The sequence below is a fragment of the Brachyhypopomus gauderio genome, chromosome 9 (assembly GCF_052324685.1).
Source record: "Brachyhypopomus gauderio isolate BG-103 chromosome 9, BGAUD_0.2, whole genome shotgun sequence".
In the NCBI taxonomy this organism is placed as follows: domain Eukaryota; kingdom Metazoa; phylum Chordata; class Actinopteri; order Gymnotiformes; family Hypopomidae; genus Brachyhypopomus; species Brachyhypopomus gauderio.
Genome location: NC_135219.1, coordinates 53468 through 114415, shown reverse-complemented (window position 1 = coordinate 114415; position 60948 = coordinate 53468). Strand labels below are relative to the sequence as shown.

General features: G+C 44.0%; 3 protein-coding genes and 1 long non-coding RNA gene across 5 annotated transcripts; 3 read left to right on the top strand and 1 right to left on the bottom strand.

Moving 5' to 3' along the window:
• Window positions 1-2370: 2370 nt before the first annotated feature.
• LOC143522402 (uncharacterized) lies at window positions 2371-3771 on the top strand. 2 transcript variants are annotated; one of them, XR_013132977.1, is made up of 4 exons: window positions 2371-3032; window positions 3171-3248; window positions 3332-3403; window positions 3694-3771. It is a non-coding gene; the product is annotated as an uncharacterized LOC143522402 (long non-coding RNA). The 2 variants fall into 2 exon arrangements; XR_013132976.1 differs by having other exon boundaries at window positions 2371-3248.
• A 23337-nt stretch (window positions 3772-27108) lies between these two features.
• On the top strand, window positions 27109-30621 carry LOC143523606 (uncharacterized). The gene is made up of 5 exons (XM_077018164.1): window positions 27109-27154; window positions 27447-27758; window positions 29860-29997; window positions 30081-30152; window positions 30446-30621. Exons 1-5 carry the CDS (start codon window positions 27109-27111, stop codon window positions 30490-30492), a joined length of 615 nt encoding a protein of 204 aa, XP_076874279.1. The 3' UTR covers window positions 30493-30621.
• Window positions 30622-48139: 17518 nt separating this feature from the next.
• On the top strand, window positions 48140-50267 carry LOC143522401 (uncharacterized). The gene is made up of 5 exons (XM_077016137.1): window positions 48140-48190; window positions 48483-48794; window positions 49308-49445; window positions 49524-49595; window positions 50019-50267. The coding sequence occupies exons 1-5, from the start codon at window positions 48145-48147 to the stop codon at window positions 50063-50065; spliced, it is 615 nt and encodes a 204-aa protein (XP_076872252.1). The 5' UTR covers window positions 48140-48144; the 3' UTR covers window positions 50066-50267.
• Window positions 50268-51496: 1229 nt separating this feature from the next.
• LOC143523605 (voltage-gated potassium channel regulatory subunit KCNF1-like) lies at window positions 51497-55945 on the bottom strand. The gene is made up of 4 exons (XM_077018163.1): window positions 54489-55945; window positions 53692-53794; window positions 51761-51911; window positions 51497-51630 (listed from the first exon to the last, which is right to left on the bottom strand). The coding sequence occupies exons 1-4, from the start codon at window positions 55943-55945 to the stop codon at window positions 51497-51499; spliced, it is 1845 nt and encodes a 614-aa protein (XP_076874278.1).
• Window positions 55946-60948: the final 5003 nt, after the last annotated feature.

Here is a 60948-nt window from a genome sequence, read left to right as displayed (position 1 = left end):
GAGCTGTCAGAGCGGGCGGGAGCAGTACACAGGGAGGGGGTATTACTGCAGTACACAGGGAGGGGGTATTACTGCAGTACACAGGGAGGGGGTATTACTGCAGTACACAGGGAGGGGGTATTACTGCAGTACACAGGGAGGGGGTATTACTGCAGTACAGAGGGGGTATTACTGCAGTACAGAGGGAGGGGGTATTACTGCAGTACACAGGGAGGGGGTATTACTGCAGTACAGAGGGGGTATTACTGCAGTACACAGGGAGGGGGTATTACTGCAGTACACAGGGAGGGGGTATTACTGCTGTACACAGGGAGGGGGTATTACTGCTGTACACAGGGAGGGGGTATTACCGCAGTACACAGGGAGGGGGTATTACTGCAAAAAAATTGGCAGGCCGCCAATTGCATGCTAAGTAATTGTGCAAACCTGTCTTCTGTCTTATCACTAGTTCACAGGTCGGTGTAAGATACCTTGCCTAAGCCATGAGAAGGTCTGCAGCACAACCTGAAGCCGGGGTGAAAGGAGGGTGTTCGGGGTGCCTCAGGTGAGTGGGAGGAGTGCAGATCGGGTGTGCACGCACTCCAAGCACAACAGCTGTCAAGAAAGGTCAACGATCACCCACCATGAACCCTGTGCTCTTGCTCATCCTGTGATGGAGCACAGTGACCCCTCCACGCTCAGCTTCCTCATGATGGCATGATGGACTGACTGTCGCCGTGGCCACTTCCAAGTTGAGATTAGGAGGGACCGGCCGGCACATCCAGCGAGGTCAGTTTAGGAACATCCGAGGAACATCAGATTAGGACTGAGCCGAGGCCGTCCAGAGAGAAGACAATACACATCTGTGGCCTACTGAAGCCACGAGGATGGCTTCAGTGCCATGATTAACACACATATATGCAAAAGAGCTCTAACATATACATCTAATGTGTTTAATACATATTAAGAAAGCCTGGCATAAAGGGAAATCATAAAATTTCCATCACATCTCTGTGGTGTCTCTTTATCTTCACTGCTGATACACGTCTTCAGTGGTTATTTTAGCAGATCTAGTTTTGATCTGCATGTTCTCGAAAACATGAAGCGGATTCTATTGTGCTGCTCGCTCCAAGTTGTCGTGTACTTTTTGTACTTTTTAGTTTTACTGTAACTATAAAAATGTTTTTGTCGTGAAAAACTATGTTGAGTAACAACACTCAGAGAACTCAGAGAACTGAAAAGTCTGATACATGATCCTGTCTGGCAGCGTGATAACACTTCCACTATATGAATGAACACTGACCACAGATGTGCCAAACACAGACATCTCACCCTGCAGAACTAATTTAAGTGAAGCAGCATTAAGAATTAAAGAATTAAACCCCACCAACCACCACCGCAAAACTGCTACAGCAGAGCAGAGTCACGCAAGCGGACAGCAAGAGTTCGTTATTAAATGTACATTTACAATGTTTCTTGTAAAGGGTTGTTATGAACGAATAAATGGTCATTGGTCATTAAATGTAAATTGACATGTTCTGAGAGCCAAATGTACAGTTCATGTACATTTAATTGGCTAGCTGGGTTATGTGTGTGAGCGAGCGAGAGAGAGAGAGTGTGTGTGTGTGTGTGTGTGTGTGTGTGTGTTGTGTGTGTGTGTGTGTGTGTGGGGGGGGGGGGGGGTAAAGTGGTGTGATTCTGTCTGAGGAACTGTATCATCTCAGAACACACACAGGGATGGAGAGGTTGTGTCTTCTGCTGGTTGTGCTCCACATCACTGCAGGTGAGATCAGTTATTTCATCTGTTCTCTTAGAGACAAATCTGAGACTCAGTTCTGAGTTCAGTGTTTTTCACATTAGCAACGTGGTGTCTGTCTAGTTTAGACTAAGTGTGTGTAAATGTCCTTATTAAGAACAATATTAGACTACAACTACTGAATCTGTTCAACTAAACATGTAACAGAGATGAATTATTGGATTGTTTATAACCTGCATTTGGAGGCTTATAACCAGTAGCATTGTAATATTTTCCCTCTGAGTGATAATAATGTGAGAGCTTTCTGTCTTTCTGCAGGCTGCATACTCTCTGACGATAAGACCATGGAGGTCAAAGGTCACACAGGAGGCTCAGTCCTGCTGTCCTGCTCCTGCACTGACCTGCAGACACGACCTCAGAGATTCACCTGGATGACTCACAGTAGAGGAACCTGGACTGAAGTGTTCAGAGTTGAGCGCTACAGAGACAGAGTTCAGCGGTTTAATAAACTCTCTCCTAGAAATCTCTCTCTGCTCATAACTGACCTGAGAGAAGAAGATGAGGGAAGCTACGTCTGTGAGTCCTGGAATAAACACGGACATTTCAGACGTAGACTCTTCACTCTGCATGTTTCAGGTAAACCACTGAAATATACATGTCAACATGTGTAGTCGTAAAAAGATCCTTTGCAGCGTGAGTGTGAAGATGACTGAGAGATCAAAGGTTCACCTGTGTTTACTGTTTATAATAAATTTTCATGTCACATTTTTGTCAGCAAAATGAAAACTGATCATTATTTGCTTTGTCGTTTAGTAAAATATACCACTGAATATTTTACTATATAAGAACAAGCCCGTAACCTATCTTCATATTTTCCTTTAATTGCAAACACCCCTGCAAATGGTTTGATCCGCACTGACTGTAGCCGCGGGAGTTTTAACCTTTCTGATACTAGATTTTTTTCAGCATGAGAAATCGGAGGAATGGCGTGTGAAGTCAAATGCGTGCGTCTCATGCTCATTGCATGAGAGTTGGCAACCCTGCATTTTTTAAGACTGCAGGGTTTGACTCTGTGAGCCCAGAGATGATGGAAAATAACCAACAACAACATTGTAGCTCCGTAAAGTTGGAGACCCGATGTGACTGTGTCTGTGATGTTTTTGGTTTCATAAGTTATTTGTTTGTATAGTGAGGGAAACTGGGACACATTCATGGACATCAAGAACGTCTCCAGAAGTGTCTCCTACAGTAACCGTCACATCTGGAGTTAAAGAAGGATCAGATCTTCAGACTACAGGTGATCTCCCTCTAGGTCAAACCACCTTCTATTTAATCTTCATTCAAAGAAAGCCATTCTATCATGTCTATTTTATGTGTTTGTGTGTGTATGTGTGTGTTTGCTTGTGTGTGTATGTGTGTGTTTTCGCTTCTACAGGAACCGTCACATCTGTAGTTAAAGAATCACCAGATCTTCAGACTATACTCTGTTTTTCCCCAGTACGCAACATCATAGGTCAAACCACTTTCTATTTAATCTGCACTCAAATACCAACAGACCCTCTATCCAGTCTAACTGTTCTATGTGTGTTCACACAGTTCTCAGCATCTTGATGATTTTAGTACTCTGCATACTCGGGATAGAGGCATTCATCCATTGGAAACACAGAGGTAGTGTACACACACACACACACACACACACACACACATTCTCAATCTCTTTCTCGCACACACACACACAGAGGGCAATAGGTTTCCATGCCATTTTGTGGGTGTTTGAACCGTTAGTTCACTTTCAGTTTGTTTACATTTGTTATTTCTTTTTTTTCCATTTTCTTGTAATACCAATAAGACACAGTGCAATACATGGAAATGCAGAAGTGTACATACACTATTAAACGTTACATACTAATATCATGTATATGAACCTTATTGTAATTTCTGGTGTCTTTTCCCTTTAGGAGAGAGACGTGGACAGAATGTGGACACTGAAACATCCAGACATTAATGGTCAGGTTAGCTCACATGATGGACTGAATTTAGATCAGCCATGATGGAACAATTTTCATTCTTTGTCTTAAAAGTTAAAAATGTTTATTAATAAAGTGGGTCTGATCTGAGGTCAGATAAAAACTCATCAGTGATCAGAATCTTTGTCTGCTCCTCTGGAGTCTAAATGAAAATGGCTTGTGCAGGGTTGCCAACCTTTCAAGATCACTTGGAGTGAGATTTGAACCCTTGGGGGGGTGGGGTGTAAAATGGACACAAATTAAGTATTATATCGCGATCTATCAATCGCCAGTGGTTGGCGCCAGAGTGAACTAGTAACTCATTGAATCATAGATGTGGATCAGAGGTAAATAAACTAGATTTTTTTTCGGCGTGAGAAATCGGAAGTGTGGCGTGAGTGTGTGTGTGAAGACGGTCAAATGCGTGTGTGAGAGTTGGCAACCCTGGTTTGTGTATTAATTACCACGGTTGTAATTTCTGGGCTCATCAGTCATCACCTGTATTTGACCCTGAGTTGGTGTGCATATGCAAAGAAAAAACCAACCTCGGGCCTCAGGGCTTCATCTCGCTGCAGTTCTTCACAGTCCAGCTGTATTACCGACAGAAGCTGTTGTTCAATGATGGACAGTAGTAGCAGTTGAGCTACCCGAGCACTTTGTGGTCACACTACACAGACTCTTCATGCCCACCAAGCTCTATGTGTTTAAGATGACGTCATCTTCAACATGACAATTGGCAACCCTACTGAGAGAGAAGAACAGTTTAAGAAGACTGCACAAAATGAGGTGTGGATGTGGCCAGTTTTAATCACCTGTCCCAAATGCCTCTGCCCTGCAGATGATTAGCTACGTTCATTCTGCCATTGAGCCGTCCAGGACCAGACTGAGCTGTCCAGGCCAGGACTATCTGCTGGTCAATGACTAGTTAGCCACATGTTCTCAAAGCACATAGTGTGTTGACCATCCCAAAGTGCCTTCACTCAAGTGAACATGTGAACAACAGTGATGTGTGTTGTACATCCCAGGACACATTTGTGTGGGCACATATCTGGGCACATGTGTCTGCAGGTGTGCCTGTTTACCTCAGTTAATGATTGGTTCGCCTCGCAAAATTGGTTCTCCTGATTGGAGCGTTTGATCTTCAGGTTGTTGAGGATGTCCAACATTCTGGATGAAGTTGTTCTCCAGTTTCTCCCAATTGAGCTGGCAGGTGTTCTTCATCTTCACATCGTTTGGGTGGATAAGATCGGTCTCCTTCTCCTCTACTGACTCACCATGGTTCCTCACCAAACCGTCCTGCTAGGAAACAGCAGTGGTGGTGTAGAGACCAGCTAACGATGCCAAACGGCTACAGAACCAGATGAACTAGGAGGTTTCTCTCACCTCTGCCTGGTCCTTATGCTGGTATTTATATTTCATTAAGAAATCTGCCATTTTATTCACATCGTCTTCACTGTTGATACCCAGTGCCTGCAATAATTTATACATCATTTAGATCAATCTACCTGTACTTACACCAGACTTGAAGAGCACAGCTGACACTGGCATGCATGGCCCAGTAGAGGGCGCCTAACTGAGTGCAGGGACAGGTTATTTCACATTTGTATTTCACCTTCATATTAGGTTGACACCTTACGGATTTGTTTTAATGTCCTAAACTAACAAAGGTAACATGAATAACGTGGGTAAAGGGCGGAGCTTGTGTCAATCATTTTTTACTGCAGCCAATCATCTTAACAGATCTGCCAAATGAAGGCAGAAACTGCACGGAGAAGCTCTTAAACAGAAGTATATGCCGCTCTTACACAAAAGTAACTGAATAAAAACATTAGAAGAGCCATGACTTTAGACATTTTTTTAAATCAAAGTTTAAAATACTTCTCACTTGTTATTCTGGAACGGCACTTTAATGTTTTTTTTTCCTTTATTGCACGTATTGCATCATTTGTACATCATATATATATATATATATATATATATATATATATATATATATATATATATATACGCGTCTGAGTATCCTTCACGTCCCACCATATCCCAGGATTCATTACTCTATGAACAATAAACAGGCGACATGGCGGAGTCTAGTGTACGGGCCGAAGAATTCGTTTTTAAATATAGGTATTTTTTTAATATGGAAATTTATACTGCAATAAGATGCTTAATAACCTCTGTCCTAGAACATACATGTGCATTTATGTGCAGGTTCATCGTTAAATCCACTTCTGAAAGTCCTTAACCGCTTCTTCACTGTGGTGTACTGAGGGATTAGTGTGAACTTTAAAACATTTATTCCGCCCTCTGACTAGTGTGTGTGAATAGCACTACCAATGGCTTTATTTAAGGTATAAGTTTGTATTTTATGAGGATGTGGCGATGCATCAACGCCTAAATGTCACCACCAGGCGGAGCCATAAAACTATAACCCTATTGACAGGGTTTTATCCTGTAAAACAGCAGTATTATAATGTTTACATTTTAAATGCAACATTTCGTTTTTTTTTCAGTCAGTTTTGTTAATCGCAATACACTCATTCAGTTCTCTACACACAGAATTTTCATTATTTTAACATTCAAACAAGTTCGTGAATATTCTCCACTCTAACGTGTGAGTAAGTGTGAATTTCAGACATCTCTGTGGTGTCTCTTTATCTTCACTGCTGAAACACGTCTTCAGGGGTTATTTTCATAGACGTAATTTTGTAATAATAAGTGGGGGGGACATGGATCGTCGCTATTTAAATATTTGGTTTTAACCGTAAAAACTGGGGCGGACTTTTGAAAAAGTCCCCCCCCCCAAATTACGTCCGTGGTTATTTTAGCAGATCTAGTTTTGATCTGCATGTTCTCAAACATGAAGTGGATTCTATTGCTGCTCGCTCCAAGTTGTCTTGTGTACTTTTCGTACTTTTTAGTTTTACTGTAACTATAACAATGTTCTTGTCGTGAAAAACTATGTTGAGTAACAACACTCAGAGAACTGGGCTGTACATTAAAAGTCTGATACATGATCCTGTCTGACGGCACGATAACACTTCCACTATATGTGTGAATGAACACTCACCACAGATGTTCCAAACGCAAACATCTCACCATGCAGAACTAATTTAAGTGAAGCAGCATTAAGAATTAAAACCACCAACCACCACCGCAAAACTACTACAGCAGAGCAGAGTCAAGCAAACGGACAGCAAGAGTTCATTGATAAATGTACATTTACAGTGTTTCTTGTAAAGGGTTGTTATGAACGAATAAATGGTCATTGGTCAATAAATGTAAATTTACAAATGTTATGAGAGTCAAACTAAACTGTTCGAATATCATAGCAGTTCATGTACATTTAATTGGCTAGCTGGGTTATGTGCGTGAGAGAGAGAGAGAGAGAGAGAGAGAGAGTGTGTATGGGGGGGTTAAGTGGTGTGATTCTGAGGAACTGTATCATCTCAACACACACAGGGATGGAGAGGTTGTGTCTTCTGCTGGTTGTGCTCCACATCACTGCAGGTGGGATCAGTTATTTCATCTGTTCTCTTAGAGACAAACTGAGACTCAGTTCTGAGTTCAGTGTTGTTCACATTAGTGACGTGGTGTCTGTCTAGTTTAGACTAAGTGTGTTTAGAAATGTCCTTATTAAGAACAGTATTAGACTACAACTACTGAATCTGTTCAACTAAACATGTAACAGAGATGAATTATTGGATTGTTTATGACCTGCATTTGGAGGCTTATAGCCAGTAGCATTGTAATATTTTCCCTCTGAGTGATAATAATGTGGGAGTTTTCTGTCTTTCTGCAGGCTGCATGCTCTCTGACAATACGACCATAAAGGTCAAAGGTCACACAGGAGGCTCAGTCCTGCTGTCCTGCTCCTGCACTGACCTGCAGACACGACCTCAGAGTTTCATCTGGTGGACTCGGAGTAGTGGACACTGGACTGATGTGTTCAGTGATGAGCGCTACAGAGACAGAGTTCAGTGGTTTAATGAACTCTCTCCTGGAAATCTCTCTCTGCTCATAACTGACCTGAGAGAAGAGGATGAGGGAGAATACAGGTGTGAGAGTGAACACAGATATTACAGAGACTTCACTTTGAGTGTTTCAGGTAAACCGCTGAAATATACATGACAAGCATGTGTAGTCGTGAAAAGATTGTGAAGAGTGTGAAGATGACTGAGATCAAAGGTTCAACGGTAAACAACAACAACGTTGTAGCTCCGTAAAGTTGGACACCCGATCCGTTTGTAGTGAAGAGACCGAACTCTTAATCCCTGACCCACACAGACCAGAACAGCACACAGACGGAAAAACCACCGCAGACACACACAATTGACCACTGAATTGAGAATATCTGTAAAATTGTGGGTTTGCTACAGTTTTATTACAGTATTTTGTCTTGTTCAATAAGACATTAATTTAAATGATTATGTGATTGCTTGATTGAATAATTGAAGAGGTAGTAAAGGCTGGTACATGTGAAGACTTCATGCCCCTGGGCCCAGCAAGTCTATCAACTGACCTGTATAAGAGTGATATTTTACCTGAGGACCTGGGGGGTGTTCCAAGAAGTGGGTTAAGCGAGAAAACCCGGGTAAGTTAACTCAGAGTTCACGGAAACTCGAGGTTTTCTGTTCCAGAAACCGAGCTTAGAGAGAACCGGAGTCAGTTACTATAGCAACTTATGCTCTGAAGCTAACCTGCTCGCTGGCAGGTTAACTTGGACCTGACCCAGAGTTACAAACACGTCATCATGACGTGTCCTTTCCTCGAAGATCATGTGGATATTGAAACTCAGTTTATTCGCTGAGTTCTTCATCGGGAACGCCTTATAAAACCCCGAATAGACATAGGCCTACTATCATTTTCGGATTATTTTTTTAATGAACGTTATCGTTTTCAGCACAAACCATTACTTACATCAATAACTTTATTATTATAATAACATTTCAAATATTACACATCGCGGATCAGCCCTAAATTCTCTCCAGATTGTTATATATCGGTCTTCGTTTTTTGCTAGTGGAAGTTTTCTTTATAGTGTAGGAGATGCGGAATATGTCAGCAAAGCTACTGTATGTCGGTCTGTCCGAAAACTATGTCCGGCATCAAAATGACTAGTGCCCGGTTTTGTGGTGTTTCCTGGGCTTAAGCCAGTTATGGACATCAAAGAGGAATTCCACAGCATCATTGGTTTGTCTTTAATTCACACGGACAATAAAGAAATTAAGCAAAGGAGAGGCAATATATAACGAACTTCATTCCATTTACATTTTTAAGGATTTCCTAGAGTGATTGGCTGTATTGATGGAACCTACATATGCTACCTATTCCAGCACCATTAGAACATGAAAATTCATCCATAGCATTAATGTACAGGTACTAACCTTTATAATCCTTAATGAGTAATGTACTTATCTTTAATGGTAACAAAAATAACGTAGCTATTGTAACTGACCGTTCTTCCCATCAAGATCATATGTGATGCTTCCCACCTCATCACAAATGTTGAAGCCAGATGGCCAGGATCCGTGTATGATTCCACACTGTACAACAAATCTGAACAGAGTAGGCCTGCGGTAGTTTTGCTAGTTATTCACATGCAGTGTAATAGTTAAATCATTGCAAACCCTAGTGTGATTATAGGACATGACGGCCTCCTTCATGGAGACAGAGGGTATCCCTGCCTCTCCTATAGGCCTACCTTATGACTCCCTATTCAGATCCTGCACCTGGACCACAGTCAAACCAGGGCAAGAATTTAAATGACCCTAGGAATCCTCAAGGCCAGGTTCCAGTGCCTGAAGGGGCTCAGAGTAACCCCTGATAGGGCGTGCCACATAATAATGGCATATGTGGTATTACACAACATTGCAACCATGAAGAGCGACAGCCTACCATCTCTGACATGCCCACAGACGAGGAACCTTACATGCATGTGGGTGACAACAGAGATGGTGGAGTTGTCAGAGACTCCATCTGCAATCACTGCTTTCCACATTAAATCATGCACCACCACCCACCCCACCATCCACCCTGTAACCTTTTAATATACATTACAGTCAAATTCACTGTTATGTTTCATTATTTCATTTTTCCTGTAAATAAATATATTTTATAATATATTTTAAGAATAAGATATAGTTATGTACAGCCATACAACTTTGTACAATATTCTTATACTTCATTTTTATCTGATGCCATGTGTGTTTCACACCACTCAGATTAGACCTGGAATTAGTAAGTGTTCAATAAAAAAATATTTAAAAACTCAATACAGTATTATAAAGGTGGAGAAAATAATAATATAATCGCACCCTTCTGCTAAATATAAAAATATCATTTTCGCTCACGCATTAACTCTGTTGGCAATTTTTTGACATGCTGACTGCCTTTCTCTAGCAGCTACCGCAGTATTACATTTACGTTTAATAATATCTAAATATTCTGCATATGCAGTCAATAATACTTCAAGCTACAGTGGTGTGAAATACGATGTTCGGCTGATTTTCGCGTTTAAGTCTATGATAAATCCTATTTATCGTTCCATTAAGAATGCCTTTCATAGTTACGCGTGAACGCGCTTCTGTCTGGGTCAACCTACTCAGAGTTGAGCGACCCTGATTACTTTAACTCCGATCCGCCGTTTTGGAACCTAAAACTCTGAGTATGTCAGATCAGGGTAAGACAACTCCGAGTTCAGGGTTAAGTTTAGAGTTTGTTAAACCCGCTTCTTGGAATACCCCCCTGGTGTAGGGTGGAGAGAGGTGACTGTGTCTGTGATGTTTTTGGTTTCATATGTTATTTGTTTGTATAGTGAGGGAAACTGGGACACAATCATATACATCAAGAATGTCCTCAGAAGTGTCTCCTACAGTAACCGTTACATCTGGAGTTAAAGATCCACCAGATCTTCAGACTACACACTGTTTCTCCCCAGTACGCTACATCATAGGTCAAACCACTTTCTATTTTATCTGCACTCAAACACCAACAAACCGTCTATCCAGTCTAACTGTTCTATGTGTGTTCACACAGTTCTCAGCATCTTGACGGTTTTAATACTCTACATACTCAGGATAGAGGCATTCATCCATTGGAAACACAGAGGTAGTGTACACACACACACACACACACACACACAAACACACAAGTCTATACACACACACACACACACACACACACACACACACACATTCTCAATCTCTCTCTCTTGCACACACACAGAGGGCAATATGTTTCCTTGCCATTTGTGGGTGTTTGAACCATTAGTTCACTTTCAGTTTGTTTACATTTGTTATTTCTTTTTTTCCATTTTCTTGTAATACCAATAAAACACAGTGCACTACATGGAAATACAGAAGTGTACATACACTATTAAACGTTACAAACTAATATTATGTTTATGAACCTTATTGTAATTTCCGGTGTCTTTTCCCTTTAGGAGAGAGACGTGGACAGAATGTGGACACTGAAACATCCAGACATTAATGGTCAGGACGGTCAGGTTAGCTCACATGATGGACTGAATTTAGATCAGCCATGATGGAACAACTTTCATTCTTTGCTTTAAAGGTCAGAGATGTTTATTAATAAAGTGGGTCTGATCTGAGGTCAGATAAAAACTCATCAGTGATCAGAATATTTGTCTGCTCCTCTGGGGACTAAATTAAAATGACTTGTGCAGGGTTGCCAACTTTTCAAGATCACCTGGAGTGAGATTTAAACCTTTAAGGTGGGGTAGGGGGGTGAGGGTTTGTTACCCAGTTGGGGGGGGGGGGGGGGGGTTAAGTATTATATCGCGATCTATCGATTGCCAGTGGTTGGCGCCAGAGTGAACTAGTAACTCATTGAATCATAGATATGGATCAGATAAATAGTAAATAAACTAGGTATTTATTCGGCGTGAGAAATCTGAAGTGTTGTGTGAGAGCGTGTAAAGTATGCATGTGTCTCACGCTCAATGCGTGAGAGTTGGCAACCCTGGTTTGTGTACTACGTTCACCACTGCACCAGATTAATTACCATGGTTATCAGCCCCGTCGACAGGGGGAGACAACCGGGTCTGTTGTCCCGGGTCCCAGGGCCAGGGGGGCCCATCAAAGAGCCCAGCAATTTATTTTTATTTAAAGTCTATAATTTTAAATAATCTTGAAATCTTTCATTAATATAAAATTCTGTACTCAAAATAAGCTCAATGGCTAAAATATATATGTTTTTTACCTATCTGCATATTTTCCATTAAGTGCATACACCCCCGCACATGAAACTTTCTTGTCCCGGGTCCCAGCAAGACTGTCAACGGGCCTGATGGTTGTAATTCCTGGGCTCATCAGTCATCACCTGTAGTTGACCCTGAGTTGGTGTGCATATGCAAAGAAAAAACCAACCTCGGGGCTCAGGGCTTCATCTCCCTGCAGTTCTTCACAGTCCAGCTGCATTACCGACAGAAGCTGTTGTTCAGTGAAGGACAGTAGTAGCAGTTGAGCTACCCGAGCACTTTGTGGTCACACTACACAGACTCTTCATGCCCACCAAGCTCTATGTGTTTAAGATGGCGTCATCTTCAACATGACAATTGGCAACCCTACTGAGAGAGAAGAACAGTTTAAGAAGACTGCACAAAATGAGGTGTGGATGTGGCCAGTTTTAATCACCTGTCCCAAATGCCTCTGCCCTACAGATGATTAGCTACGTTCATTTTGCCATTGAGCCGTCCAGGACCAGACTGCTCTGTCCAGGCCAGGACCAGCTGCTGGTCATGGACCATCTGCTGGTCAATGACTCGTTAGCCACATGTTCTCAAAGCACATAGTGTTGACCATCCCAAAGTGCCTTCACTCAAGTGAACATGTGAACATATCTTCACCGTGTTGGTGTCTGTTGTTGTATGATTATTGTGCGATAGGTATGGTGGTGGGTGCCTGCATGGGTGAGATGTGCACATGGCACAAGGTGTGCAGGTGTATATGCGTGTGGAGATGTATATATGGTATGAATGTGTGTGGGTGTACATATGGGAGGAATGTTTGTGGAGATGTATATATGGTGTGTGGGGGTATACGTGTGTGAGAGTATGTGTTTAGGATGCCTACTCTCGGCGGTGAGGGTGGTGGGGGCCAGGATTGGATATGGTGACGGGGTGGGATGACCCCCTCAGTCTCCTTAGGTTGGCCGCTCCCTGCCTCGGGTTGGGGCAGCGAAGCTCGGTGCCTAATGAGCCAGCTAGTAAGCAGGCTCTCCTCTTCCAGAGGACCATTTCCTCTGGACCTACGCATTTCCACCCACCCACCCCGCACACATACATACGCACACAGTCCTTGTACATTTAGGATTCTGGGGGCAGGCATGTTACCCAGAGGTTGACGAGGTGGGCCTGCTGCCATGGTTCACTTGTCTCCTCACCACTGTCTGTCCCTCAGTTTTTACTGCACCTTAGACATTGAGGGCCTTTGAGGGGACGGTGTGGACACGCATTGTCCAGTGGCCCAGGCCCTTGCCCACGTTTGTCCTAGCACCTGTCCCCTCAGTTTTAACTGCACCATAGTATCACACACTATCACACATGCATATACACCAACACCTACACACAACACTGGGGGTGGAGGGGTGGGAAGGCCTTCCTTCACCCGTTTCCTGCTCCCTGCCGGGGCGGGGGTGGGTCGCTGGCGTGGGGCTTGGCTGGGGGCGTCCTGGAACTGCTACCGATCCTTGCTGGTCCAGCTCTGTTTCCTCTGGTTCCCCTGGACCTGCACTCCTGGGCTGTGGGGGCGCTGTCCGGGGTCTCCCTCTCCCGCCTGCGTGGGCGGGCATGCGAGGGTCACTGGGAAGTGCGGCCCTGGGGCTCCACAGCTCCTGGGGGGCTGTGGGCGGGTGGGATTCCCGGGCCTTTCTCTGCCTACCTCTGGCCTCTGGGGGGATGTTGTCGCAGCTCTCTACCCTTGCTGGCAAGTACATTCTGTACATTTATCCTATGTTGCACTTTTGTGTTGCACATAAACACACATTCATACATACATATACATCACAGTCATTTTTGCTGTATGTCTTGGGTACACTTTCTGCTCTACTTTGCAGTGGTCGTTTGAGCTGGTTGGTGAACGTGTGAACAACAGTGATGTATGTTGTACATGCCAGGACACATTTGTGTGGGCACATATCTGGGCACATGTGTCTGCAGGTGTACCTGTTTACCTCAGTTAATGATTGGTTCGCCTCACAAAACTGGTTCTCCTGATTGGAGCATTTGATCTTCAGGTTGTTGAGGATGTCCAACTTTCTGGAATGAAGTTGTTCTCCAGTTTCTCCTGATTGAGCTGGCAGGTGGTCTTCATCTTCACACACAGAAAAATCACAGACAACAATTCAACAACAACAGACAACAACTTGATCTCGTAATGAGTCTCTCCAAGCCCGATCACTTCCTCATGTCTTCCACATACAGGAAGAAGTAGATCACATAACTTGCATCTAGAATGACAATATAAAGCGTACATAGTTGAATAAATAAAAAAATGTAGTAATATCAGAAAATACACATAGAAACGTTAAACAAACTTTTCCCAAGTGAAGGAACATGATTAGCGCCTCGTTTCCTGCTGTGGTCATCTGAGCATCACAAATCCAGATCCTGTAATTGTTTTGAGTTTTTTACAGCAGTGTTGGGGTGATCCCAGCCATGGTCCAAGAGACAGAGACAAGAGCAACATAAAGACATGTGAGAGTTGATGAAGGACTAAAAATGTTTGTATGTGTGTAGTGATGCGGGAGGCAGGGTGAGACAGAGAGGGAGGGTGAAAGAGATAGATAGATAGATAGAGAGAGAGAGAGAGAGAGAGAGAGAGAGTGGAGTGAGTGTGGGTACGGGAAAGAGTAATCCAAGTTTTGTGATTGAACGGTTCAGATCAGGTTTAGAAACATTTCAGGTCTACCATTACAAGTTTTAAAGATTTATGTTGCTATTACCACATTCAAGTTTATTTTAGGTTCCTAATGCAAAATGTAGCGTCTAGTGTATCTGATCATTTAGATTTTCACCTCCCCACCAAGATGTTCAGTGCTTTCACTTTTAAACTAAAATGTCGACGCTGTAGCCGCTCTGGGATCGTGCTGCTTTACGCTGAGACCCCAGACGAACGTATTTTTGTTGCCTTGTACTTGTGACAATGTACAATGACAATAAAACATCTTTCATAACCTTTCATTTCCTTCCATTGTTTGAACTACTGAACAAAGAGAGCTGATACAAGATGATATTATCACCCCTGTGGTCAATTATGCACCACAAAGTGCAATTACATGTGGACATTTCTCCCTCTGCTGATAAAGAGTAGACATTGCAATGCAGTAAATAAATTCATGAAAATTGACTGCATCCTTTAATGGTATGTAAATGCTTGTTCATAAAGTTACCATGGTAATAATTAGCAGTCCAGTGTCAGCTGGCTGCTGGGCTAAATTCACCTGTGCCCAAAGTGACAGCCAATCAAAACTGACATATAAATGAGGCCACATGTAGACTCAAACCAAGACACAGATGATTGACTAACCCCAGTCATGAGACCTGTGGTATGCTGGAATCTGTGCAAGTTACATAAATATGTAACATATTTGTAACTTACACAAAGATGCATACTGCGTGGCTAAATCATGGCGGAGCAGCAGAATCTGCACGTCTGAGTGGAGTGAGGTGTAAAGTTTGTGGTTGAGTCTCCAGTCATATAAGAACCCCGACCTGGGGCAGCTCCGGCCTGTTCTGCCCCACTACATCCAGGCCTTGTTGAGTTTTTGAAGGAGCTGTTTGTTTTATCTCTATAGACAGTGTTTGTATTTGGAATTTTTGGTTAGATCTGTGACTCACTCCCTTCCATCTCCTTTGAGCGCTGCTGTGTGATTAGTAGGACAGTGTTCTTTAAAAGCGTCCTCTCAAACCTAAACCCTTCAACTTTCAGATTGCTGAATTATTGTTAAATGAGGCCACTGATATGCCAGGGATCATAATGTAGGTCAGATTCTCTCCTTATTTGACTTCAAGATATGGATTTCTGGGTTTGAATTCTCTGTCTGATGTGAATCGATGTCGGCGAGCTGATTATTCACTTTGTAGACCTGCGTCAGGAAGGTTTGTAGACCTGGGTCAGGAAGGTTTGTAGACCTGGGTCAGGAAGGTTTGTAAACCTGGGTCAGGAAGGTTTGTAGACCTGGGTCAGGAAGGTTTGTAGGCCTGGGTCAGGAAGGTTTGTAGACCTGGGTCAGGAAGGTTTGTAGGCCTGGGTCAGAAAGGTTTGTAGACCTGGGTCAGGAAGGTTTGTAGACCTGGGTCAGGAAGGTTTGTAGGCCTGGGTCAGGAAGGTTTGTAGACCTGGGTCAGAAAGGTTTGTAGACCTGGGTCAGGAAGGTTTGTAGGCCTGGGTCAGGAAGGTTTGTAGACCTGGGTCAGGAAGGTTTGTAGGCCTGGGTCAGAAAGGTTTGTAGACCTGGGTCAGGAAGGTTTGTAGACCTGGGTCAGGAAGGTTTGTAGGCCTGGGTCAGGAAGGTTTGTAGGCCTGGGTCAGGAAGGTTTGTAGACCTGGGTCAGGAAGGTTTGTAGGCCTGGGTCAGGAAGGTTTGTAGACCTGGGTCAGGAAGGTTTGTAGACCTGGTTCTGGTTCAGACAAGAGTCTGTTCCATACACCCAACTGGCTGTGGAGGAATTATTTAAGTGGCATGTATGTATATTTTTTTCACACATGCATTGCCCCTCTTGGCAGAGAAGTAACTCAGAGGACTGGCCATAAACTCAACGTCACTGCCATGGTGTCTGAAGAGGAGATTTGTGATCAGGAGTCTCCTGACCCATTGCAACCAGGGGGGTCGCCGACTTATTTTAACAGGGGTGATGCATCCCCCCCAGTGGTGTAGTGGGAGTGTGTAGCGGGGGAACAGCGACCCCCCCACTTATTTTAACTGGATGTTGCTCTTGCTGAGACTGTTACATCAAACGCTAGGTTTATACATGATGCGTTAGTAGTTCGCCAACTCCTGGCGATCGATCCCTCACGCTTAACAATTTAGAATCGCTACACCGCCACACCAAAAACGACCCCCCACTTATTTTTTTAGGACTACACCACTGATTGCAACAACCTTCTTTCAACCCAACCCTGGAGGGAGACAATGACCTACTGATTGAGATGATTCTGGTGACCTTGGCAGCTTCACCGTAGCTATCGCTACTAGCTATAAGTAGATTTATGCAGTGTTTTCATCCATATGGCTACGTCTGAATTCCTACAATCAATACATTTTTGATGTTTATTGGACATTAGTACCTTCTGATTCACAATGAAGTCAATACTTGGAATGCAAATTTGTATTGCACAGTGGCAGTTGACACAAACATTAAACATTTCTTTGGCTTTGGGTGGTAAATGGGATGATCTGTGGCACCATAATGTCTAATTCTTGGGGGAAAAATCAACCAACCTGTCTCACACATGCATAAAATTATCAAGCGTAAGTGTGCAGTGTCTGTCGTCAGCCCACGTGGCATTTTTTTTACACACGTGTATTTGACTTCCCTTCTTCTTACATCCTCAACATTATCTGGTTTCCCTTCTCACGTGTGCGCTGCTTTGTTTCTGCTTGTTGTCTCTGGTTATTACTCGAGTTTGTAAGTAGGCCTACTTTTGAATTTTGTTTTCGCTGTTTCTGTCGATGTGGTTCAGTTGTTTTCTTGATTTGTTGCTTTGCTTGAACGTCTTTTGTTTTCCTTTTAGTTAAACGTTAACATTACGTTCATTTTTTTGCAGTTTTGGTTATCTTGAAACCTCGACTCTCGCTTGCGTCCTGCCTCGTTTCCTCGCCTTCTTTTACAGAACTCTCCATTTTCTCCTGCAGAACATTTTGTTAAATGTATCTCATCTTCTGAGCCAGAATTTCCCATTATGTAGCTACCATATCACACGTTCATGTGCAATTATGCATGTTAAGAATGATATAGTGAGTGTTTGATATACGGGAATTTATTTTTCATGATTTATATGTTCTAATCCCTTGTGTAAGTGGTTTCTGTGACGGGCAGGGTGAGCAACTAAAAAGGAAGCGATCACGCCAAGTCTCAGGGAAATAGGATGGTTTAATAGAAAGTGTGCAAACCAAAAACCGGTGCATTGTTCCGAATGAAGGAAATAATAACCAGCAGTCAACTGGTACAAAGACAAGACATATATAGACGAACAAACGACCCTCAGGTGAGACGGATCACGGGTCCCGCCCACCTGAGGGACGAACATCATGTGACCAAAAACAGGACATCTGCCGCTGTAAACGGGGGTGACCGGCAGGGGGCCCCCCCACAACGTGACAGACCCTCCCCTCCGGACGTGCAGCTTACAGCGGCAGCACACAAAACACAACAAAGGGGCGGGAGGGCGGGGACAAGACAGGGACCCGTTTCCTGCAGTCCTGGAGCTGAAAACATAAAACACACACACACACGTTAGCTCGCCTCCTGGGCGGGACCCTGGACCGATTGGGCCGTCAACAAGACGATAACCACGCCCCGGTTGGTCACAGGGCCCTCACGCCCTAACCGGCCTTAGGCTGCTTAAGCCCCACCGCTGTGCGCGGACCGGGAGCACATGGCCCAACAAACGTCACAGGTGTGGATGTGTGAAGGCCGCCATACTGGGGTGCGGTCACGGCTTCCACCGACAACCTCCCGAACCTACCTCTTCGCTCGGAGCTGACCCCTGCCCTTTTCGCTAGGGGTCACCCCAGACTCCTGGGGAGTGAACCCCTCCTGGGGCCCCTCATCTCAATGTGGACTCCTCCACCCAACCCAGGAGCGCCAGAGACCAGGGCCCTGGCAATGCGCATCAGGGACACGCTGGTCACCCTAAGCTCGAAGGGGAGGGTCTCCTCCTGGAGACCCCACTAGGTCCGGGAGTGCCGCAGTCCACCACCAGGAGCGACCTGCAACACATCACACACACACGCACACAGACGACACACAACACATAACGCGCCCTGCCCTGACCTTTGGCCCCCCTTTACCCAGGGGGGAGGGGACCCCTTCTTGGCATGAGGAGACACCCTGCCCATACACCCCAGGCATCCTCTGCCTACATAAAGGGGTACAGGGGTTCCTCCCTGCCCAGGGGTCCCTCCCAAAGGTCAGGTCTCCTGATGGAGTTGCGCCTTCTGAGCCACATGCCGTGGCTCAGGAACCCCATAGCTCCCCCCCAAAAACATATTTAGGGGGGGCCTCTCCGGGGAATAACAAAACAAAAAACACAGACACAACATAAAACATATACGCACCTAGATGCCCTCCGTACCACACCCAGTGGCACGGGACCTCAAATGGACCCCTCCCCACACACAGTGAAGAGGGGCGCAAGAGAGGAATTACATAAAACAAATCACGCTACATGCTAGGACAAAACGAACACGCAAAGACAGAGAATACAAACAAACGGACAGGACCCACCGATGCGCGCGCTCTGTAGAGCGTGAAGCGCCTACTCCAGCTCTCTCTCTCCCTTACCATTTTCGCAATGGGATCCGAACATCTTTGGAGAGAGAGAGCTATACGCGAGCGGCTATGCGTCACACCCACAGCGACGCGTCTCTCGGGCTCGCAGTCACTCACCCCCGTCACCACGGGATATCGGGTGAGCGAGGCGAAAAGAGCCGAGAGACTCTCGCGTCTAACGCGGTCTAGCATGCGGCACGCACTGGTGGACCTGTCTACATACACACACAAACACCACCAGCAAAACACACACACCACGGCATACTCACACACTTGCTCACTTCTGCGTCGTTATTAAAACAAAACACTACAACGTACACACACACACACACACACATATACAGACGATAACGGACAACGGACGAGCGTAATGTGTGGTACCGGTAGTTTCGCTGGGTGAGAGCGGAGTCTACTGGTCCCCAGCTCTAGTCACCGCCGTGTTACTTACAGGTCTCAACACAAACAACATTTAAACATGGCGGGACGAGTGGGGACAGACTCAACACACTCTTGGACAAACACACAGCACATAGACAAACACTTACCACGAGACATGACCACAAATGAAGGAAAAAGTAAAGGAGACTGGCGGCTTCCGAAGGGTGGTTGGTTATTCTGTGACGGGCAGGGTGAGCAACTAAAAAGGAAGCGATTACGCCAAGTCTCAGGGAAATAGTATGGTTTAATAGAAAGTGTGCAAAAACCGGTGCATTGTTCTGAATGAAGGAAATAATAACCAGCAGTCAACTGGTACAAAGACAAGACATATATAGACGAACAAACGACCCTCAGGTAAGACGGATCACGGGTCCCGCCCACCTGAGGGACGAACATCACGTGACCAAAAACAGGACATCTGCCGCTGTAAACGGGGGCGACCGGCAGGGGCCGCCCCCACAACGTGACAGTTTCTTATTAAAGTATTATGCGCTTTGTAAAAGTAATTGCACGATGGGGAAAAATACGGTAGCACGATATATTACGCACATTAAAATACGCAGACAATCTACATTTATGTATTAGGGAACACTAGGCTGCGACCGGAAAAGCAATTTTTTAAGTGTTAAAATTGAGACTATTTTAGTATTATATTGCCATCGATTCTTATTGTTGACTTGTAACTCCTGCGGTGGCCCAAAAAACCGCACCCCGCGACCCCAGAATTTTTACCCGCAGAAGGAGTTTCAAACAAGCCCAATTTGGCGTGAAAACCGCGAACCTGGCAACACTGGCTGCAGGTCGGAGCCCCGGTGGGCGTGGGTAAAGGGCGGAGCATGTGTCAATCATTTTCGACTGCAGCCAATCAGATACTAGACTTTTGTTGTCAATCAGTTTTTATTAAGCCAATTATCAGTCAGAGTTAGCTGTCAATCATTTTTTACTGCAGCCAATCATCTTAACAGATCTGCCAAAATAAGACGGAAACTGCATGGAGAAGCTCTTAAACAGAAGTATATGCTTACACAAAAGTAGCTGAATAAAAACATTAGAAGAGCCATGACTTTAGACATTTTTTAAAATCAAAGTCAAAGTTTAAAATACTTCTCACTTGTTATTCTGGAACGGCACTTTAATGTTTTTTTTTCCTTTATTGCACGTATTGCATCATTTGTACATTATATATATATATATATAAATATGCGCCTGAGTGTGAGAGAGGGAGGATTTAAGTGTAAATGAGAGCAAATAAAAAAGTTACAATAAATGTTTTTTAGATTTAAAATCTTTAAGATGTTCAGCTACATTTAAGCTTGTACACCTGAGAAAACAAAAACAACAGATATACAAATTGTATATTGCTGTCACACTTATCCAGAGCAGCTTGCAATCTTCATTTGTGACATCTAGAGAAAAAAGTCTGGAAAGACCAAGAAAACTTCTACCAACAAAAAATAGTTTTATATGATTAGAAAGTTAGAATATTATTTTCTCTCCTCTTATCAGTTATAACATCAAAACCTTGTATCTACACTTATTTTCCATTTTCCATATTTTCCATTCATTTTTAGACGTCTACATGACCACCACTGAGCAGGTGGATCATACTCTCACTTCAGTGACACTTGACCTGTATGTTGTGGTGTACTGTGCACAGCTTAGCTGTGTTTGATTCACTCACACCAGTGCAACACATACTAATACAGCACCACCATGTCACTGGTCACTGAAGCTGAAAATGATCCACCTGCTTTGTGGAGGTCCTGGGGCCTCACTTATAAAACTTTGCGTGGAATCTGGAGTGAAAATGTACGTGCGCTCAAAACCAGGAAATTGCGTGCGCACAAAAAAAAACTGATTTATAAAACCCTGCGTACGCACACCCGCACGTTGTTTCCTCTTTATAAATCACAACCATCTTCAAACTGAGCGCAGCTGAATCAGCCGCACGCTCCGCCTCCGCCCCGCCCACTTTTACCCATAAATGGTCAATGCAAATCACTCATAAATATTTAAATGGAAGCTTGCCCCATTCTTTTTGAAGCGGAATAATGGATGAGAAAAAGACGAAAAAACGAAAATTTGGAGAATGTGAAGTGGAAGTCCTTGTTTCAGAGGTCGAGGCAAGGAAAAATGTGTTGTTTGAGTGGCAACATGTGGCTGCAGCTGTTAACAATGTAAGCTCTACAAGCCGCACTGTTGCAGAAGTAAAAAAGAAATGGTCGGACTTGAAAGTAGATGCAAAGAAACGGATTTCTTTGCACAGGAAGAGTGCAAGTGCTACTGGTGGGGGAAAGGCCACACTTTCTCCGTCTCCTTTTGATGAGAGGATGGCATGTTTAATTGGGGAACCCCTGTTAAGTGGCGTGGTGACTGAAAATGAGGGCGATACAGACTTGGCTGATGAACCCATCACTGGTGAACCAGGTAAAAACAAATTATCCATAATCGTACATAGTTTTAATAAAGACGCAATAATCAGACTTTTTTTCCTAGAATGGTTTATTAAATTATTTAACCATCACTGTTTTTTAGAGAGGACTGTGGGAGTCAGGGCCGGCGCCAGAACATATACAGTGAGGGGGCGTCAGAAAATTTCGGCGTTCAAAGTTGTTGAGCTATGGCGGCGGCGAATGTTAAGTTGATGAGCGGGGGGGGGGTTTGGCAAACGTAAGGTCTTATTATTTACATTGAGGGGGCGGGACACCTCGCCTGAGGGGGCGACGCCCTGGTGGGAGTGGACAGCAGTCATTCAGCTGAAGACTGCTAACCCGGCCCCAGCGGTGTCTCCGGTGCCCGGATGCCTCCAGCAGTGCACCACGTGCTTTAAACGGAGGTCGTGTTCTGACTGAGGCTGTTTTACAAACACAAATAAACACAATTACAGCAATTGACAATTTACCAAATGAGCTTAAAGAGATTAAGGGGATACTGTCTGAAATGTCAAGTACATTAAAAGAACTTGTTAAAAAAAAACCTTTGCGTTTCTCTTCAATTATTTATAATCGACACATCACGTCCTCGCGCAGTCTGACTGCTTGAATATTACGTGCGTCAGGTGGGTAAACATGTGGGTCTGGTTCAGGGTCATTTGCTTGTTGGTCGGTCATTATCAGGGCGAGACCATTCTGCTGTGCCATGTTGTGTAGCACGGCACATGCTCTCACTATCCGGCAGACTTTTTCTGGGTTGTAAAGCAGTCTCCCACCTGATGCATCTAAACAGCGCCATCGGCCTTTTAGCAGCCCGATGGTGCGTTCTACAACAGAGCGTGTCAGAGTGTGCACGTCATTGTAGCGTCCTTCTGTTCTTAATCTTGATCTATTCGGGATTAACTGATGCGTGAGGATGGTTTGCGCATTTACTTGCAATTCTCTATTTAACCAGATGATGTCACTATTTCCCCACTCTCTCTATCTCTCTCTCCGCAATGTTTTACATGTTTACGGCAGCTCTAGAGTTTGCTTAAAACTACGCACGTTTTTACGCCACGTACTTTTTTATAAATCACAGTTTTTGCGCAAGATGTTGCGTGCGCACATTTCAAACCCATTTTTGTGCGTACGCACGCTTTATAAATGAGGCCCCAGGACTCCAAAGGGAACCCATCCTCCATTGGGTAGCCCAGCTAAGAGCCGTTCATATTTATAGTTCCATATGTAGGCTGAGCAGTCGCTCCAGTGTGGATGTTGGGCCTCAGGTAGCAGACAGCATCGGTGTGTCCGCTGGTGGCATCAGCACATCCACCAGCAAGCCAGACCATTTTCTAAGTGCTTTATCGAATTGTTTTTGTAGAAGCATGTAACCAAGATACAAAATGCAGGTTAAAGTCACACACTGATGAAGAGCACTGGACAAATGCTAATAGTGTACTCTTTAACTCGGTAGCCACAGTCCTGTGTATATGTATATAATGATTAATGATTTTAGAGTATCCAATCAATCTAACTATGTTTTTTTTACCTGTGGGTGGAAACCAGTGACCATGATGAGAACGTAGAACCTTCACCTAGATAGAGACAAACCAGAGACCATGGTGAGAACATAGAACCTTCGCAAGTGTGGCCTTTCCCCCACCAGTAGCACTTGCACTCTTCCTGTGCAAAGAAATCTTGGTGCTAAGTGGTAAGGTCTCTGGTTTGTCTCTATCTAGGTGAAGGCTCTATGTTCTCACCATGGTCTCTGGTTTGTCTGTCTAGGCGAAGGTTCTATGTTCTCACCATGGTCTCTGGTTTGTCTCTATCTAGGCGAAGGTTCTATGTTGACACCGATGCTGTCTGCTACCTGAGGCCCAACATCCACACTGGAGCGACTGCTCAGCCTACATATGGAACTATAAATATGAACGGCTCTTAGCTGGGCTACCCAATGGAGGATGGGTTCCCTTTGGAGTCCTGGGGCCTCATTTATAATGCGTGCGTACGCGCAAAAACTGTGATTTATAAAAAAGTACGTGGCGTAAAAACGTGCGTAGTTTTAAGCAAACTCTAGAGCTGCCGTAAACATGTAAAAATAAATAATTGGTAACTGAGTGATTGGGAGTTTCACCCTTGGCTGGGAGTCGAGCACCAGGTGGCCGCGCATAACTGTGGGCTGACGAGCACACAGCTCGCAGAAAACCAGTGAGAGTGAAGGTCGCGCTCTGTGTGAGTGTTTGTTGTTCTAGAGAGCGTGAGTGAGTAGTTATCTCCCTACTCAGAAGCAGTAGTAAGATGGGTGGGTGTCATGGTCGTCATACTGACGGTGAAGCCGGTAAGGCACAGCATAAGAGTCAATTTCAAGTATGGGTTTCAAAGTGTGATTTTCCAGGGGAAGGGAGTTTTAACATGGATCGGGTGGCAGCATTGAAACGAAATTTGATAAGAGAACAATTTAATGGGTTAAAAGTCAACTGGGAAGCATTTGACATGTGGGAGAGGGATGCAAAAAGGCGGGAATATAAGTTAAAATTAAAGACCAAATATGAGATTCAACACGAGTTTCTAAATCTCAAGTGTGTCAAGTGTGTTGCAGATCCAGACCTGTACGGACGTCCCAGTGAAACCTCCTCTTCCTCCTCCTCTTCCTTCTCCTCCGAAGCGCCCGGTCAGCCCAGTGACGTCGCACACGAGATCACATGATGTGCAGGATGTGACAGACGGGCCAAGCCGAGAAGATGCCCAGCTAATGGTCTGTGACAGCGAGTCGTTCCTGCCCCCACCTCCAGAGGTTCCGGCAACAACCAAAGATCAGGTGATGTGCCCAATGGTGGGGGTGGCGGGGCAGGATGAGCCTATGCTGGTTATGAGAACATGGACTTTAACGGACTCAAAGGAAGTTTTAAAGCAATTCGGACACCCAGAGGATGTGGGGGGTTGCAGGTTTGTGGATGAACTGGAATTGTTTTGCTGTGAGTCCAGACCGACATCACATGAGTTGCGACGTCTTCTTTGCCTGAAGCTGAGAATAGATGTGGCAAAGATCCGGATGGACTGGCCAGCTGAAAACAGACGGCTGACCAACACAAAGTGGACATGTGTTGAAATCCAGCTGAAGAGGGTGAGTAACCAGAGGACACAGAAGCAAGAAAAATAAAGGCATCAAACATACCTAGCCATGGTTCAAATGATGACGGGCGGTGGAAAAGTTAACGGAAGAAAAGACTGGAAGTGGCAGAAGAAGGACAAACGTGAGAAGCAAGTTTGGCAAAGTCAAGGTGGGTCGACTGGTGACTATTCGGAAGGGTCAGGTAAGACAAACTGTTCCCGTGCTTTGCAATGAAGAAATGCTTTCGCTAACAAATGCTGATACTGTTGATAATGATAAAATGCTTTGCAATGAAGAAATGCTTTGCCTATGCACATAGATGCCACATAGATAAAGTGATGAAACCTGCTACTGAGTTTTTGCAAAATAAATGTTTTGCCAAGTGATTTGCCATGTGAAGAGATATATCAACACATTTGAACACCATATGCACTCTGTGTGCTGATAACGCTGATGTTTTCCCATAGCAGAGATAAGCGAGTTCCTGTCAACAGCAGACGCCTCTGAGCTGTCAGAGCGGGCGGGAGCAGTACACAGGGAGGGGGTATTACTGCAGTACACAGGGAGGGGGTATTACTGCAGTACACAGGGAGGGGGTATTACTGCAAAAAAATTGGCAGGCCGCCAATCGCATGCTAAGTAATTGTGCAAACCTGTCTTCTGTCTTATCAATAGTTCACAAGTCGGTGTAAGAGGCCTTGCCTAAGCCATGAGAAGGTCTGCAGCACAACCTGAAGCCGGGGTGAAAGGAGGGTGTTCGGGGTGCCTCAGGTGAGTGGGAGGAGTGCAGATCGGGTGTGCACGCACTCCAAGCACAACAGCTGTCAAGAAAGTTCAACGATCACCCACTATGAACCCTGTGCTCTTGCTCATCCTGTGATGGAGCACAGTGACCCCTCCACGCTCAGCTTCCTCGTGATGGCATGATGGACTGACTGTCGCCGTGGCCACTTCCAAGTTGAGATTAGGAGGGACCGGCCGGCACGTCCAGCGAGGTCAGTTTAGGAACATCCGAGGAACATCAGATTAGGACTGAGCCGAGGCCGTCCAGAGAGAAGACAATACACATCTGTGGCCTACTGAAGCCACGAGGATGGCTTCAGTGCCATGATTAACACACATATATGCAAAAGAGCTCTAACATATACATCTAATGTGTTTAATACATATTAAGAAAGCCTGGCATAAAGGGAAATCATAAAATTTCCATCACATCTCTGTGGTGTCTCTTTATCTTCACTGCTGATACACGTCTTCAGTGGTTATTTTAGCAGATCTAGTTTTGATCTGCATGTTCTCGAAAACATGGAGCGAGCAGCACAATAGAATCCGCTTCATGTTGTCGTGTACTTTTCGTACTTTTTAGTTTTACTGTAACTATAAATGTTTTTGTCGTGAAAAACTATGTTGAGTAACAACACTCAGAGAGCTGAAAAGTCTTATACATGATCCTGTCTGGCAGCATGATAACACTTCCACTATATGAATGAACACTGACCACAGATGTTCCAAACACAGACATCTCACCCTGCAGAACTAATTTAAGTGAAGCAGCATTAAGAATTAAACCCCACCAACCACCACCGCAAAACTGCTACAGCAGAGCAGAGTCACGCAAGTGGACAGCAAGAGTTCGTTATTAAATGTACATTTACAATGTTTCTTGTAAAGGGTTGTTATGAACGAATAAATGGTCATTGGTCATTAAATGTAAATTGACATGTTCTGAGAGCCAAATGTACAGTTCATGTACATTTAATTGGCTAGCTGGGTTATGTGCGTGAGAGAGAGAGTGTGTGTGTGTGTGTGTGTGTGTGTGTGGGGGGGGGGGGGGGGGAAGTGGTGTGATTCTGTCTGAGGAACTTGATCATCTCAGAACACACACAGGGATGGAGAGGTTGTGTCTTCTGCTGGTTGTGCTCCACATCACTGCAGGTGGGATCAGTTATTTCATCTGTTCTCTTAGAGACAAACTGAGACTCAGTTCTGAGTTCAGTGTTGTTCACATTAGTGACGTGGTGTCTGTCTAGTTTAGACTAAGTGTGTGTATAAATGTCCTTATTAAAAATAGTATTACACTACAAGTACTGAATCTGTTCAACTAAACATGTAACAGAGATGAATTATTGGATTGTTTATAACCTGCATTTGGAGGCTTATAGCCAGTAGCATTGTAATATTTTCCCTCTGAGTGATAATAATGTGGGAGCTTTCTGTCTTTCTGCAGGCTGCATACTCTCTGACGATAAGACCATGGAGGTCAAAGGTCACACAGGAGGCTCAGTCCTGCTGTCCTGCTCCTGCACTGACCTGCAGACAGAACCTCTGAGTTTCACCTGGAGGACTTGGAGTAGTGGATACTGGACTGAAGTCTTCAGTGATGAGCGCTACACAGACAGAGTTCAGCTGTTTAATGAACTCTCTCCTGGAAATCTCTCTCTGCTCATAACTGACCTGAGAGAAGAAGATGAGGGAGAATACAACTGTGATACTTGGCGTGAACACGGATATTACAGATACTTCACTCTGCGTGTTTCAGGTAAACCACTGAAATATACATGACAACATGTGTAGTCGTGAAAAGATCCTTTGCAGCGTGAGTGTGAAGATGACTGAGAGATCAAAGGTTCACCTGTGTTTACTGTTTATAATAAATTTTCATGTCACATTTTTGTCAGCAAAATGAAAACTGATCATTATTTGCTTTGTCGTTTAGTAAAATATACCACTGAATATTTTACTATATAAGAACAAGCCCGTAACCTATCTTCATATTTTCCTTTAATTGCAAACACCCCTGCAAATGGTTTGATCCGCACTGACTGTAGCCGCGGGAGTTTTAACCTTTCTGATACTACACACACAAGGTTGCCAACTTTTCAAAATCACTTGGAGTGAGATTTGATTTTTTTGGGGGGGGGGGGGTCAAATGGACACATTAATTATTATATGTGTAGGTACCATGCTAAACCAGCAGGTGGCAGTACCACTGGCAACATATTGAACAAGCTTGCTTTGACGGAAGTAAGGGTGTGTCTACAGTTCAGGTGTTTAAATACCCTGAACAGCCATTCATCTCTCTCTCTCTGGTTTGACTGACACCGAGGTTAGACCTATTAAAGAGAGGCTCCGCCACTCCTCTCTCTCTCCGGTTTTCTCTGAGAGCACGCAAACTTTGATACGACTAACAGCAAACAGCTGAATGTCGTATTACCTCATTAACGAGCCCGAGTTACGGTGTAGTAACCAGCAACCGATCAACGTTACCGCGACAACAGATTCACCAAACGACTTCAATCAAGCTTGCTAACGCGGCCACACGGACTGAAACAAAGGCGATCAACTCCCTGTTGTTAAACCGTGAACGAGACTCGCGTTCCTGGACGATTCCCCAGCACACCTGGACGACGTCGCTTTAATCAACGAGGAGCCTGCGGTGGAAATTCCCTCCTAATTCCAGGAGAATTCAGGGAGGACGAGGAAACCACCCAAAACACTCAACACGTGAGACTCTTAACGCTGGGCATAGTTTATCAAAGGGCAAAGTTATTTGAACTGTAGAGTTAACTAAGTTTTCTGTTAATACATTCCGAATGTGCTTAACTTTATTTTCATAATCCTCATTGATTTGTACACACAAAGTTCTCCACCTTGCATGCAATCTCTCCATGTTTTATTTATCTAATTAATGGACAACTTGTAGTCTTCCCCATTCTCAGACACACCACATTAATTTTTAGTTATTAAGCCAGCTCCATTACTCTTTGTTCTGACCACGTTGGAATAAACCAGCTGAGCTCATTAACACAGTCGCGCTGCTCTACCGTTTAAAGTCGGCGCCATTTTAGTTGCTTTGTTCTCTATAGGAGAACTGAGATTACAACTCCGCCTCCTCACACGCGCACAAGCGCGCGCGCACACTACTCTCCTCCCCTTTTTACACACACACACACACACACACACACACTAGATACCCAGTCTTCACTGTAAATATACTGATCCTTGTTGATGCCGTTTGTTTTAGAATAGTTGGTTTTAAATAAATGTATCATTTATTTTCACCAAATTGTCTGTGTTGATGTCATTCAAAAGTGGTTGTTGCCAAAACCTCCAAAGAATTCATTGTTAAATCCTTCAGATACCAAACCATTCATTACCTTTAGTTGATAACTAAACTTGTGGTTCTGGTATAATTAGAATATGAGACTGATTCTAAAATTAATGAGACTGATTAATAACTAAGGTAAAACAAATTATATCTACTTTAAAGGATTAGTAGGTGAAACCCCTACATATGTTTATATGTTTCCTCTCTGCTGCGCCTAAAGCGATCGATCACCAGTGGTTGGCGCCAGAGCGAACTAGTAACTCACTGAATCACAGATGTGGATCAGAGATAAATAAACTAGATTTTTTTCAGCATGAGAAATCGGAGGAATGGCGTGTGAAGTCAAATGCGTGCGTCTCATGCTCATTGCATGAGAGTTGGCAACCCTGCGTTTTTTAAGACCGCAGGGTTTGACTCTGTGAGCCCAGAGATGATGGAAAATAAACAACAACATTGTAGCTCCGTAAAGTTGGAGACCCGATGTGACTGTGTCTGTGATGTTTTTGGTTTCATAAGTTATTTGTTTGTATAGTGAGGGAAACTGGGACACATTCATGGACATCAAGAACGTCTCCAGAAGTGTCTCCTACAGGAACCGTCACATCTGTAGTTAAAGAATCACCAGATCTTCAGACTATACTCTGTTTTTCCCCAGTACGCAACATCATAGGTCAAACCACTTTCTATTTAATCTGCACTCAAATACCAACAGACCCTCTATCCAGTCTAACTGTTCTATGTGTGTTCACACAGTTCTCAGCATCTTGATGATTTTAGTACTCTGCATACTCGGGATAGAGGCATTCATCCATTGGAAACACAGAGGTAGTGTACACACACACACACACACACACACACACACACACATTCTCAATCTCTCTCTCTCGCACACACACACAGAGGGCAATATGTTTCCATGCCATTTGTGGGTGTTTGAACCGTTAGTTCACTTTCAGTTTGTTTACATTTGTTATTTCTTTTTTTTCCATTTTCTTGTAATACCAATAAAACACAGTGCACTACATGGAAATACAGAAGTGTACATACACTATTAAACATTACATACTAATATCATGTATATGAACCTTATTGTAATTTCTGGTATCTTTTCCCTTTAGGAGAGAGACATGGACAGAATGTGGACACTGAAACATCCAGACGTTAATGGTCAGGTTAGCTCACATGATGGACTGAATTTAGATCAGCCATGATGGAACAATTTTCATTCTTTGTCTTAAAGGTCAAAGATGTTTATTAATAAAGTGGGTCTGATCTGAGGTCAGATAAAAACTCATCAGTGATCAGAATCTTTGTCTGCTCCTCTGGAGTCTAAATGAAAATGGCTTGTGCAGGGTTGCCAACCTTTCAAGATCACTTGGAGTGAGATTTGAACCCTTGGGGGGGTGGGGTGTAAAATGGACACAAATTAAGTATTATATCGCGATCTATCGATCGCCAGTGGTTGGCGCCAGAGTGAACTAGTAACTCATTGAATCATAGATGTGGATCAGAGGTAAATAAACTAGATTTTTTTTCGGCGTGAGAAATCGGAAATGTGGCGTGAGAGTGTGTGAAGACGGTCAAATGCGTGTGTGAGAGTTGGCAACCCTGGTTTGTGTATTAATTACCACGGTTGTAATTTCTGGGCTCATCAGTCATCACCTGTATTTGACCCTGAGTTGGTGTGCATATGCAAAGAAAAAACCAACCTCGGGGCTCAGGGCTTCATCTCGCTGCAGTTCTTCACAGTCCAGCTGCATTACCGACAGAAGCTGTTGTTCAATGATGGACAGTAGTAGCAGTTGAGCTACCCGAGCACTTTGTGGTCACACTACACAGACTCTTCATGCCCACCAAGCTCTATGTGTTTAAGATGGCGTCATCTTCAACATGACAATTGGCAACCCTACTGAGAGAGAAGAACAGTTTAAGAAGACTGCACAAAATGAGGTGTGGATGTGGCCAGTTTTAATCACCTGTCCCAAATGCCTCTGCCCTGCAGATGATTAGCTACGTTCATTCTACCATTGAGCCGTCCAGGACCAGACTGAGCTGTCCAGGCCAGGACTAGCTGCTGGTCATGGACTATCTGCTGGTCAATGACTTGTTAGCCATATGTTCTCAAAGCACATAGTGTGTTGACCATCCCAAAGTGCCTTCACTCAAGTGAACATGTGGACAACAGTGATATATGTTGTACATGCCAGGACACATTTGTGTGGGCACATATCTGGGCACATGTGTCTGCAGGTGTGCCTGTTTACCTCAGTTAATGATTGGTTCGCCTCACAAAACTGGTTCTCCTGATTGGAGCATTTGATCTTCAGGTTGTTGAGGATGTCCAACTTTCTGGAATGAAGTTGTTCTCCAGTTTCTCCTGATTGAGCTGGCAGGTGGTCTTCATCTTCACACACAGAAAAATCACAGACAACAATTCAACAACAACAGACAACAACTTGATCTCGTAATGAGTCTCTCCAAGCCCGATCACTTCCTCATGTCTTCCACATACAGGAAGAAGTAGATCACATAACTTGCATCTAGAATGACAATATAAAGCGTACATAATTGAATAAATAAAAAAATGTAGTAATATCAGAAAATACACATAGAAACGTTAAACAAACTTTTCCCAAGTGAAGGAACATGATTAGCGCCTCGCTTCCTGCTGTGGTCATCTGAGCATCACAAATCCAGATCCTGTAATTGTTTTGAGTTTTTTACAGCAGTGTTGGGGTGATCCCAGCCATGGTCCAAGAGACAGAGACAAGAGCAACATAAAGACATGTGAGAGTTGATTAAGGACTAAAAATGTTTGTATGTGTGTAGTGATGCGGGAGGCAGGGTGAGACAGAGAGGGAGGGTGAAAGAGAGACATAGATAGATAGATAGATAGATAGATAGATAGATAGATAGATAGATAGATAGATAGACAGAGTCTCTCTCTCTCTCTCTCTCTCTCTCTCTATCTATGTGTGTAGTGAGTGAGTGTGGGTACGGGAAAGAGTAATCCAAGTTTTGTGAGTGAACGGATCAGATCAGGTTTAGAAATATTTCAGGTCTACCATTACAAGTTTTAAAGATTTATGTTGCTATTACCACATTCAAGTTTATTTTAGGTTTCTAACACAAAATGTAGCGTCTAGTGTATCTGAACATTTAGATTTTCACCTCTCCACCAAGATGTTCAGTGCTTTACTAAGCGTCGAAACTAAAATGTCGACGCTGTAGCCGCTCTGGGATCGTGCTGCTTTACGCTGAGACCCCAGACGAACGTATTTTTGTTGCCTTGTACTTGTGACAATGTACAATGACAATAAAACATCTTTCATAACCTTTCATTTCCTCCCATTGTTTGAACTGACTGAACAAAGAGATCTGATACAAGGTGATATTATCACCCCTGTGGTCAATTACGTACCACAAAGTGCAATTACATGTGGACATTTCTCCCTCTGCTGATAAAGAGTAGACATTGCAATGCAGTAAATAAATTCATTAAAATTGACTGCTTATTCATAAAGTTGCCATGGTAATAATTAGCACTCCAGTGTCAGCTGGCTGCTGGGCTAAATTCACCTGTGCCCAAAGTGACAGCCAATCAAAACTGACATATAAATGAGGCCACATATAGACTCAAACCAAGACACAGATGATTGACTAACCCCAGTCATGAGACCTGTGGTATGCTGGAATCTGTGCAAGTTACATAAATATGTAACATATTTGTAACTTACACAAAGATGCATACTGCGTGGCTAAATCATGGCGGAGCAGCAGAATCTGCACGTCTGAGTGGAGTGAGGTGTAAAGTTTGTGGTTGAGTCTCCAGTCATATAAGAACCCCGACCTGGGGCAGCTCCGGCCTGTTCTGCCCTACTACATCCAGGCCTTGTTGAGTTTTTGAAGGAGCTGTTTGTTTTATCTCTATAGACAGTGTTTGTATTTGGAATTTTTGGTTAGATCTGTGACTCACTCCCTTCCATCTCCTTTGACGAACAACATTTGTTTTAGCTTTGCTGTGTGATTAGTAGGACAGTGTTCTTTAAAAGCGTCCTCTCAAACCTAAACCCTTCAACTTTGAGATTGCTGAATTATTGTTAAATGAGGCCACTGATATGCCAGGGATCATAATGTAGGTCAGATTCTCTCCTTATTTGACTTCAAGATATGGATTTCTGGGTTTGAATTCCCTGTCTGATGTGAATCGATGTCGGCGAGCTGATTATTCACTTTGTAGACCTGGGTCAGGAAGGTTTGTAGACCTGGGTCAGGAAGGTTTGTAAACCTGGGTCAGGAAGGTTTGTAGACCTGGGTCAGGAAGGTTTGTAGACCTGGGTCAGGAAGGTTTGCAGACCTGGGTCAAGCGTAAGTGTGCAGTGTCTGTCGTCAGCCCACGTGGCATTTGATTCTTTTTGTTCTATCGGCCTTACACACGTGTATTTGACTTCCCTTCTCCTCACGTCCTCAACATTATCTGGTTTCCCTTCTCACGTGTGCGCTGCTTTGTTTCTGCTTGTCGTCTCTGGTTATTACTCGAGTTTGTAAGTACTTTTGAATTTTCCTTTCGCTGTTTCTGTCAATGTGGTTCAGTTGTTGTCGTTGATTTGTTGCTTTGCTTGAACATCTTTTGCTTTCCTTTTAGTTAAACGTTAACATACGTTTTTTGCAGTTTTGGTTATCTTGAAACCTCGACTCTTGCTTGTGGCCTGCCTCGTTTCCTCGCCTTCTTTTACAGAACTCTCCATTTTCTCCTGCAGAACGTTTTGTTAACACTAGAAGCGCCAAAGCTCCGGTCATTTGACCGCTGTGACGTCTACTAGAAGCGCCGCCTCTGGTCGACCTAATTATACCTAGAAGCGCCGAGCACCGGTCACTTGACCGCAGCAGCACAAAAAAAATATCTTTGCACTGGATCCAATTTCAGAACCCTCCTTTCATGACTTTTCCCAGAATTGTCGTTTTAATAAACTAGTATTTTTACATTTTGTCCTTTTAATAAACTACGTATTTTTAGTATTTCAAGACTGTGATTCTCTTTTCTGCCAGCGGGTGTTGCAAAGATTCGTATGTCATTTAATATTTAGTATAACTAAATAAAGAACAATAGTTTTCATCCATCCGTATCATTTTAATAATTTTGCGTTTTGTTACGCAAAGGTACATAGCCTACCTTTTATAATGATATTTTTGTAATTATTTTGCCTATTTATGCTTTTTGTTCTTTGTCTAACACAAAACATTATAAACATTTATTTGTAGATTTGTTATGTTCACCATAGCCTACAATCCACTAACATACAACTTTTAGACATTAAAACTTGAAATGGCGTAACATTGAGTATACAAACAAACTTGCTTTAGCTCGGTCTACGGGCTTCACTTTGCTACTCTGAGTATCGAACAAGCTTTTTGTGGATGTGGGGGTGGAAGGCTGCAGCGCAGTCTGTTTCATTAGCAAGACAAAAGACGTGAACGCTTCACAGTGGGAGTGCGGGCCAGTGGGTTTATGGTGTGGCGAACGAACATGATAATCTAGTGACATATGTGCCAACAGAATAACACACAGACAAATAAGCAAACTATTACACTAACCAAGCAAACTATTACACTAACCAAGAAACAAAACTGAAACTATATTTTGCATTTGCGTTTTCGCACAAACCAGGAAATGCATGGGTGGGCGAGGCTTAACTCTATCAGCCAATGACTGTGTAAATCCCGCCCACCCGTAAAAACAGGTCCAAAAGTCAAAAGCGAGAAACTTCTGGAGGCGACAGCAAGACCGAGAGAAGCGCGAACGAGAAAAGGCGCAACGAAAACGGATTCTTCAAGAATATTAAACTCAAAATAGACTATTGAAAACATAAATATTGTGTTTACAAACCAGCTTTTTAAACTCTCAATATTAACGACAGTTTTCTCAATTACAAAACGTAATTTCTTGGTTATGGATTTTGTTTTTTGATTCTCAAAACATTAGGTCCTATTTTGACGCCATAGGATTACTTACCAAAGTGACCAATAGTATAAAAGCAGCTAGATGTCCAACAAAACTGGGCAGTGTCCATTAGACGACTGTGCTGGACAAGTTTAAACCGGAGTGGCCTGCAGTGGTAATCTCCGGTAATCCCGCGGGACCCGACAGAATATCTTGCGGCGCAGGACAGAATTGAATTGTTATTGGCGGGAGCGGGAGTTTAATTAGTCCAGGCGATGCGGGAGCGGGACCGCATATACATGTAGAAAAATCCAGCAAATTAATAAATAGTCTAGAAAACTAAAATAATAACAACGCAATGATTTCCATGCATAAGGAACAGGACGAAAACAACTAATCATTCAGTAAGTAAACAATAAACTAATTAAAAATATTGGCTAAGAAACTGATCACGTGAACATGAAGTGTGCGTCATTTTGTCATTTTGATACCGAAATGGCAGAGACTGTGTAGACGGTCAACCAGTTTCAGCTGTGGAAAATTCAATTAAAACAGGCGAAGCCAACCACAGGAAAGTCTGATGTATGGAGGTTATATTCCATTGTAATTAATGGAGATGGAAATCGTCTACCATTTGCTTGTTGTGACAGATGTCAGAAAGTGTTGGTGTACGTCACCTGACGGCATGTGTTTGGACTGTGGTAAAAAATGGGACAGTGCGATCCATCAATATATTGCTGTTTTAATAAATACATAAGAAAATATCAAGTACTAAATTTAATTAATTCAATTCATATTAGGATTGCGGGCGGGGGCGACAGAAATGTGTATGTGGTGGGCGGGAGTGGGATTAAAAAAGCAGTCCCGCGCAGACCTCTACTGCAGCCCACGAAGTGCGCATTTGTAGGCCAGTTACGTCACTGTGCCGCTGTGGCTGTCTCAATTCGTGGGTTCCTTCTTATGCGGCCGACGAATGTAGTCTTCAAAACCCGGAAAATGAAGGATGCGCCTGAGTATCCTTCGCGTCCCACGATATCCCAGGATTCATTGCTCTATGAACAATAAACAGGCGACATGGCAGAGTCTAGTGTACGGGCCGAAGAATTCGTTTTTAAATGTAGGTATTTTTTAAATATGGAAATTTATACTGCAATGAGATGCTAAATAACATTATTATTATATAATAATTAATATATTATAAAATTATTAATGCTATTGCAGGTAAACCTGTGCTTTGAGTAGTTACTAAAGTGTAATGTTTTTAAAAACACATTGAATTTTGTCGACGGATGAAAAAAATGCGGTTTCTGGATCCATTTTGTCAGACAGCTCGCTAACACGTATGTAACGTATGTAACACATATGTAACGGGGCAGAGCGTGGTCACGCAAACACACGTCTTGCGAAGTCTAGACTGTCTCATTTAACAGCCGTGAGATGCAGCCTACCCAGCCTTTGAAGTGTGTGGCCTCCGTGGGCTGCGGTCTACGTAGGCTGCAGCGCCTGGATTGAGATGCACCCAATATGTCTTGTATGTATAAATATATCCCTAAATCACCACTAGGGGGCGACAATAGTCGATCACCCTAATTCCTTCTTCCATGTTCATGAACGTTATTGAGTGTGAACCAGTGAAACAGCAGCATTCTGTCACTTTTACATCATTCTTTAACTTTAACTATAACATCAGTTTCATTACTGTAATGGCGCATTTCCACTAGGGCCTGCTTGGCGCGGTACGGTTCGATACGGATCGATTCGCAACGGAACGGTACGGTCGCGTTGTGTTTCCATTACAATGGTGGACCACCACAATGTGGGTGGAGTCGCTGTTGGCGCGCGGGTTGTAGTGTCGTGACATCATTTGTATGCGACCACAACACCGGTCGATGCCCCTTAACACATACCATTATTGTATCTTATTTATCTTTATCTTCATTAATGTATGTGGTTGCTCTAATTATTGATAATAATTTGGTATTACTCAAACAGGCTGAACACACCCTGCATAAAAAGCATCAGTCATACAATCAAATGAAATCAAACTTTATTATGAAATATAGATATTTTAAGTACAACATATGTAAATAATATAGTTATAGTTAAAAAAAAGTGCACAAAGCAAATTACCTAAAAATAACGTATAGCTTTATATGAAATAAATATTTATAGTACTACATGTTCTGGTAGTTACATTTAGCTAATATTACGGCAATAAGAGCCAGACTCGGACTGCTTTGTAAATGTGGCGGTTACCCTTTATTGTCTTCACTCCTCATCTAACCTGGTACAACCACAAGAGGGTGCTATATAAACATTGAATGGTCACTACCATAACATCCCCCCTTCTAAGTACATTATAGGCAATAATGTTATAATTGCAAATTCCCTTCTCTCTTAGCAGCGACAGAACCCTTCCAGTTAAACTAAAGGCAACATATTCAAAGGCTGTTACTTGAACTCAACTATATAATAAAGTATTCATTACTTTATCTATTATCTAATTAAATTGTGAACTTATTCCAACTAACTATGAAGGTGGGGTAGACAACCCGATCCTTCAACTGAGTGAGGGGATTATTCTGCCCCGGGCTGGTCACTCAGATGTCCGAGAGTACTTTCTGCCTATCTCAAAGTCCTTAAGTTACCTCGGTGGGTTTCTGTCCCTTGTTGGGTATCTTCTTGTAGTAGTTTGGTTGTCTGGTGATACAGGAGACTGCTGAGTCTGTTCCGGAACAGGGTTGGTATTCTCAGGCAGGGTAGGGCTTGGTTGTTCCATAGATTCAGTTTTAGTCCCTTGTAGTGTGATGAGATGGCTCTTGTTTCTACGTAGGAGCCCCCTGGGGGTCTCAACAAGGTAAGACCGGGGTGTCTGTGCTCTGCCTGATATAGTCCCATTTTCTTTCATGTCCGTGATCCAGACTTGATCTCCTGGGTGTAGTCCAGCAAGGTCATGTGCTCTGTGTCTTTTGTTGAACCATTTCCATTGTTTCTCTCTCTCTTTCCTTTCTCTCTCTCTCAGTGTGGTGATGTTAATCTGGCCAGGGATGAGGCAGGACGGAAGGATAGGTACTGTGGTACGAAGTTTCCTCCGCATCAGGAGCTCTGCAGGACTATGTCCATTGGCAAGTGGTGTGGCCCGATATGCCATGAGAGCAAGATATGGATCTCCTTCCTTTTGTAGGAAACTCTTTACTGTCCTGACTGCTCTTTCAGCCTCACCATTGCTCTGGGGAAATTTCGGGCTGGAGGTGGTGTGAGCAAAGCACCACTCTGAAGCAAACTGGCGAAAGTGCTCTGAGAAGAACTGAGGGCCATTATCTGACCTTGTCATGGTGAGGCGGCCCCCTACCGGCCACCTCCGTCCACAGTGGCTGTTGTTGTTGTTGTTTTGTGACATCAAGTGCGTCCCTCAGGTGGGCGAAGCCCGTGATCCGTCTCACCTGAGGGTCGTTTGTTTGCCTATGTATGTCTTGTCTTTGTACCAATTGACCGCTGGTCATTATATCCTTAATTTGGAGATATTGCACGGGTTTTTGGTTTGCACATTTTCTATTAAACCATCCTTTTTCCCTGAGACTTGGCGTGATCGCTTCCTTTTAGTTGCTCACCCCCGCCCGTCACAGAATGACCAGCCACCCCTCGGAAGCCGCCAGTCTCTTTTGCTTTCTCCTTCGTTCGTGGTCATGTCTCGTGGTAAATGTTTGTCTGCGTAGTGTTTTGTGAAGAGTTCCGCCGTGCTTTTGTGTTGTGTTTGTGGCACGGCGAGGACCAGTGCTGTCTGCCCTGGGAAAACTCTTCGTGTCTGTTGTTTGTTAGTTTGTTTGAAGAGCTCCACCGTGTTTGTGTTTGTGGCACGGCGAGGACCAGGGCGTCTTCCCTGGAAAGGCTCTTCATGTTTTGTGTTGGTTAAAACGTGTGTACATGTCGACGGATGTGTGGATCAGTGTGCGTGCTAGTTGTGTTTAATGTTACATGTTTTGTGTGTGACGCGGTCGCCGCTCGTCACTGTCGCCTCGCTCCCCGTGTGTCTTGTGTTAAATGTGAGGAACGACTGCGACTCTGAGCGGCGCGTCACTGTGTGTTTAGGTCGAGCGCGCATGTGTAGGTCCCATCTGTCTGTCTGTGCACCGTTTTTGTTTGTTTGTCTAGTAATAGCGTGTGCGTTTCGTCCTAGCGTGTTGTCAACTGTTAAATGTAATTCCACACATGCTCCTCCCCTTAAATGTGTGTTTGGGGTGGGGACCGGTTGTGGTCCCGTGCCACGGGGTATGGCACGGAGGGCGTCGGTGAGGCGCGTTTGTGTTTTGTGTGTGTGTGGTTTCTGTGCAGGTGCTTGTTCCTGGACCTTGTGGGGGTCTCCACCTGGCAGGAGCTCCCTTGTGTTGTGGGGTGACCGGAGCCCGGTCATGAAGAGCCCCTCCCTAGAGGGCTGGGGCCCCCGGATGTTTGGGGACCATGGGGCTCCGGTCTGAAAAGCTCCTGCTGAGGAAGGAGATCCTCCCTCCTGCCCGGGGTGACCAGGAGGCCCTTGGGGCTGCTCCCTAGCCCGCGTCGGGGGTGCTCTGGGCCTCGGTCTCTGGCGCTCCTGGGTTGGGTGGAGGAGTCCACCTTGCGATGAGAGTCCCCGGGAGGGGTTGGCTCCCCAGGAGGCTGGGGTGACCCCTAGCAGAAGGCAGGGGTCAGCTCTGGGAGGAGGTAGGTCCAGGAGGTGAGGTAGCCACGCCTTGGAGAGGTAGCCTGCACGCACACACATACATGAGGGACGAGAAAGGAGCCGTAGCTCCTCATCCTCACACAATTGTGGGGCTCTCTGGTTAAACGCCGGTTAGGGCGTGAGGGTCCTGCGACCGACCGGGGCGTGGTTTGTGTTGTGAACGGCCCGGTCGGTCCAGGGTCCCGCCCGGGGAGGCGAGCTGAGTAATGTGTGTTTTTGTGTTCCAGCTCCCGGACTCAGGAGGTGTGTCCATGCCTGTCCCTGCCTTCCTGCCCCTTCGTGTTTTGTGTGCAGCCGCTGTGTGCCACACACCCAGTGGAGGGGAGTGCGGCTTGGTGGGGGGGTCTGTCACGGTGAGGCGGCCCCCTACCGGCCACCTCCGTCCACAGTGGCTGTTGTTGTTGTTGTTTTGTGATATCATGTGCGTCCCTCATGTGGGCGGAGCCCGTGATCCGTCTCACCTGAGGGTCGTTTGTTTGCCTATGTATGTCTTGTCTTTGTACCAATTGACCGCTGGTCATTATATCCTTAATTTGGAGATATTCCACGGGTTTTTGGTTTGCACATTTTCTATTAAACCATCCTTTTTCCCTGAGACTTGGCGTGATCGCTTCCTTTTAGTTGCTCACCCCCGCCCGTCACAGACCTAAACTCTGCTGGTATGCCATGGCGCGCAAATATGGACTTTAAGTGATCAATCACTGCTGCTGATGTAGTAGACGACAGCTTAGCTATTTCTATGTATCTTGAGAAATAGTCCACTACAACCAAATATTGGCTGTGACTCCAGTCAAAAAGGTCTGCACCAACCAACTCCTATGGTCGTGTAGGAAACTCCGTTGGCATGAGTGTTTCTCTGTGTTGCTGTCTCACCTTTGCACATGTCTCACATTCAGCCACTAGCTGTTGTAGTTGAGAGCTCAGTCCTGGCCACCATACTGACTGCTTAGCTCGTTCCCTGGACTTCGCAATGCCCTGGTGACCTGTGTGCAGTCGTGTCAAAACATCTTTTTGTAATGTTTTTGGAATAACAATGCGCATACCTTTTAGCAGAAGTCCATTTTCCACTGTCAGGTCCCCTGCATGCTGGTGGTATGGGAAACATGGACCTGGTATTTTGTGCTTGTCTGGCCAGCCCTTTGTACAGTATTGTTTGACTTGTTTCAGTGTTTCATCTTTCTCTTGTTGCTCTCTTATCTGTAGTAGTTTCTCTTCTGTTGCCGGAAGAGCTGAGATCACTTGGTGTGCATACAAGTCAATCTCTTCCCTCAGTGTGTTGTCACAAACAGTCTTTTATGGTGCTCTGGATAGGACATCTGCCGTTGCTCTGTGTTTGCCTGGGACATGTGAGATAGTGAAAGAGTACCTCATCAACCTCATTCTCAGTCTTTGTACCCGTGGTGGCAGTTCATCCAAATTCTTTGAGCCCAAAAGTGGTACTAAGGGTTTGTGATCTGTCTCAACATGAAACTCGATGCCTATAAGAAAGTCAGAAAACCGCTCGCATGCCCAGGTTATGGCTAATGCCTCCTTCTCTATTTGAGCATATCTTTGTTCAGTGGGGGTTAGTGCTCTTGAAGCGAATGCGACTGGCTTGGTCGTGCCATCCTCTTGTTTCTGAAGTAGCACTGCTCCCAGTCCATATGAAGATGCATCAGCTGACACTGTTGTCTGTATTTTGGGGTTGTAAAGTGCCAAGTGTGGTGGTTTACTCAGCTCTGACTTAATGTTGTCGAACGCCGTTTGTTGCACTTCACTCCAGCACCACATGTTCTTGGTACTGAGTAGTTCTCTCAGTGGCTGTGTTTTCTCTGCTAGGTGAGGAAGGTACTTTCCCAAGTGATTTACCATTCCTAAGAATCGCCTCACTCCACTTACATCGGTGGGGGCCTCCATGTTGCTGACAGCTTTCACTTTTTCTGGGTCGGCTTTGACCCCTGTACTGTCAATGATTTGTCCCAGAAACTTGATGGAGGTTTTTGCAAATTCACATTTCTCGCTGTTTAATGTCACCCCTGCTTTTGTAAGCCGCTCTAGAACTGCCACCAGTCGCTTGTCTGCATACACCAAAATATCGTCCATTTGGCAGACAACTCCATCCAGCCCCTCCAAGAGCTGAGACATCCGTTTCTGGAAATGCTCGGGAGCTGAGGAGATTCCGAAACAAAGTCTATTGAAGCAATATCTCCCGAATGGTGTGATGAAGGTTGTGAGAACAGCTGAGTCCCTGGACAAAGGTATCTGCCAAAATCCTGAGTTTGCATCAAGTTTTGAGAATAACTTTGCGCCCTCTAGCTGTCCTAGGGTGTGCTCCACTGATGGTAACATGTGTTGTTCTCTTTTGACAGAATTGTTCAGTTTGGTTAAGTCAACGCACACACATACTTCCTCTCTGTTTGGTTTAGGTACTGGGACCATTCCTGCACACCAATCAGTAGGCTGCTGTACTCTGGAGATTACCCCTAACCCTTCCATACGAGCTAGCTCCTTTTTGACTCTGGGTAGCAGGGGAAGTGGGACCCGTCTTGGGGTTGACAGGGCAAATGGCTTTGCACCTGCTTTAATCTCAATTTTGTATTCTCCCTCCATTCGTCCTAAACCACTGAATAGTTTTGGGAACTGCTGCTTCACTGCTCCTACTGAAGTGAGCGACACTGCTTCTACTCTAGCCACCAACCCAAGAGCTACACTTGCTGGGCGGCTAATGGCGCATTTCCACTAGGGCCTGCTTGGCGCGGTACGGTTCGATTCGCGACGGTTTGTGAGTGTTTCCATTAGTACCACTTCCCTGTGAGCCGGCCCCTTTGGGTACTTTTTTCGTACCGACTCGCTCGAGGTTCTAACCGTTCCGAAGCGGTACAGTTCTGTGACGTGGAGGAACAGCATGACACTGATTGGCCAGGGAGTGTCGTCACAGGTTGCGTCAGGAGAGCGACTCCTCCGCTATGCTATGGACTCCTCAGCCATTTTTAAAACCCAAGGAGCGAAGTCTGTTCCTTGGTCAAACGCCGACGTACAAACCTTTCTGTTAATAATCAGCGATCAAAAAATCCAGGGCGAACTGGACGGGGCCACTAGAAATGTAAAGGTTTTTAGCGAGGTTTCCGCGCTAATGGCCACTCATGGCTACCAGCGGTCCGTTCAGCAGTGCCGGTCGGTCCAAGCTAAAAAAGCTTAACGCGATTACCGGGCGGTGAAGGACCATAACGGACGCAGCGGAGCAAACCGCAAAGACTGGAAATGGTTCCAGCAAACGGATGTCATATACGGTCACCGGCCAGCCAGTAACGGAAGAGAAAGAGCTGGACAGACACGGCAATGTCAGTGCTGGAGGCCACGGAGAATGGTGAGTGTATTGTGATTTCAGTTTTACTACTAGGCTCGTAAAAGATGTAATATGAACGTAATATGAACGCATCTATTGTGAACGCAGGAATTTAGAGCTGTGTTTGTAGTTAATGTTACCACCACAGTCACTACTGTACAATAGCTAGCTCTTAGCCTTGCTAGTTGCTAGTTAGCTGTAGCCATAAACAAAGCATCAGCAGCGATGACGTGCTACACAGTTTGTGCAGTTACGCTATATTGTTGTTGCTTTCACGGGAATGCTTGTGTTTAATATTTGTTATTTTTTACGTTCAAGATTTCCCTTCCACTGACGAGGCGAGCGGAGTTGGCGGAAAATGTTTCCTTCAACCGGGCTTTCCTCGGGGTGCTTGGCGAACTTGTGAACACCATGCGAGACAGACGCCAGTAAAAGCACACAAAATGTTGCTTGTAGCTATACGTATATATTTGCTTTTTGCACTTTTTTTTAACTATAACTATATTATTTACATATGTTGTACTTTAAATATCTATATTTCATAATAAAGTGATTTCATTTGATTGTATGACTGATGCTTTTTATGCAGGGTGTGTTCAGCCTGTTTGAGTAATACCAAATTATTATCAATAATTAGAGCAACCACATACAATAATGATGATAAAAATAAATAAGATACAATAATGCAATGTGTTAAGGAGCATCGACCGGTGTTGTGGTCGTATACAAATGATGTTACGACACTACAACCTGCGCGCCAACAGCGACTCCACCCACATTGTGGTGGTCCACCATTGTAATGGAAACACAACGCGACCGTACCGTTCCGTTGCGAATCGACCCGTATCGAACCGTACCGCGCCAAGCAGGCCCTAGTGGAAATGCGCCATAAGTAACCCTTGTATCAGATCTGCTACTACATACACAGACTGTACTGTATTTTTGCTGGGAGTGCTTATGTTAGCTGTAAACTTCCCTCTAACTGCTAGTGGAGACATACCTGCACCATAGAGTTTCAGTTTTGTGGGTTGCAGCTGTGGCCTTTGTGTTAGAGAGTCATACACTTTTTCTGGCAACACGGTTACATCCGCTCCCGTGTCTATTTTGAGCAAACAGTCCAAATTGTTCACTTTTACCGTAGTGATCCAAGCATCATCCGTGCCATCTGATGCAACTGAGCCTAAAAATGCAACTTCTCCTACCTCACTGTCATTACCTGCTGCCTGTATTTCTCTTACAGCTCCCGACCTGCATACTCTTGCATAGTGTCCCTTCTTTTTACACTGATTGCAAAGTACCTCTCTGGCTGGGCACATGTGTTTGCTGTGAGGAGGTCTCTTTCCACATCTGTTGCACTGTTTTGTGTCACTTTTCACATTTCTCTCTGTGTTTTGTGGCACAGTCTTTTTTGTTTGAACCATTTTGTTTTGGTATTGACACTGTCCACATTACCCAGATTTTCCTGTTTGAAGTTGTTTTTGAGAAGATCCTGCTGCTTCTTAACAAGCTCACTTTGGCGGATCCGTATCACTGCTTTTTCTAATGTGAGCTCAGCATCCATTTGCAGTTGCTCCGAGAGCCGCTTGTCTCTTATTCCGACGACGAGTCTGTCCCTTATCATTTCAGACAGTAGCCCCCATAGCCACAGTGTTCTGCCAAGGCATACAGGGATGTAATAAAACCATCTGCGGTCTCTCCTATTTCTTGCTGCCTTTGGTTAAACTTTGCACGTTCAAAAATTACATTTCTTCTAACAACAAAGTGTTCCTCCAGTTTCTCTTTGAGAGTGTGATACTCACTCGCCTCCTCTTCGGTCAGGTTCAGTGCAGTAATCACGTCCTCTGCTTCATCGCCCATTGTATATATGAGAGTGTTAACCTGGTTTTCGTCTGGCTGCAGCTCCAGTCCTGATGCTATCCTGAATAATTCGAAGCGTCGGATCCATTTCGGCCACTCTTCTGGCTTGGAGAAGTCAAACTTTGGCGGCGGTGACACTTGAAATGCAGTCGGTACGGCTGCCATGCTGTCAATCTCCCCTCCTGGGATGCTAGCTAGCGCTGGCTAATGTGTTAGCTTAGCTTTGCTCCCGCGGACTTTTGATTCTGGCTCGCGGCGCGAGTTCTCTCTCTGGTGAGTAAGCTTTTCCTTTTCCTGTTGTCCTTCCTCCTTCCAGAGAACTTCTGACACCATGTTCTGGTAGTTACATTTAGCTAATATTACGGCAATAAGAGCCAGACTCGGACTGCTTTGTAAACGTGGTGGTTACCCTTTACTGTCTTCACTCCTCATCTAACCTGGTACAACCACAAGAGGGTGCTATATGAACATTGAATGGTCACTACCATAACACTACAAGCAACATTTTGTGTGCTTTTACTGGCGTCTGTCTCGCATGGTGTTCACAAGTTCGCCAAGCACCCCGATGAAAGCCCGGTTGAAGAAAACATTTTCCGCCAACTCCGCTCGCCTCGTCAGTGGAAGGGGAATCTTGAACGTAAAAAATAACAAATATTAAACACAAGCATTCCTGTGAAAGCAACAACAATATTGCGTAACTGCACAAAATGTGTTGCACATCATTGCTGCTCATGCTTTGTTTATGGCTACAGCTAACTAGCAACTAGCAAGGCTAAGAGCCAGCTATTGTACAGTAGTGACTGTGGTGGTAACATTAACTACAAACACAGCTCTAAATTCCTGTGTTTGCAATAGATGCGTTCATATTACGTTCATATTACATCTTTTACAAGCCTAGTAAAACTGTGAAATCACAATACACTCACCATTCTCCGTGGCCTCCAGCACCGACATTGTCGTGTCCAGCACGTTTTCTCCATTTGCATCAATTTGCTGGAACCATTTCCAGTCTTTGCGGTTTGCTCCGCTGCGTCCGTTATGGTCCTTCACCGCCCGGTAATCGCTTTTAAGCTTTTTTAGCTTGGATCGACCGGCACTGCTGAACGGACCGCTGGTAGCCATGAGTGGCCATTAGCGCGCAAACCTCGCTAAAAACCTTTACATTTCTAGTGGCCCCGTCCAGTTCGCCCAGGATTTTTTGATCGCTGATTATTAACAGAAAGGTTTGTACCTCGGCGTTTGACCAGGGAACAGACTTCGCTCCTTGGGTTTTAAAAATGGCTGAGGAGTCCATAGCGGAGGAGTCGCTCTCCTGTGACGCAACCTGTGACGACACTCCCTGGCCAATCAGTGTCATGCTGTTCTTCCACGTCACAGAACTGTACCGCTTTGGAACGGTTAGAACCTCGAGCGAGTAGGTACGAAAAAAGTACCCGAAGGTACCGGCAAACTGGGACCTGGTACTAATGGAAATACTCACAAACCGTCGTGAATCGAACCGTACCGCGCCAAGCAGGCCCTAGTGGAAATGGGCCATAACTAACATGAAACATCATGTTAAGTTGACACCTGCCATGCATTGTGTTAGTATATAATTCAAACATTTACACCTCAAATACATTAACAGCTGATGTCCTAGAACATACATGTGCATTTATGTGCAGGTTCATCATTTAATCCACTTCTAAAAGTACTTAACCGCTTCCTCACTGTGGTCTACTGAGGGATTAGTGTGAACTTTAACACATTTATACCGCCCTCTGACTAGTGTGTGAATAGCACTACCAATGGTTTTATTTAAGGTATAAGTTTGTATTTTATGAGGATGTGGCGATGCATCAACGCCTAAATGTCACCACCAGGTGGAGCCATAAAACTATAACCCTATCGACAGGGTTTTAACCTGTAAAACAGCAGTATTATAATTTTTAAATGTTTACATTTTAAATGCAACATTTCGTTTTTTTTTTTCAGTCAGTTTTGTTAATCGCAATACACTTATTCAATTCTCTACACACAGAATTTTCATTATTCTAACATTCAAACAAGTTTGTGATTATTCTCCACTGTAACGTGCGAGTAAGTGTGAATTTCAGACATCTCTGTGGTGTCTCTTTATCTTCACTGCTGAAACACGTCTTCAGGGGTTATTTTCATAGACGTAAATTTGTAATAATAAGTGGGGGGGACATGAATCGTCATTATTTAAATATTTGGTTTTAACCGTAAAAACTGGGGGGGACTTTTGAAAAAGTGGGGGGGAACATGCCCCCCCCCCCCCCCCCCCAAATTATGTCCGTGGTTATTTTAACAGATCTAGTTTTGATCTGCATGTTCTCAAACATGAAGTGGATTCTATTGCTGCTCGCTCCAAGTTGTCTTGTGTACTTTTCATACTTTTTAGTATTACTGTAACTATAACAATGTTCTTGTCATGAAAATCTATGTTGAGTAACAACACTCAGAGAACTGGGCTGTAGATTAAAAGTCTGATACATGATCCTGTCTGACGGCACGATAACTCTTCCACTATAATGTGTGAATGAACACTGACCACAGATGTTCCAAACACAGACATCTCACCCTGCAGAACTAATTTAAGTGAAGCAGCATTAAGAATTAAACCACCAACCACCACCACAAAACTACTACAGCAGAGCAGAGTCACGCAAGTGGACAGCAAGAGTTCGTTGATAAATGTACATTTACAGTGTTTCTTGTAAAGGGTTGTTATGAACGAATAAATGGTCATTGGTCATTAAATGAAAATTTACAAATGTTTTAAGAGCCAAATGTACAGTTCATGTACATTTAATTGGCTAGCTGGGTTATGTGTGTGAGCGAGCGAGAGAGAGAGAGTGTGTGTGTGTGTGTGTGTGTGTGTGTGTGTTGTGTGTGTGTGTGTGTGGGTGGGTGGGGGGGGGTAAGTGGTGTGATTCTGTTTGAGGAACTGTATCATCTCAGAACACACACAGGGATGGAGAGGTTGTGTCTTCTGCTGGTTGTGCTCCACATCACTGCAGGTGAGATCAGTTATTTCATCTGTTCTCTTAGAGACAAACTGAGACTCAGTTCTGAGTTCAGTGTTGTTCACATTAGTGACGTGATGTCTGTCTAGTTTAGACTAAGTGTGTGTATAAATGTCATTATTAAGAACAGTATTAGACTACAACTACTGAATCTGTTCAACTAAACATGTAACAGAGATGAATTATTGGATTGTTTATAACCTGCATTTGGAGGCTTATAGCCAGTAGCATTGTAATATTTTACCTCTGAGTGATAATAATGTGGGAGCTTTCTGACTTTCTGCAGGCTGCATGCTCTCTGACAATACGACCATGAAGGTCAAAGGTCACACAGGAGGCTCAGTCCTGCTGTCCTGCTCCTGCACTGACCTGCAGACACAACCTTGGAGTTTCACCTGGTGGACTCGGAGTAGAGGAACCTCGACTGAAGTGTTCAGTGATGAGCGCTACAGAGACAGAGTTCAGTGGTTTAATGAACTCTCTCCTGGAAATCTGTCTCTGCTCATAACTGATCTGAGAGAAGAGGATGAGGGACTCTACATCTGTGAGTCCTGGAATGAACCCAGATCTTTCAGATTCTTCTTTCTGCGTGTTTCAGGTAAATCACTGAAATATACATGACAAGCATGTGTAGTCGTGAAAAGATTGTGAAGAGTGTGAAGATGACTGAGATCAAAGGTTCAACGGTAAACAACAACAACGTTGTAGCTCCGTAAAGTTGGAGACCCGATCCGTTTGTAGTGAAGAGACCGAACTCTTAATCCCTGACCCACACAGACCAGAACAGCACACACACGGAAAAACCACCGCAGACACACACAACTGACCACTGAATTGAGAATATCTGTAAATGTGTGGGTTTTGCTACAGCTTTTATTACAGTATTTTGTCTTGTTCAATAAGACATTAATTTAAATGATGTGATTGCTTGATTGAATAATTGAAGAGGTAGTAAAGGCTGGTACATGTGAAGACTTCATGCCCCTGGGCCCAGCAAGTCTATCAACTGACCTGTATAAGAGTGATATTTTACCTGAGGAACTGGTGTAGGGTGGAGAGAGGTGACTGTGTCTGTGATGTTTTTGGTTTCATATGTTATTTGTTTGTATAGTGAGGGAAACTGGGACACATTCACGGACATCAAGAACATCTCCAGAAGTGTCTCCTACAGTAACCGTCACATCTGGAGTTAAAGAATCACCATATCTTCAGACTACACACTGTTTCTCCCCAGTACGCTACATCACAGGTCAAACCACTTTCTGTTTAATCTGCACTCAAACACCAACAGACCCTCTATCCAGTCTAATTGTGTGTGTTCACACAGTTCTCAGCATCTTGATGGTTTTAATACTCTGCATACTCGGGATAGAGGCATTCATCCATTGGAAACACAGAGGTAGTGTACACACACACACACAAACACACAAGTACACACACAAACAAGTACACACACACACACACACAAACACACAAGTACACACACAAACACACACACACACACACACAAACATACACAAACATACACACACACACTCTCTCTCTCTCTCTCTCTCTTTCTCTCTCACTCACACACACACACTCAATCTCTCTCTCTCTTGCACACACACGGAGGGCAATATGTTTCCATGCCATTTGTGGGTGTTTGAACCGTTCGTTCACTTTCAGTTTGTTTACATTTGTTTTTTTCCATTTTCTTCTAAAACCAATAAGACACAGTGCACTACATGGAAATGCAGAAGTGTACATACACTATTAAACGTTACAAACTAATATCATGTATATGAACCTTATTGTAATTTCTGGTGTCTTTTCCCTTTAGGAGAGAGACGTGGACAGAATGTGGACACTGAAACATCCAGATGTTAATGGTCAGGACGGTCAGGTTAGCTCACATGATGGACTGAATTTAGATCAGCCATGATGGAACAACTTTCATTCTTTGCTTTAAAGGTCAAAGATGTTTATTAATAAAGTGGGTCTGATCTGAGGTCAGATAAAAACTCATGAGTGATCAGAATCTTTGTCTGCTCCTCTGGGGACTAAATGAAAATGGCTTGTGCAGGGTTGCCAACTTTTCAAGATCACCTGGAGTGAGATTTGAACCTTTAAGGGGGGGTGGGGGGGGGTTTAAGTATTATATTGCGATCTATCGATTGCCAGTGGTTGGCGCCAGAGCAAACTAGTAACTCATTGAATCATAGATATGGATCAGAGGTAAATAAACTAGATTTTTGTTCGGTGTGAGAAATCGGAAGTGTGGCGTGAGAGCGTGTGAAGTATGCGTGTGTCTCACGCTCAATGCGTGAGAGTTGGCAACCCTGGTTTGTGTACTTCGTCCACCACTGCACCAGATTAATTACCATGGTTATCAGCCCCGTCGACAGGGGGAGACAACCGGGTCTGTTGTCCCGGGCCCCAGGGCCAGGGGGGCCCATCAAAGAGCCCAGCAATTTATTTTTATTTAAAGTCTATAATTTTAAATAATCTTGAAATCTTTCATTAATATAAAATTCTGTACTCAAAAAAAGCTCAATGGCTAAAATATATGTTTTCCATTAATATATATGTTTTCCATTCCATATTTTCCATTAAGTGCATACACCCCCGTACATGAAACTTTCTTGTCCCGGGTCCCAGCAAGACTGTCAACGGGCCTGATGGTTGTAATTCCTGGGCTCATCAGTCATCACCTGTATTTGACCCTGAGTTGGTGTGCATATGCAAAGAAAAAACCAACCTGGGGGCTCAGGGCTTCATCTCGCTGCACTTCTTCACAGTCCAGCTGCATTACCGACAGAAGCTGTTGTTCAGTGAAGGACAGTAGTAGCAGTTGAGCTACCCGAGCACTTTGTGGTCACACTACACAGACTCTTCATGCCCACCAAGCTCTATGTGTTTAAGATGGCGTCATCTTCAACATGACAATTGGCAACCCTACTGAGAGAGAAGACCAGTTTAAGAAGACTGCACAAAATGAGGTGTGGATGTGGCCAGTTTTAATCACCTGTCCCAAATGCCTCTGCCCTACAGATGATTAACTACACTCATTCTGCCATTGAGCCGTCCAGGACCAGACTGCTCTGTCCAGGCCAGGACCAGCTGCTGGTCATGGACCATCTGCTGGTCAATGACTCGTTAGCCACATGTTCTCAAAGCACATAGTGTTGACCATCCCAAAGTGACTTCACTCAAGTGAACATGTGAACAACAGTGATGTGTGTTGTACATGCCAGGACACATTTGTGTGGGCACATATCTGGGCACATGTGTCTGCAGGTGTGCCTGTTTTCCTCATGTTTATGATTGGTTCGCCTCACAAAACTGGTTCTCCTGATTGGAGCATTTGATCTTCAGGTTGTTGAGGATGTCCAACATTCTGGAATAAAGTTGTTCTCCAGTTTCTCCTGATTGAGCTGGCAGGTGGTCTTCATCTTCACACACAGAATAATCACAGACAACAATTCAACAACAACAGACAACAACTTGATCTCGTAATGCGTCTCTCCAAGTCTGATCACTTCCTCACGCCTACGTCGGTTAATTTCACATGAACTCTGTAACCTGTAGGGCTTCTCCGCTGCACCGTCACCCGTGTAGCATAGCACACCTGCACATCCGTCTCCAGTTTGGCCTTGATGGTGTTGTATTCCTCTGTGTCATCCACCCGCAGCCGCTGGAGCATGAGCTCGTACTCCTCCACCCGCTGCATCCTCTGCAGTAGACACAAACTCCCAGCACACATCAGCACACAAATCACCCCACACATGTATATGTGCACACGTACACACACACACACACACACACACACACACACACACACACACACACACACACACACACACACACACACACACACACACACACACACACTCAATCACTGGCCAATAATAGTTTTGCACTGATTTTTGGCAGTACTAAATATCAGGTTTAATCCTGCAGCGTATGTATTTGAATATTCCAGTGTTGCTAATATTAGGTCAACGCCACAGCCGATACTGTAATATGTTATGAAGCCCAACTTTAGTTTCAACAGTACAGCAGACATACTTCCTGTCCAGTTTTCTCATTGGCTAACACCAAGTGGCCACAGAACACGGTATCAGTCGCAACTCTGAATCACCTGATCCTCAAGTGTCGAATTTTCATCCAGCAGATTAGCTCTAATGTTCACTGTGTTGTAAACTGCTCTTTCTACACCTGCATTACCGTGTAGAAGACAGCAGAGGGAGACAGCTTTTATAAACCTCGTTATTATCCGCTGACTCTCATTTAAATTATAACAGCAACCATTGTCTCAACAAGCAGTTAAATGTATCTGCACATCTTGGTGTGGTCATTGGGTTTTAATAATTTAGTTATCCCAGATCAGCTGTCTCCACACACTTCACGTTTGGATAGAGTCTTTTTGTTACACATATGATTGACATCTCTAAGAACAGGGTGATTGTGTGCATAATCATTATTTATTAAATTTTATTAAAGTGTGGTGGATATCAATATTAATTGTTTGTTGAATCAACATACATGTAATTTAACTTAACATAAAGGTCTTAACAGACCTGTGTAAGCTAAAAACCTAGTCTGGGCTTGTGTATAGGAAAATAGGAAACACACACACACAATTGTGCAGGTGTAGGGTTCTCTAGGACTGGGATTGACCACAGAAGCATGAAAGACAAAAACCATTTCAAATCTATGGTTTTGCTTCTCAGAAATGATTCCGGATTCAGATAAATGTCTTGTATTTATAGATAAGGACAAAGATGGACTTTATATCCAATGTGGCGTCTGTGGTAAGTGGAGAGTTGTGGACACTGCCCTGATCACAGTTATGTGTGCCAAAATAGCGACCCAATCATAGACGCGTTTTGGATGTCCTGGGAGGGAGGGGGACCAACCAACCCCCAATATTTGTTTTCTTCATTTCTTATTTGTTTGAAATGAAATCTACACTGAGTCCAATACTGATCGATATGTAATTAAGACAGAGAGATCCAGACAGACTGCTGGGTGTATGAGTATGAGGTGTGCTGTTCGTTCTTCTCAGCTGAAGGAGGAGGAGACAGACTGTCCATGAAATGTGCTTTGGAATGACAAATGAAAATAACTATTAGAACACACACACACACACACACACACACACACACACACACACACACACTCACACACACACACACACACACACACACACACACACACACACACACACACACACACACACACACACACTCACACACACACACACACACACACACACACACACACACACACAGACACACAGACACACACACACACACACACACACACACTCACACACACACACACACACACACACACACACTCACACACACACACACACACTCACACACACACACACACACACACACACACACACACACACACACACACACACACACACACACACACTCACACACACACACACACACACACACACACACACACAGTTACTCTCCATCAGGCTCCTAGCACACATGTCCAACTCCTTGTCCCCCCTGTTGTCTGACAAAGTCTGATAGACGGTCAGGAGACGGATGCTCAGAGCTCTGCTGCAAACCTGAACCTCTCCTCTTCAATCTGCACACACACGTCACACATCTCAGATGTTTGTAAACGTCTGTGCAGAAACGTATTTAGTCAAAGAGCTTTGCTGGAATGTGCAAGATATACAGATAAATAAATTGTTTATTACAGTGAACAGCAATATTTAAACTTGTGAGTTGGACAGACATTTACATTATTAGTATATGTAATACCTGCTGAATTCAGATTTTAGCAAATTTTAGCAAATTCTTGTTCTTGACAATTAAGCTGAGTCCAGCACAGTTTTAGTGAGTCCACGGCTCACCCACTTATGTTGGTAAAGAACTGATGAGTTGAAGCAGGTGGGTTTGAGCAGGGAAAACATATAAATGCACTGAACTCTGGTCCCTCAGGACAGGAGCTGCTCAGTAGCCTTAGCTATATGTTACTCTGTTCAACAGGTGAGTTTGTCATTTCAGGGTACAATTGTTCCCTACTTCTGGCAGTTTAGTTCAGCTTCAGTTGAATTCAATTTCTTTCAGGATGTATTAAAATACTTTTAATATGACAGGCATCATTATTGGATATTCAAATAAATACAGCTGTATCTATAAGCTGTAATTAAAATAAATGTTTTAATTTGCCTAGAATACTCTGATCCAAACACAGGTCCAAAACGATGAGACACAAATACGATAATATATTAACATAGTTCCATGATGACATTTAATGGTCTGGTATATTCTACCTTAGTTCTGGTTGCATATCTGAATGGGTGGGCCTCGGTCCCCCGTCCTGGAGTGGAATGGAGGTACCGCTCTGTGGAATCTGACTGGCTTCGTCCCACACCGGGGCAGAAGGGCCACTGGGCTCCTCGGTCCTCTGGTTAGTTATTACCTGGTCCTCCTTTGAGCGCAACTCCAGCAGTTCGATCTCGTGCTTGGCGGCGACGTCAAGCAAGCGCTGCTTGCTGTAGAAGATCACAAACCTGTTTATGATTAGATGCATGGGCAGCGCTATGGCGATGATCCCACACAGGAAGCTGACGGCAGCGTTGCACCTGCCCAGGGTGGTCTTGGGGTAGACGTCGCCGTAGCCCACCATTGTCATGGTGATGATGGCCCACCAGAAGGACTGGGAGAAGCTGGTGAACAGGGTGTCCGGGTGGCTCTGCTCCAGGGCGTAGCCCACCACCGAGAACAGGAAGATGCCCATGCCCATGTATATGAGTAGCAGAAGAAGCTCCTTCAGGCTGCTCTTCAGAGCGTACGTCAGTGTGTGAAGACCCTCTGAGTGCCGCGCCAGCTTGAAGATCCTCACTATTCGCATGACCCGTAGCGCCTGGACGGCATGCTGCACGCTGGCCAGCTCCGTCACGGCCGTGCCCAGGTTGATCAGTACCAACATCAGATAGAAGGGCATGATGGTGAGGAAGTCCACCATGTTCATGAAGGAGAAGACAAAACGCACCTTGTTGGGTGCCGAGGCCAGACGCAGCACGTACTCGGCTGTGAACCAGATGATGCACACCATCTCGATGTACTGTAGGGTTGGATTCTCCACCTCTTGGCCCCCGGAGTCGTGAGTGTGCAGCTCAGGAATGGTGCTCACACACATGACCACGGAGGAGAGGATGCTGAACACAAAGGACAGGATGGTGACCACACGTGCCAGATAGGAGGACTCGGGCTTCTCCATGAGCTTCCACAGGAACAGCTGGCACCGTTTGCCCATGCTGGCTGACGCGGTTCCCTCATCGTTGTGCAGAATCGTGCGCACTTTCTTAGCTATTTGTGCCAGTTCCTCCTCCACTTCCTTCAAATTCCCTTTACAACATTCATCGAGGAAGTCCACGTCAACTCCCCAGAACTCCATTTCCTTCTTAAAGCACTCGGGGCAAATCCCTTTCTTCATGTGCACTTCTCCGTAGTAATATAACTCTATGATGCATTTAAAAACATCTGGGTCTCTGTCGAAGTAAAATTCACCCTTCCGCACATCATAGTCATCACACAGATCCGACAGGTCACTGGCATTACCTGATGAACAGTTGGCCAGCTCAGCCAATCGTGTCTCGGGGTAGCGATTCAACGCTTCAACATAGAGAACTTGTTTCACACCGCCTATGTTTACCACGATCTCTGTTACTTCACTTCCCACCGATGCATTACAGCCGGCAAAACAAGTCCTCGGTGTCTCCCGCATTTCAGATGGTGTACAGGAACAAGTAGTTTTTTACTTGTGTATCTTCTACACGTCTTGGATGACAGTATGACACATGCAAACGTTTAATAAACGAAAACCATTAATATGAGAAAATACACATATAAATGTTAAAATAACCTTTCCCAAGTGGAAGAGCATGATGATAAAGTGCTCAGATTCCAGCTACGGTACGAGTTTAATTAAGAAATGCAGGTCATCTGTCCTCGTGAGTATCATCAATTCCAATCCTTGCATGACGCCACCAGCACTCAGTTTTTCACGAAATAATCGGAGTTAGTGTGCATCCAGTTCCAATCGCACAGTCCAAGAGATACAGAAAAAAGAGCAATATAAATTAACAGGGGAGTTGTCAAAGGGCTAAAAAATATGTGTATATCAGTGTGGTGAGACAGAGACAAAGAGAGAAAGACAGAGCAAGAGAGAGTGAGAAGGGTGGTGAGAAAGAGGGGAAGAGAGAGAGAGAGAGAAAGAGAGAGTGGAGTGAGTGAGTGTGGGTACGGGAAAGAGTAATCCAAGTTTTGCGATTGAACGGATCAGATCGGGTTTTAAAACGTTTCAGGTCTACCATTACAAGTTTGAAAAATTTATGCTGTTTTTACCACATTCAAGTTTTTTTTTTAAGTCCCTAATGCAAAATGTAGCTTCTCGTGTATCTGATCATTTATATTTTCACACCCTCCCACTCCTGTCACTTTTACACTAAATAACTGCAGTGCTTGAACCGTGTGATAAACTGGGAGTATTTAATCTTAGGATTTGAGAGCAATTATGCACCTGGGACAACGTACAATTACATATGGAAATTTCTCCCCTTACTGTCAGACAGTATATATTACAATACAGTAAAACGCATTGAGGCTGACAAAAAATGTGAGATTAAGTGCACAATGCTGTGCTAGATTTCACCAAGGTGAAAGATCTGTCACAACCGACATAAAAGAGGCCACATGTTACAGACCCAACCCAAGACACAGAGCACTAACTAGACCATGTTGAAAGCTGCCAGTTATATCAATACGTGACACATTTATAACTTTCACTGAGATGAGAGCTGAATGGTAGTGTTTTGTGTTGATAACTAAATCATGCTACAGCAGCAAAAATCGATCTCTCCTTAGTCTATATTTGTTCGTAGTTTTTATCTGCACATGCACAGAGAAGTAACTCGGAGGACTGGATGTGAAGTGCCGGTCAGCCGTGATGGCTGAAAAAGAAGGTGGTGAATCTACTCGTGTTTCCCTCTTGAACCACTTTTGATTGGTGGAGTGCTTTTTACCATTTCCTGAATTAAACACGATTGTGCATCGCAGCTCATTATTGGAAGTGTGTTCAACATGTCCACAGTGTTTTCAATTGCTCACTTGGTTAGACTTAACGGTGACGTGCCAGCCCCGTGCTCACCAAACGAAGACCGCTAGGAGACCTTCTGGCTTGTACGGATGTTTGTCTGATGTCTGGTGGGGCCGGGCCCCATCAGCCCCTAATGTTGAGAGGCCCCTGTTCATGAGCCTTTGCAACAACCTTTCAACCCAACCATACCTGAGCCTGAGTTTCAGGATTAGAATCTCCTCCTCGTCATCATCATAAGGCCCCGCCTGTGTATACAAGCCCCGCCCCTCCGCCTTGCAGCTGTAGCCTCTGTTCCTGCTAGAGGGAGACAATGACCTCATGTGTATGTACCGTCTGGAAAAACCACATACTTGTACTGATCTTCTGTTTAGCCTGGATGACCTATGCTAACCTGGAGGGGAGAATGAGGCCTGCAAAGAAACAAATGTTGCTAAATAACCATTTGAGAATACGCCTTCCTGTTGGAGGTCCTTATAGTGTTTCCCCTTCCTGTTGGAGGTCCTTATAGTGTTTCCCCTTCCTGTTGGAGGTCCTTATAGTGTTTCCCCTCCGCTAGCATTTTGGTCCCCTTGGTTTTGGCTTCATTTCTTGTGTATCCTTCCCTTGTTTGTACTCTCTGCCCCTTCTTTATTTCACCTCCTCATTTCTCACTTGTTAGCCTGTGTATTCAAAGCCTGTGTTTCTCTCTGTCTCGTTCCTGGTCATTGTTGGATGTATTCTGTTGTGTTTTGGGGGTTTAGCTCCATCTTTTACACTTCCTTCTTCTTTGTTTCCCCGTATGTTCCATTATCTGGTTTCCATGTTTAGTTCATGTTTCGTTTTCTTACATTTGCCATGGATTCTGGTTTTGTTTTGTTTCCTGACATCGCTGGAAATTCAACCCTAGACTCTTCCAACAACTATGATTATGGATTTTCCCCTAATAAACATCCCTCCTCTTAGCGTTTGTGTCCTATCTCCTATCTCAAGGTACTGCAGTTAACAATGTTTAAAGAAACCATGGTGAGGTACAGACATGATCAGCCCCGGTTCTGGACTGCTTTGCTTGGGGGGGCAGTAAAACATAATGAGGGGGCATGTTGATAGTCATGTTTATGAAGCCAGAAATATATTCAAGGCTTGATTTGTGCATGAATGATGACTATTGATACTGGCGTAAAGTGATGTATTAGGTAAAGAAATAAAAATGCACATTTTCGAACTTAAAACTTAAAACACAATGATTAAAAAATACATGTTGATTATGTAAATGGAGAACAAAGATTATCTAATTGTATTTCATTTCAATACTGCCATTACTAATAGAACAACTCTATTTCTTGAAAGGCTGACAAATGTACCTATACACAGACTGAGAATATTCAAACATGGAAATAGGAATGAGTGAGAATATTTATATTACTGGGAAATTAAAATATAAAGAAAACAAAAGAATACAAATTCTGTTATAAAAGGGAGTATTCGTCACATTTCTATTTTGAAAAAGAAAAAAATATGAAAGTACATAAAATAAGAAATCTATCTACTGCACTTTAATGGTAAAAAATCTGGTAAAGTATTGAAGTTTTTATTGATGTTATGAAACGTACTGGTACAATGCGGTATTTATGCACAGTATAACAATACTGGCTGTGATGGCGAGGAATCGTTTAAACCAGGTATGTCAAAGTCAAAAACACAAAGGGCCAAAAAAACTAATTTGCTACAAGCCGAGGGCCGGACTGGTTCAATGTTTATTAAAACATATTGAAATGATTGCACATAGCCTATTGAACCAAGACCTAACACAGTGTATATTATTTAATGTTTAAATGAATAAAGCACTATTTTCTTATGGATCTGTCAGTAATTTCAAGTGAAAACATTTTTCAACAGGCAAACAGATAAAAGCAAACTTCCTTCAAAGAAAAATCACATGAAGACACACAGAAGACACACAGGTTTACCTTTTACCTCCGTGAACATGTACTCTGCCTCCCACCTGGCTTGAAACCCGTTCTCAGTGTCCACCTTACGTTTAGTCATTTTTGAGAAGGGGGATAGCTGAACGTTGATGTCTGCTCTGACTGCTGATTTAGGTTTATACTTTCGCGAGTGACCATAGTGCGCGACTCCGAATTTTAATGTTGCTTTGTGTTGCAGGTTTGAAAAGTGCTGCAATTTAGGCTAAAGTACTTGAAAATGTTTTGAATTGTAACTACTTCGTTTCACAACAAATATCTGTCTGACTGAACAGTTCTCTTGTATTAGGTTAACAAATACGAGCCTCTTGTAATTCCAGGACGAAACATGAGAACGTGAAGACGTTAAGATTGGGGAAAATAAACAACCATTAAATAATGTGAATAAAAAGCGAATTATTTCGAATCATTTCGAGTATATGTATAAATATTTAACATATTTAAGTTTAACGTGCTGGAAAATATTGAAATGGACCTTTAAAGTGACGTACAAGTGCTTGAATTCCACCTTTAAAAGGTGTATGAACCCTGCAAACATGACTTTTGTTCATTGCGCTGGCGGAGCCACTGCGATTACGTCATTTTCGCCGCGCGGACCCTCGCGACGCTTCGCGCTGCAGTGACTTCGCGGGCTACCGTTGCATTGTGGGGAATGTAGTGTTTGCGTACAAAACACCATCGGACGGCTGTGGCCTGCGGGCCGGTTCTAATAGTAATTCAATATCATCCAGGGGGCCATAGATAATCAATTCGCGGGCCGGATCTGGCTCGCGGGCCTTGACTTTGACATATGTGGTTTAAACCATGAGCCGCGACGGCTTGCACGGGGGAAAGAGCAGCCTCGCGCGGTGTCGTGCACCTCTCGAATTTTGCAACTTCGCGCGCGCCGCGCCTCAGCGCAATGAACAATGTCATGTTTGCCGGGTTCATACACCCAGAGCCGTAGAAAGAGAGAGTTGTTCGTGTTTGATTGGAACTATACGGTCCTCCATGAACCACGTGACCTCTGAGCGGCGAGATCACAGAGTGTCGCAACTCTCTCTTTCTACGGCTCTGCATACACCTATACAAGGTGGAATTAAAGCGCTTGTACCTCACTTTAAAGGTCCAGTTCAATATTTCTCAACACGTTAAACTTAATTAAGTTAAATATTTATACATATACTCAAAATAATTCGCTTTTTAAATCACACTTTCAAAACGCCCAATCTTAACGTCTTCACGTTCTCTCATGTTTCATCCTGGAATTACAAGAGGCTCGTATTTGTTAACGTAATACAAGAGAACTGTTCAGTCAGACAGATATTTGTTGTGAAACGAAGTAGTTACAATATCAACATTTTCAAGTACTTTAGCCTAAATTCCAGCACTTTTCAAATCTGAAAAAGCAACATTAAAATTCGTCAGGTAAATGTTCATTCCCCTGTTTTTTATTACCACATATCGTTTCGGACAACACTGCGCGGCAAGTATTTAAACGCTTCCGCCGTTCGCGCAGGTTTAGGAGAACCAAGTTACCCTAACCGCTAACGGCTAATAAAATAATTTAAGCAACACCTATGTAAGAGGTGAGTAACATTAAAGCAACGAAAAACCACAGTTAAGCAAATATTACCATGTGGAAGTCAGTTTAAACTCAGAAGAGTGTTTACCAGTATACCTGTCTTTCAC

Excerpts from the sequence above, each read along its gene's own strand:
- LOC143523605 (XM_077018163.1), bottom strand. The coding sequence starts at position 55,945 with ATGCGGGAGACACCGAGGACTTGTTTTGCCGGCTGTAATGCATCGGTG. Across the intron at positions 53,795-54,488 it reads GATATGCAACCAGAACTAAG|ATTGAAGAGGAGAGGTTCAG; the intron begins GTAGAATATACC and ends GTGTGTGTGCAG. Across the intron at positions 51,912-53,691 it reads GGGGACAAGGAGTTGGACAT|AGGATGCAGCGGGTGGAGGA; the intron begins GTGTGCTAGGAG and ends TGTCTACTGCAG.
- LOC143523606 (XM_077018164.1), top strand. The coding sequence starts at position 27,109 with ATGGAGAGGTTGTGTCTTCTGCTGGTTGTGCTCCACATCACTGCAG. Across the intron at positions 27,155-27,446 it reads TGTGCTCCACATCACTGCAG|GCTGCATACTCTCTGACGAT; the intron begins GTGGGATCAGTT and ends GTCTTTCTGCAG. Across the intron at positions 27,759-29,859 it reads CTTCACTCTGCGTGTTTCAG|TGAGGGAAACTGGGACACAT; the intron begins GTAAACCACTGA and ends TTGTTTGTATAG.
- LOC143522401 (XM_077016137.1), top strand. The coding sequence starts at position 48,145 with ATGGAGAGGTTGTGTCTTCTGCTGGTTGTGCTCCACATCACTGCAG. Across the intron at positions 48,795-49,307 it reads CTTCTTTCTGCGTGTTTCAG|TGAGGGAAACTGGGACACAT; the intron begins GTAAATCACTGA and ends TTGTTTGTATAG. Across the intron at positions 49,596-50,018 it reads CATCCATTGGAAACACAGAG|GAGAGAGACGTGGACAGAAT; the intron begins GTAGTGTACACA and ends TTTTCCCTTTAG.